General features: G+C 43.8%; 1 protein-coding gene across 1 annotated transcript; it reads left to right on the forward strand.

Moving 5' to 3' along the window:
• Positions 1–26,655: 26,655 nt before the first annotated feature.
• On the forward strand, positions 26,656–54,560 carry LOC139313521 (vomeronasal type-2 receptor 26-like). The gene is made up of 9 exons (XM_070939087.1): positions 26,656–26,687; positions 30,740–31,031; positions 32,933–33,001; positions 33,105–33,334; positions 47,796–48,087; positions 48,923–49,660; positions 52,085–52,303; positions 53,418–53,547; positions 53,656–54,560. Exons 1-9 carry the CDS (start codon positions 26,656–26,658, stop codon positions 54,558–54,560), a joined length of 2,907 nt encoding a protein of 968 aa, XP_070795188.1.
• The last annotated feature ends 6,388 nt before the right edge of the window (positions 54,561–60,948 follow it).

Genomic DNA, 60,948 nt, shown 5'->3' on the forward strand with positions numbered 1-60,948 from the left:
CGATAAAAAATGCTTTAAAAAAAATATGTTCTGAGTTCTCCAGGTGGTGGCAGGATATGTCACCTCACTTTGCCTTGCAAAGAGAGAACCTTTGGGTTTTGTGAGACTCAGCTGGCCTTAGTTTTCTCTCAACACAGGTAAGAAGAAATATGATTGATCCAAATTAGCTCCAGGGCATACAGATGGCACGGTCCGTTTCTGTGGTGCTAAGAAGCTGCTGAGATATGAAGTCCTGCTTCAGCTTCTGCACAAACTTTGATTTCTGTTTTAGGAGAGAAGATGACAAGAATGACTGGGCTGCCTCTCCTGCTGTTGCAATTCTGGCTCCTGCCTCCAACTTCTGCAAAGAGGATGGAAGCCATAGATCTGTTGAGGCATTATTTCCATTATCAGGAAGAATACTATAGCCCTGGCGATCTCATTATCGGTGGGAATTTCCTCTTGGCCACCATTACTGACTCCAACATCCCAGACTTTCAAAAGGGCCCATGTCGTAAATTCAAAGTTTAGTAAGTTTCACATGAAGGAGAAATTCAGTATATAGATTTTTATTTTTATTTTTATTTTCTGCTTTTTATGGGATTCAAAGACTCCTCTCAGGAATACTTGTTCTACTGATGTTTGCAATAGCGATAGCACTTAGACTTATATACCACTTCACAGTCGACAATCGACCATGGTATCATGCTGCACCGGTTGGAAGAGTTAGGGGTGGGGGGGCACTGTATTATGGTGGTTCTCCTCCTTTCTCTCTGACCGGTTGCAGTCTGTGTTGGCAGGGGGGCAGAGGTCGACCCTGAGGCACCTCATATGTGGGGTGCCACAAGGGTCGGTCCTCCCGCCCCTTTTGTTCAAGATTTATGTAAAGCCGCTGGGCGAGATCATTCGTGGTTTCGGGGTGAAGTACCATCAGTACGCTGATGACACCCAGCTGTACATCTCCACCCCGGACCACCCCAACGATACCCTTGAAGTGATGTCCCGGTGTCTGGAGGCCGTGCGGATCTGGATGGGGAGAAACAGGCTCAGGCTCAACCCATCCAAGACCGAGTGGCTGTGGTTTCCGACGTCCCGATATAGTCAGTTGACGCCATCGTGACTATTGGGGGCGAATCGCTGGCCCCCACGGAGAGGGTTCGCAACTTGGGTGTCCTCCTGGATTCACGGCTGTCTTTAGAAGAGCACTTGACGGCCGTGACCGGAAGGATTTTTTATCAGGTTCGCCTGATTCACCAGTTGCGTCCCTTTCTGGATCGGGACTCCCTACACACAGTCACTCATGCCCTCGTCACTTCCCGCCTGGACTACTGCAACGCTCTCTACATGGGGCTCCCCTTGAGGAGCACCCGGAGGCTCCAACTGGCGCAGAATGCGGCCGCGTGGGTGGTTATAGGAGCAACATGGCGCTCCCATGTGACACCTCTCCTGTGCGAGCTGCACTGGCTCCCGGTGGTCTTCCGGGTGCGCTTCAAGGTTTTGGTCACCACCTTTAGAGCACTCCATGGCTTAGGCCCTAGTTATTTACGGGACCGCCTACTACCACAAACAGCCTCCCACCGGCCGGTACGCTCTCATAGAGCAATGTCAACTGGCGGCCCCCAGGGGAAGGGCCTTCTCTGTGGGGGCACCCACTATCTGGAACGAGCTCCCCCCGGAGATACGGAGGATCCCGGATCTGCGCACTTTCTGCCGTGCTCTTAAGACCTTCCTATTCCAGCAAGCCGGCCTGGCCTAATTTTCTCCCCTGTTTTAAAATTCTTTTAAATCAAAATTTTAATCTGTTTTAAATTATTGGGATTTTTAATTGTCTTGGGCTAAATTATTTAATCTGGTTTTAATTATGTTTCTAACTTTTGTATCTATGTATTTTATTTTGTGCCTGTTCACCACCCTGAGTCCTTCGGGAGTAGGGCGGTATATAAATTTAATAAAAACAAAAACAAAAACAAACAAAACAGTGCTTTGCAGTCTTCTCTAAGTGGTTTACAGAGTCAGCTTTTTGCCCCCCCCCCCCAACAATCTGGGTCCTCATTTTATTGACTTTGGAAGGATGAGTCAACCTTGAGTCTTGTGGAATTCAATCTGTTAAATTGCTGGCAGCAGAAGTAGCCTGCAATACTGCATTCTAACAACTGTGCCACCATGGCTCATGTCCTAGTTTAGTTCAAATCTCTGGGCTTTTCATTGGGTTTGCATTTTTTTTAAGGATGTTCCTTGATCAGACTTGGATGTCTTTGTGAGAAAGGAGAAAAACCTGTCAGACCACTTCCATCATGCCTCCTTTCATCACTTGGTAGTTGGGAAGGATTACAGCCACTGTAGCCAAACTTGGAAATTGCTGTCCAAAGACAGTTCAAGGACAACTCCATCGGCATGCAAAAGCTTTCTTGTAATTTTCCTCAATATTTTTCTCACTATAGCATTATACCAAGGAACTATCAACAGTCCCTGGCCTTGGTATTTGCAGTCAGAGAGGTCAACAATGATCAGGTTCTGCTTCTGAATATCACACTTGGATTACACATCTATGACAATCACCGGATTGAGGAGAGGGTCTCTTTAACCAGCCTCTCCCTGCTCTCCACACGAGGCAAAGAGGCTCCAGGTTATAAATGTGACAGGCAGGACACTCTGATCTCTGTCGTTGGAGGTAACAACCCCAAATCTTCAAGGCAGATGGCCTCCATCTTCAGCACCTTCAAGGTCCCACAGGTAAGGGGCTGGATGCTGTCTATACTAAACAAATAACACAAGCACATACAGGCCCCAAAGGTGTTTTGGGGAACAAATCAGGCATATGTGAAATAGAGAATCCATGTAATAGTTTAATTCATTTTTATAATTTATGTGTCAGGAATATTTACAGAATATTTACTTTTTACAGAGGCATGATTGAAAGTGTTTTAACAAACTGCATCACTATTTGCTTTGATGGCAGCAGTGCCTCAGATAGAAAGTCCATACAGAGAGTGGTGAGGACAGTGGAGAAGATTATAGGAAGCTCGCTTTCTGTCATTCAGGATGCTGCTTATAAGCACTTCGTGCTTAGATCTATTTATCTTGTCATGTTTATGTAGTGTAAAATTGGAGGTGGTGACCCTTTAAGAGCTGTATGTAATGAAATGTCATTTTTAATGTATGCCAATTAGTGTACATTCAAAGTGACAATAAAGCAGAGTGAAATCCAGCAGGTTCTGACAGGTTCTGGAGAACCGGTAGTGGATATTTTGAGTAGTTCGGAGAACCGGTAACTGAAATTTTGAGCAGTTCAGAGAACGGCAAATACCACCCCTGGTTGGCCCCAGAACGGGGTGGGAATGGAGATTTTGCAGTATCTTTCCCCTGCCATGCCCACCAAGCCACGGCCAAAGAACTGGTAGTAAAAAAAATTGGATTTCACCACTGCAATAAAGTTATTATTCTATTCTATTCTATTCTATTCTATTCTATTCTATTCTATTCTATTCTATTCTATTCTATTCTATTCTATTCTATTCTATTCCATCCTATCCTATCCTATCCTATCCCAAAATATAGATAATGTCATATTTCTGAATGTGGTATTTGTCAAGAGGAATTCCTTTCTAATTTATTCTTCTTAAAAGAAGTAGTAGCTACCCATTTAGTGCAGCTTACTCTTTATATGAGGTAGATAGTTTCTCCCCTTGGCTTCTGACTGGTCACAACCACCCAAAATATGTTAATTGGTGGTTCTTCCCAAGAAGGAAAGAAGTTTAAGCTTGCCAGATAAAGTGAAATCCGCCTGATTGGTGGAGCAATCAATTACACAATCCTAAAATTACCCAAAAATTTTGAAAGAAAAATCTCCCTTTCTCCAGCTCGGTGTTGGCTTTGAGATCACACAGGGAGAGAGAAGAGTTTATCCTTCCTTCTTCCGGATTAATCCCAAGGAATCTCCTCAGTATGTGGGTTTGGTCCAGCTTCTCGTGTATTTCCAGTGGAATTGGGTTGGACTTGTGTCTCCTGAAAGTGACAGTGGAGAACATTTCATCTCATCTCTGATGCCAATGCTGAAGGAGAAGGACATCTGCCTGGCCTTCACTGAAAGGTTAAAATCTGAAGATTCTGTTAATGTAGTGATCCGATTGACTCTGTTTCTGCAAACCTGGTTTAAAGTTGAAGTGATTATTACGTTTGGAGACACCTACAGTTTTACAACTGTACTTCAGAGTCTGTGCGTTTATGAACACCTCAGAAAGACGTCGCTTCAGAAAGTCTGGATCCTTCCTTCCCATTGGGAACTTAGTGTGATGGGCTCTCAAGATGTAGCTCAATTTAGGAAACACTTCCATGGAGCTCTGCATTTTAGGGATCACGCGGGCGATGTCTCAGAATTCAGCCATTTCCTCTTTTCTTTAGACCCTTTAAACCCACAAGGGTATTTCTTTCTCCCTCCGTGGTGGGAAAGGCTCTTTGGCTGCAAGATCCATAAACCAGGAGAGATCCCTCCAAAGGGGCGGGAACCATGTACAGGACAGGAGAATTTACAGAACCTGCCATCTTACATGTTTGAAACAAGCATGGCCGGTGAAAGTTACAGTATCTACAATGCCATGTATGCTGTGGCACATGCTTTACATGCAATATATGGATCCAGAGTAAATCCAACCAGCATGAGACTTGGAAAGAGGATCTCCAAAATCCAGTCATGGCAGGTAATCTCTGTGTTATTTTATCTAGTCCACAAATACTTATAGAGGAAACATCCCGTATGTATTTTTTGAATGACTGATTAAATATCTTTGTCAAGCTTGCGCTTTTCCTGTTGCAACCATTATCGCTTCTCAACTTGCCAACAAACCCAGGGAGGAGGGAAGGGTGAGATGGAATGTAGGCTCCAAACTTCAAGAAATCCAGGTGTGAGAGCCAAGGACACTTTGGCGGGTGTTTGCCAAAACCAGGGACTTTTTCTCATAACAATACGATGACACTCAATTGGACAATGTGATCTGCACTAATAGGGGGAGAGAGAATCCTATACTTTAATTATGTGGGTTTGCGTGGGAAATAGCTAGATCTGGTTTTGCCCTCATCAGTGCTGAAATGATGTACTTAATAAAGTTTTGCATTAAGAGATTGGATCATATCGGCTGTGCCTGCTTTGGTTGGGCTCATCAGTCAGAATGTGACAATTTTATGCTACCGTATCAATGAATCTCAAAACAGATTGAAAGATCAATTAGAAATAGCAATTACTAAAAAAACTCATATGAATGAAGTGATATTGATGGGAAGAAGAAAAGTAAACCAAACCAATTTTCCATAAGATCCCTAGGAGAAACATTTTCCTATACGTTTTCTGAGCTTAGGGGTGGCCATTCCAGGGAGGAGGTGTTGGCCCAGAGCAAAATGACAATTTGAGTGCCTTTTTGCAAGATGCTTTTTAAAAAAAAAGCAGTTGAAGTCCCAGTGAGCATATTTTCAGAACCACCTCAGTTTCACTGAGTATTTAGCCTGAATCCAATCTCTAAAATGACATTCCATTTGGGTTATGTTTCTATGGTTTATGTTTCTATGGTTTAGCATCCTTAACAGAATAACAGACTTGGAAGGGACCTTGTAGGTCATCTAGTCCAACCCCCCCCCACCCACCCAAGCAGGAGACCCTAGACCATTTCTGACAGATGGCAGTCCAGTCCCTTCTTGAAAGCTTCCAGTGGTGAAGCTCCCACAACTTCTGAAGGCAACTTCTGTTCTATGGGTTGATTGTTCTACCTGTATGGCTGATTATCCCAGGAGCAAAACCATACAATGAAAAATGGAATGTGACATTAAAATCTTTGTAAGTAGGTACCATTCTTGTAACATAGAATTGAAGAAGCCATGATACAAGAGCCCAATGCTAGAGAAAGGTTTGTAGTGTGGGGAAGGAGTCAAACATTTGGTGTTACTCCTGAGGTTCATATCTCAAGAAACCTCTAGCTAAAGGTTTACACATATCTCCTAAAATGATGGCCATCACAGAATGATAAAAGCCAAGTTTTCTCATTTGTGGCTTTTGGGCAACAGCTCCAATCTCTGGAGGTCTCTTTTCTTCCAGCTTCTTCCCTATTTGAGGAAGGTCCAATTCAACAACAGTGCTGGAGATGAAATCTCCTTCTCAGAAAATGGACTGGGATCTACTCGTTATGATCTTCTCAACTGGGTTTTCCTCCCCAATCAATCTTTTATCCCTGTGAATGTTGGGCATATAGATCCTGGGGCTCCCCCAGGCCAAGATTTCACTATTAACTCTGATGGAATCATCTGGGCTACAAAGGTAAACTGGAAATAAATTGTAAATTTAGAGAAAGATTCATGGTCTACCAAGGATGAAGAACATCTTTCTAACTTGAAAACAGGCCTATTGAATTAAAAAAAAACCATGCCACCCATTTGGTAAAAAATTGTGTTTGTATGTAACACAATTGAAGTCTGATTTATGGCAGGTCCACAAAGAGTTGAGATTGGGGAAAACTTCTGCTTAAATCTCAGGATGCAGTTAGAGTATCAGCAGTGATTTCCATGGACTATTCCAGTTCAGTTGGATCCTCATTATTCTTTGTTTTAGAAAAACTAACTTACTGTCACAAGAACCATTGCAGAACCATTTTCTTTTAAGACATTCTGAGGGTGAAAATAGAAAAGTAGAAAGAATGCTTAGGCCATCTCAAGCATGTCTCTTTCATCTTTTAGAAAGTGCCTGTTGCCAGGTGTGGCATGAAGAGGTGCCAGGCAGGAGAGAGGAGAAGAGTTCCAGAGGGCAAGCAGGTTTGTTGCTACCAATGTGCCCCTTGTCCAGAAGGAACCATTTCTAATCAGACAGGTAAAGTAAATTTCAAATGTAGATCTTCCAGAATCAAGGGAGCCATTCAATACGTCAATTTTTTAGAGACAGAGATAGAGAGAGAGAAGGAGGGGGAGGGGGAGGAGAGAGGTAGAAGTAGAGATAGAGGTAGAGGTAGAGGTAGAGACAGACAGAGAGAGGGAGAGAGAGTTGGAGATGTGAGAGGGAGAGGATAATGGAGAGGAAGAGAGAAAAGAGAGCTAGAAATAGAGACGGGAGAGGGAGAGGGAGGAGAGAGACAGATAGAAATAGAGACACAGAGACATAGACAAACACAGAAGGAGACAGAGGAAGAGGAAGAGGGTGAGGAAGAGGGTGAGGAAGAAGAGAGAGAGACAGAGAGAGGCAGAGAGACAGAAACAGATGGGGGAGATAGAAATAGAGTCAGAGAGGGAGAAGACAGATAGAGACAGACAGAGAGACAGAGGGGGGGAGTGAGAGAGAGAGAGGGGGAAAGAGACAGAAATAAAAATAGAGAAAGAGACAGAGACAGAGACATTTTCATAGGATTAATGTGCTTCAAAGTATTCAGTTTTCAGCAAAAAATCACTTTATGGACCAAAAACTCTCCACGAAGGCCACCATTCCTTCCCCTCAGCAATTGAATGCAGGATAGGTTTCGTTCAGGAGTGAAATGCTCCCGGTTCAGACCGGCTCGGGCGAGTAGGTAGCGATGGCGGCAGACAGTTCGGAGAACCGGTAGCAAAACTCCCTGCCCCCTGCCCTCCATGCCCAGCTGAGCCTCACGATCATCAGAGGCTTTTTTTTTCTTTTAAATGCCTCTGACAATCCAAGCTCTGACGATCCCAGCTGAGTTGCCTGATCGGCAGAGGGTTTTTTTTAAAAACCCTCTGGCGATCAGGCAACTCAGCTGGGATCGTCAGAGCCTTTTGAAAGCATTTTTTTACATGGTTTTACGTGTAAAAAATGGTTTTAAAAGTAAAAAAAAATTGGCCACGCCCACCCAGTCACATTACCCCACCACCACCAAGCCACGCCCACAGAACTGGTAGTAACAAATTTTAATTTCACCACTGGTTTCGTTTCATTTCCACTCCAACTGTGACATCAGCATGTGGGAATCAACCAGCAGTAATTTCCTGAAGAAGTAGGGGCATGGTTCAGGCTTTATTTTTTTATTATTTAGTGTGTGCTTCTGTCAGAATTTTCAGTCTCTCAGGAAATTGATAGACATGCTGGAGAAAGAGGAGGTCCATCTATCCATGTTGCTCCACCCTCCCTGAAAAAAAGTCTAAATTAGTGAAACTGAAGTTCAAAGCAGAAGAGTTGAGCAGAGGTCTTAGTCCTATTGAGGCTCTGGAGGTTTCTCCCATTCTCACTTCTGTGTAATCAACTTCTGTGCCAATCATTTTTTATCAGAAAAGTGATTGTTCCCTCTCACAATGCTCAGTACACTCAGGATTGTGTGTCCTTTTATCTCTCTCTCAATTTGTGATCTTCCCACAACACATCAAAAGATAATATACAGAAACACAAAATAGCGGGATTCCTGGCTGACGTATCATGGAGTATTCTGGGGATCCCAGTAAAAATGAGGGGGGAAAAACAGTTGGAAATTTCACTCATGCTTAAAGCCAGAGTAGTCATGGGAGTCAGAGGTGGGATTCAGCCGGTTCGGACCGGTTCTGGCGAACTGGATGTTAATTTTACATCTGGTTCGGTGAACCAGTAGTACTGACGACTGGCTGGCCCTGCCCTGCCCCATCCTGCCCCGCCTCTCCCAGGAGTCCCCATGTGGCCCATTTTGGATCTCAGGTAAGTGCAGGGGCCACATGGAGCCTGGGGAGGTGGAAAATGAGTGTGAAAATGGGCCTATTTCCAGCCTCAGAGAGCCTCCAGAGCCCGGGGAGGTTGAACACGGCCCTCCACAGCCCGCTTTTGCTCCCAGGAGGCTACAGGGAGGCCTACTAGGCCCAAAACGGGGCACGGGGAGGGCAGCGCCTCCCGCGGCCTGTTTTTGCTCCCATGGGGTACAGGAGGCTGAGTGCTGCCTGTCGCACCCCCTGGCCACGCCCACCATGGCGATGCCCACCCATCTGATCATTAGGGCAGATAACCGGTTGTTAATTTATTTGAATCCCACCACTAATGGGAGTGTCCAGCAGTGGGAGAAAGTCTGTCTTTCCTCAGAAAACTGACCAGCTCATTTGGAACTGAACGGGTCCTTGTCTTTGGCAAACCAATCCTCAGACACCATGAATGAGGAAGATTTTACCTATCTGAATACCCTTTAAGTAGACAGAGGGTTACTCCATCACTTTTTAAGTAGAACTGGGACACTCATGCCACCACTGAGGCAGTCATCATACTTATGGCAGATCACCACGAAATCCTAAGACAAAGATTCTTGATTGCAGATGCAGCTCGCTGTGACCCCTGCCCAGAAGACCAATATCCCAACAAGGACAAGGACCACTGCATTGCCAAGAAGATCCACTTCCTTTCTTATCAAGATACGCTGGGATACACTTTAGCATTTCTCGTTCTTTCTCTCTCTGTGACCACATTGGCAGTTCTGGCAATTTTTGTTATGCGTCGTGACACACCGATTGTCAAGGCCAACAACCGAGATCTCAGCTACATCCTCCTGGTTTCCCTCCTGCTCTGCTTCCTCTGCTCCTTCCTCTTCATTGGAAAACCCAGGAAGCTCACCTGTCTCCTTCGACAATCTGCCTTTGCCATTCTCTTTTCCCTTGCAGTTTCCTCGGTCTTGGCAAAAACTGTCATGGTGGTTCTGGCCTTCATGGCCACCAAGCCAGGGAACAGGACAAGGAAACTCTTAGGAAAACCACTAACTAATTCCATTGTCTTAGCCTGTCCCCTGATCCAAGCAATCCTTTGTGTCACCTGGCTGGTAACTTCTCCCCCATTTCCCAACTTTGACTTCCACTCTTTAGTAGGAGAGGCCATCTTGGAATGTAATGAAGGTTCAGCTTTAATGTTTTATGTTGTTCTCATCTATCTGGGTTTCCTGGCCCTTGTCAGTTTCACGGTGGCCTTTCTGGCTAGGAAATTGCCTGATAGTTTTAATGAAGCCAAGTTCATTACTTTCAGCATGCTGGTCTTTTGCAGTGTTTGGATCACCTTCCTCCCCACCTACCTGAGCACCAAAGGGAAGTCCATGGTGGCCGTGGAGATCTTCTCCATCTTGGCCTCTGGGGCTGGTCTCTTGGCTTGTATCTTTTTCCCCAAGTGCTACATTATTCTACTGAGGCCCCATCTTAACTGTAGGGAAAATATGATAAGGAACAAAAATTTCTAAAGGATGCAAGCAATGGGAAACATTTATTTATTTATTCATTTATTTATTTATTTATTTATTTATTTATTTGAGGTATGTTTAGTATCTTATGACATTTCTAAAACATGCTGACTGAGAAAGAGGAACATGTACATTGAGTAATGTCTTATCGAGTGCTATAACTGGTTACAATAAGAGTCACTTGTTTGAGGTTGGCAGATACAGAAACTGAATGAATAAGTACATGAATAAATAAATAAATAAATAAATAAATAAATAAATAAATAAATAAATAAACCTGCTACCAGTAACAATCATGCAGCCCTTTTCATCTCATGTCTTTCCATTGCCCACATTGAGGCCGAGTGTTCTATGTAGAAATAAAATCTGGTGTTAAATTCATTATTCCAAGAGGGATATTTTCTAACTTTCTTTTTTAATGAGATATTTTAGCATTTTAAAAGTTTAGGTTCCATATCAATGTTTCTTTGTGTATATATTTGTTTACATAGTCTTCTGCCACTTTGTGGAATTTCCTGCTTCGTTCCTTTCTTTTAGGGTAGAGATTAAATTCTCAACTTCCTATCCAATTCTCATCAATGTGCTGGAGTCTCGTGGTTGGGATTAGAAAATAATAATATTACGCACATTGTTTTAACCATCTTTTATGCCATGACATATCTCAGAGCTTCTCAGCAATCGTGATGTTTTATGATAACTGGGTCCCCTAAGAGCAGCAGTCACCAACTGGTGGTCCGTGGACCACTGGTGGTCCACGAGAAAATTTTGGTGGTCTGCAGAAAAATAATTAGCATTTTTAATATTGCACTAAATCAGGGGTCCTCAAAATATGGCCCCTGGGAAGGATACGTGCAATGAATGTTTGTGTTGCTGCAGAGAGTCTCCCCATTCAGGGTCTTTTTGTGTGGGTCGGAGGGGGGCAGAAATTCTGACTTGGGGTCTGCTTCAGCCTCCTGGTGTGGGGCTTTGGGTGAAGGCTGGAGGCTGGAGGGAAGAGCTGCTGGTGGCAAAGAGCCGGAGGGCCTCGTTCCAGTGGGACTGCCTCATGGCCTGGAACTGGCTGACCATCTCAGCCCTCTGAGCCTTCAGGCCTTGAATTCCTGCAGGTCTTCCCTCTACTTGGAAGGCCTATGCTCGTAGTCCTCAGTGAGGTGCTTCTGCTAAGCCTCCTTCTCGGTCAGATCCAATTTGAACTGAGCTGTTTTGCCAATTCTTTCTGGTGGTGGCTGCTTAGCTCCAACAACTGCTTCCTGTTAGGGCCCTAAGGAGCCCGGGCGGGGAGGCGAGGAGTTGGCCATGCCCACCCAGTCACATGACTACCTAGCCACGCCCACCCATCCGGTCATTAGGCAGATCATATTAGTGTTCCATGGGATTTAAAATTGTGAACTTAATGGTCCCTGAGGTCCGAAAGGTTGGTGACCCCTGCCTTAGCGGACAAAGAGATGCACTGATATTTAGCCATTTCAGAAAGAAGAAAATGATGTAAGAAAGGAAGGGGAAATGATGCATGCATGCATATTCATAAGTAATACTGTAATGCAGGTTATTCCCTGCCCTTCTGTTATCTAGAGACCAATGACAAAGAATGCGGCCGCGCGGGTAGTGACGGGAGCGGCATGGCGCTCCCATACAACACCGCTCCTGCGTGAGCTGCACTGGCTCCCAGTGGTCTTCCGGGTGCGCTTCAAGGTGTTGGTTATCACCTTTAAAGCGCTCCATGGCATAGGACCTAGCTATCTCCGAGACCGCCTGCTGCTACCGACGGCCTCCCATCGACCTGTGCGCTCCCACAGAGAGGGCCTCCTCAGGGTGCCATCAGCCAAGCAATGTAGGCTGGTGACCCCCAGGGGGAGGGCCTTCTCTGTGGGGGCACCTACCCTCTGGAATCAGCTGCCCCCAGATATAAGGAGAATCCAAGACTTCAGTGCCTTCCGCCGTGCCCTTAAAACCCTCTTTTTCCAGCAAGCCGGGCTGGCCTAACACTTTTTAAAATGTTTTTAATTGTCTGTTATTGTTTTAATCATGGGGCCAAATTTATATATATCTTTTTAATTGTATTTTAATGTTTGTAGTTTATGTTTTTACTTGGCTGTTCACCGCCCTGAGTCCTCAGAGAGAAGGGCGGTATACAAATTTAAAAATAAATAAATAAATAAATAAATAAATGGCCTTAGAATAAACATTTCTATCATGGGATTCAGAGTCTCAAGGTTCTGACTGACGAACCCAACCAAAGTAAGCACAATTGAGACAGTCCGAGCTCTTCATGCAAAACTTTATTGAGTACATCGCTTCAGCATGTTTGAAGCCACAACCAGATCTAGATCTTTCCTGCACTGTCCCCATATAATTAAATTATACCACCCCAAAATTTGCGAGCGAGCGAATTGCTGTGTTTTTTGTGTATGTGATGCCCACGTCTGGGTACAGTTGATTGTCATGTGCCAACATTCAAACTGAGACTGTCCCTCTCCATTCAACACCCTTCAGGCACCAGGATAAAAAAATTGGCTTCAGTGTTTGGTCACCCAATGGTTGTGCAATTTAGTATCATCAGCATGATGATACTAGTTTGAGGTTTCATCCCCTGCCTTGGAGGCCTAAGGAAACAAACTAGTCCATCTAAACATTGGTTCGATTGCTCACACTTAGTAGGGTACAAGCCATTGTTGTGTACCAACATGCCCCATTCACTATTCATAGTATTTCAACAAACTATCTAGACTCTAGAAAGAGTGCAGAGAAGAGCAACAAAGATGATTAGGGGACTGGAGGCTAAAACATAGGAAGAACGGTTGCAGGAACTGGGTATGTCTAGTTTAATGAAAAGAAGGACCAGGAATGACATGATAGCAGTGTTCCAATATCTCAGGGGCTGCCACAAAGAAGAGGGAGTCAAGCTATTCTCCAAAGCTCCTGAGGGCAGGACAAGAAGCAACAGATAGAAACTAATCAAGGAGAGAAGCAACTTAGAACTAAGGAGAAATTTCCTGACAGTTAGAACAATTAATCAGTGGAACAACTTGCCTTCAGAAGTTATGGGTGCTCAATCACCGAAGGTTTTTAAGAAGATGTTGGATAACCATTTGTCTGAAGTGGTGTAGGGTTTCCTGCCTAAGCAGGTGGTTGGACTAGAAGACCTCCAAGGTCCCTTCCAACTCTATTATTCTAAATTCTAAACTATGGCTCATGCCAAAGTCCACCTTGTGTGCAGGTGCTTAATGTCAGAAAGTCAACTCTACTTTGACTCTCAACTCCATATGCTCTGTGGAATAGCAACAACAGACATAAACATGTTTTTCCTTTTCTGGTGCACAAACAAAATTTAGTGCCGAGTGGGTGGGACAACTTCTTTTCCTTGCAATTTTCAGAAGAACAGTAATTCTCAGTGCATCCCCTGTAGATTTCTACTCACCAAAATCTTCCAAGGTAAAACCTGCTCTGAATTCTCCCAGTGGGGTCAGGACATGTCACCTTCTCTTGTCTTGCAAAAAGGGAGTTCCTGGGTTTGGGAAGACTCAGCTGGCCTTAGTTTCCTCTTCGGTCATAGGACAAACACAGGTAAGAGGGAGCACGGCAGATATAACTTCGCCCTGAGGCCATCCATATGGCACAGGCTGCCTCTATTGTGCTCTGTGGAAATTTCAATCGCTACCTGCAATTCAGCTTCTGCACAAAGCTTTATATTTTATCATACTTGGAATACTGGATCCAGTTTTGGTCTCAACGATATAAGAAAAGATGTCGAGACTCCGGAAAGAGTGCAGAGAAGAGCAACAAAGATTATTAGGGAACTGGAGGCTAAAACATACGAAGAACAGTTGCAGGAATTGGGGATGTCTAGTTTAGTCAAAGAAGGACTAGGAGTTACCTGATAGCAGTCTTCCAATATCAAAAAAGGCTGCCAGAAAGAAGAAGGGTCAACCTATTCCCCAGAGTACCTGAGGGCAGAACAGGAAGCAATGGGTGGAAACTAATGAAGGAGAGAACCAACCTAAAAATCAGGAGAAATCAGAACAATTAATCAGCGAAACAATTTCCCTTCAGGAGTCGTGGGTGTTTGGACAACCTTTTGTTTGGAATGATGTAAGATCTCCTTCTTGAGCAGAAGGTTGGACTAGAAGGCCTCCCAAGGTCCCTTCCAACTCTGTTATTCTGTTATTCTGATCTAGGAGGGAAGGTGACAAGAATGACTGGGCTGCCTCTCCTGCTGCTCTTCTGGCTCCTGCCTCCAAATACTGCTAAGAACATTCCAACCATATCTTTTTTCAGAAACCTTTTACAAATCCAGGATGAATGGGGCTATTATAGCCCTGGTGATTTGATCATCGGTGGGAATTTACCCCTGGGAATTGTTCGCTTCTCTGATACCCCAGAATTTGAGAAGGACCCATTCCTCCTTTCTGATTCAGTTACGTAAGTTTCACCTAGAGGGAAACATGGAGTTAATTGCTTTGTCAGTAATATTTGTTCTAGGGATGTTTGCAATTGCTTCTGAACCATTTGACACATATCACAGAGAAGAGGGAGACAAGTTATTCTCCAAAGCACCTGAGGGTAGGACAAGAAGCAATGGGTGGAAACTAATCAAGGAGAGAAGCAACTTAGAACTAAGGAGAAATTTCCTGACAGTTAGAACAATTAACCAATGGAACGACTTGCCACTAGAAGTCGTGAATGCTCCAACACTGGAAGTTTTGAAGAAGATGTAGGATAACCTTATGTCTGAAGTGGTGTAGGGTTTCCTGCCTAAACAGGGGGCTGGACTAGAAGACCTCTTTTCCAACTCTGTGAATCTATATTCTGTTGCCTTGTGTTCATCAGTGGTTGCTTTACCTGAAGAAACTACTCTGAGAGAGAATCAAAGTGATAAAGGACGGGGGAAATCTTTACCTTTTACTAATGTTCCTCAATGTTGTTGTTGTTGTTGTTGTTGTTTTTGGTTACTAAAGACCCATATTGAAGAACTTCCAGCAGTTCCTGGCCTTGATGTTTGCGGTGAGGGAGGTGAACAAGGACCTGGCTCTCCTCCCCAACATCACCCTCGGCTTCATCATCAATGATAACAGCCAGATTCACAGAAGGATTTTGTTTTTCAGCCTCTCCATGCTCTCCACCCGAGGCCGAATGGTTCCAGGTTACAAATGTGACAGGCGGGACCCTCTGCTCTCTTTCATCGGAGGTCTCAACCCCAAATCCTCAAGGCAGATGGCCTCCATCTTCAGCACCTTTAAGGTCCCACAGGTAAGGGAGGTTTGACTGGATATAGCAGACAGAAGCACACAGACACCTATGTATAGTATATAACTTAGAGAATCTATTCTGTAGTTAAACACATTTTTATATTTTAACTGTCGATATGCATTTTTATATGACCCCAAAGTGATAATGAGATAATTCTGAAGTACTGTACTTGACAAGAGGAATTCCTTCCTGACTTTTATAAGAGTGGAACTTTCAGTGAAGATGGCCATCTGACGTTACACCAGTGGTGGGTTCCTCCCGGTTCGGTCCGGTTCGGCTGAGCTGGTAGAGGTGACGATATGACATCACCGAACCGGTTCTCCCCCCCCACATTATTCTTACCTTTTATTTGGCCCCACCCCCAATCTATTGCTGCCTCCTGAGTCCCAGCTGATGGCTAGAGGGGAAAAAACTGTTTAAACTCTTGCCGCGGGGCTTCAAAGGGCCGCCCTACAGCTGATCAGTGTTAAAAGCAAACAAATGAGTCGGGTCGTAAGTGCGAGGACTGGTCGTAAGTGCGAGGACCTTCCAAAAATGACTCTGACCAGCTAGCCACGCCCACCTAGTCACATGACCTCCAAGCCACACCCACAAAATAAGCCACGCCCACAGAACCGGTAGTAAAAAAATTTAGAACCCACCCCTGCGTTACACCCATCTTACTAACCAAAGGAACTGGCTTTCAATTGGTTTATATGACTCTCCCAGGTTAAGGAAAGTCCCAGATAACCCAACAAAATCCTTCATACAGCAGCAGTCTGGTGAGCCGTTCATCTGGGGAGGGGTTGTAATTACTTCCCCTATTTCCCCATTATTTTTATTTTCCTTTGTAGTTTATATTTTGATAAACTAACGAAATTTGTAAACCTGACTTTTATAAAAATGTAGCCACTATTGCAGTGTAGTTTATTCTCTGTAATAGGTTCATTGTTTGTTCCCTTGGCTTCTGAAATATCACGAACAGGCAAAATACATAAGTGGTAACTCTTCCCTAAGCAGGAAAGAATCTTAAGCGTGTTAATCAAAGTGAGTCAGCCTTGCCCCTAGGGAATAAACCACGCAATGGAGACCCCTTAAGTCACCATGAAACTTTATTTTGTGCTTTAATAAGATTCTTACTTTCTTCAGTTCAGTGATGGCTTTGAGTTCTCTCAGGAAGACAGAAGAGTTTATCCTTCCTTCTTCCAGATTAATCCCAAGGAATTTCCTCAGTATGTGGGTTTAGTCCAGCTGCTCCTGCATTTCCAGTGGAACTGGGTTGGTCTTTTGGCCCCTGAAAGTGAGAGTGGAGAACATTTTATCTCATCTCTGGTGCCAATGCTCAAGGAGAAGGAGATCTGCCTGGCTTTCACTGAAATAATGGACTATTATTATATTGAAATGTCAAATTCAAAATTCTGTCGTGTTTGGAAAATATTGTCAATGTGTGAAGTGATTATTCTGTTTGGAGACTCCAGAAGTGTTGAAAATATACGGTTTGTTGTGTATGTTCAAGAAAAATTCAGCGACGTGTCATTTTGGAAAGTTTGGATCTCAACTTCTCATTGGAAACCTAGCCTGATGGTATTTCATCATGTGTCCACTGGTGTAAAGATTTTCCATGGGGCTTTGCATTTCAGGGACCACACGAGGGATGTCTCAGAATTCAGAAATTTCCTCCTGTCTTTAGACTCTTTGAACCCACAAGGCGACTTCTTTCACCCTCTGTGGTGGAAAAAGATGTTTAGCTGCTATGTCCACAAACCAGGCATGAAACCTCTAAACAGGCTTGAACGATGTACAGGAAAGGAGAAGTTAGAGAATCTTCCAGCTTTAAAATTTGACATGATCATGGCAGGTGAAAGTTACAATATCTACAATGCCATTTATGTTGTGGCACACGCATTGCATGCACTGCATGGAGCAGTCATGCTGAGGCTTGGAAAGAGGATCTCAAATGTCCAATCCTGGCAGGTAATTTCTGTGATCTTTTTGTACAGTCCACAGATCCTTACAGAAGGAACCTTCCCGTGTGTATTTTTTGAATTACTAATGACATATCTGTGTGGCATCATATTGCTGCATCTCAAAGCAGATTAAAACCACAATCATTTTGAAAAAGAAAAGCAATAGTACAAGTTTTTGTTTTTTTTTATTTGATTTATATGCCGCCCTTCTCCGGAGACTCAGGGCGGCTTACAATGCGTTAAGCAATAGCCTTCATCCTTTTGTATAGTTATACAAAGTCAGCTTATTGCCCCCACAAACTGGGTCCTCATTTCACCTACCTTAGAAAGGATGGAAGGCTGAGTCAACCTTGAGCCTGGTGAGATTCGAACTTGAAGTAATTGCAGGCAGCTGAATGTTAATAACAGGCTATTAGCCAGCTGCACCACCAAGTTAAATATAATGTTTTGTTTAAAAGGGGTCAGAGGGGCGGAAGGAGAATTAAACCAAATCAGTTGTCCATTAGATTCATGTAGGAAAGACCTTCCTAAAAGATCTTCAAGGGTCTTCAAAGACTAACCAGGCATCATGGAGAGGTCATTCCAGGGAGGAGGTGTCAACCTAGAGAAAGATAACAATTCTGCAAGATGTTTTAACAATCCTGGTGGATGTCAACTTGCAAAGCATCCCTGTCCTGCGCTCGAGTTAGTTAGTTAGTTAGTTTATTAAATTTCTATACCGCCCCTCTCCCGAAGGACTCAGGGCAGTGTACAGCCATATTAAAACAAACATATACTCACAAAATTTAAAAAACAATTTAAAATAAATATATAAATTTGGCCCTTATATTAAAAGCTACAAACACCCAATTTAAAATTCATTTTCTAAGCCAGCCCGGCCTGTTGGAACAAAAGAGTCTTAAGGGCACGTTGCCATAGGCAGTGGACATGTTTGCAGAACCACCTCAGTTTTGCTCAGTATGTAGCCTGAATGGTTGCCCACTCTCTTTTTGAAAGCTTCCAGTGATGGAGCACCCACAACTTCAAAAGACAGGTTATTCCATTGCTTAAGTGTTCTCACTACTAGGAATTTTCTCCTTAGTTCTAGATTACTTCTCTCCTTGGTTAGTTTCCATCCATTGTTTCTTCTTTTGCCTTCAGGTGCGTTAGTAAATAAATTGGCCCTTTCTTCCTTGTGGCAGTCCTTCAAGTATTATAAGGCTGCTATCATGTCCTTCCTGGTCCTTTCCCCCCCCAAAAAATAAGTCAGATTCCAAAAATAAGACCTAGTTTGATTTTTCAGTTTGCGCCTAATATAAGCCCTACCCCCAAAATAAGCCTTATTTAAGACCCTGCCCACTGTCCCACTATCTGATCGTATGAGGTGGGGTGAGGCCCATGCATAAAAATCAAGCTAGGGTTGGAGTGGGGGGTAGAGCTGCCCCACGCATCCCACATCCGCTTACCTTAGGACTGCTTACCTTAGGACTTACCAGGCCTCCCACGCCCTGACACCTGTTGCACCGCCACATGACTTCTGAGGCAGGAGGCCACATGACATGTCATGCCAGTGATGTCACTTGTGGCAGGTCGCTGCATGGCACATTGTGCCAGTGCTGCCGCATACCGTATCATGCCAGTGCCGCCGTTTGCGGCAGGAAGGTCACATGGCGCATTGCACCAGTGCCGCCACTCAAGCATACAATGGCACAATGAGCCATGTGGCCTCCTGCCTCGAAGAGCAACACCAGCATTGTGTATCCAAAAGTATCTATTTTGTTTGCAATCCACTTTAACAGTCTTTACTTATTTAATTTTTCTTCTTCTTTTTCACTTTTATATGCACCAAATCAGTTTAAAAACTCAGTCCAAATTTACAAAGTCCAAATTTCAACTTTGCTTTCCAGTTCAATTTCAATTTAGAATCTTTAACCAGTCCTTTCTGTTGCAGGCTTTTCTTCCCTCTTTAATCTTCCTTTAAAATTCACTAATTAGAGAAAAATCTTTCGGGTTTTCAATTCTTCTAATTTGTTTTTAAAGTTCTCCAAATATTTAAATCCAACAAACAATTTTCTAATCGGGTTTTATCACTTTTTAGCTTCCGCTTTAATCTTCTTCTTCCGTCCTTTCTCCACGCCTATTAGCCGCTATTATACCGCTAGGACATTTATAGTTATTTTAAAAGTACTCCTTTTTTCTCTCTCTTATGCCTATGAGTTGGTTGTCATTCACCCAGCATCAATGTTCCACACAATTATCCGCTCCTGCACAGTGCTTGGTCCGGTTGCCCCAGTTTACTGGCGGTCGCAATGGCCACCGCCCCCCGCTGCAGAATCAGGGAGAGTTTCCTCTGACCTCCAAGGAACTTGCCTGTTCCTCTTGGTCTTCCGAGGTGCCTCTCTTTCTTCCCTGTCCCTACAGGGCAGATCCGGTCCAAAGACCCCTCTGCAGCGGTTCGTCAGCCCGGGATATCACAAGGCTTATCACAGCCTGCTAATCCCAGACTGTCTTGTCGCGACGCTTCCGGTCGAATCAGCATGGAAAGATTTCTATGCAGGTATCTTTCTGATAAAACTGGAGTTGAAGAAACCATGATACAAATACTCAATGTGAACAGAAGCAAGTAGTGATGGGGAAGTATTTAAACAGTTGGTGTTACTCCTGATTGGTTAGCACTCCTGTAGATTCTCAGAAATAAACCTATATCCTAAGATGATGGCCATCACAAAATGATAGAAACCATGGTTGTCTCATTTGTGGCTTTCAGCCAACTACCCCAATTTCTGAAAGTCTCTATTCTTTCAGCTTCTGCCCTATTTGAGGAATGTCCAGTTCAACAACAGTGCTGGAGGTGAAATCTACTTCTCAGCAAATGGACTGGGATCTGCCCATTATGACATTCTCAACTGGGTTCTCCTGCCCAATCAATCTTTTGTCCCTGTCAAAGTTGGACACATACATCCTGGAGCTCCTTTAGGACAAGATTTCACTGTTAACTCAGACACAATTGTCTGGGCAACACAGGTGAGTTGGAGGGTAACATAAATTCAGAGAAAAACTCATTCTCTTCCAAGGATGCAAAACATTTTTCCTAACTGGAAAACAGGTCTACTGAATAAAAAAAATATTTTCGAGACCGCCTTCTGCCGCATAGCTCCCAGCGACCGGTAAGATCCCACAGAGTTGGTCTCCTCCGGGTCCTGTCAGCTAAACAATTTTGGCTGGCGGGCCCATAGGGGAGGGCCTTTTCTGTGGCTGCCCCAGCTCTCTGGAACCAGTTACCTCCTGAGGTCCGGACCATCCCCACCCTATTGGCCTTCCGAAAAGCAGTGAAGACCTGGCTTTTCCGGCAGGCCTGGGGCCATTGATCTCGCTCTTGTGATCTGGCGAGATCCAGCCATGAATGGTGTGAATGAGTTTTTAATGTTTTTAATTTTTCAATGTCTTTTTATAATGATTTTTTAAATGTATTGTGAGCCGCCCTGAGTCTTCGGAGAGGGGCGGCATATAAATTTAATTAATTAAATTTAATTTTAAAAATTGGTAACCGTTTTAAGGAAAAAAGTTGTTTCTATGTAATATATTTGAGATCTGATTTGTGACAGATCAAAAAGGGTTGAGATCGGGAACACATAAACCCAGGATGCAATGAAAGCAGCCATCAGCCTTTTTTCCACGGACCATTCACATTCAGTGAGATCCCCATGATTGTTTGCTTCAGAAAAGCTATAGCTCAATTCACAAGCCTTCCTTTTTGCATGCCGAGTCCCAGTTCCAATCTCCAATCTCCATATCCTGATTTCTGATAGACTCTAATTCACTATATTTCTTCAAGACATTTGGAAGATGGATACAGAAATGTACAAATGAATGAATGAAACATATTCAGTGCTTGAGCTGTCTACAGTATTTTCTCTTTTAGAAAGTGCCCGTTGCCAGGTGTGCCATGAAGAGGTGCCAGGTGGGAGAGAGGAGAAGAGTTCCAGAGGGTGAGCAGGTTTGCTGCTACCAATGTCACCGTTGTCCAGAAGGGACCATTTCGAATCAGACAGGTAGAGCACATTTTTAAGTGTATTTTTTCCAGGATCAAGCAAGTCATTCGTAGAAACAAATATTGATTTTCTTGTCATTCTGGTAGATTTTTTAAAATATTCATGCTTTACAGCAGAACCTCTGAGTTTATAGATCTAAACCATTCTGCCCCCCGGGCCACATTTCCTGGTGCTCAGAAATTTAATGCAAAATACCCTGTTTCCCTGAAAATAAGACCCATCCCAAAAATAAGCCCTAGCATGTTTTTACACATGTGTCTAATATAAGCCCTACCCACCCAAACAAGCCCTACTTAAGCACCTGCGCAGCCCCCCGCCCGCCCATTCTGTCTGGTTGTTTGTGGTGCTGGCAACACAAGGCAAGAGTGGAGTGGAGCTGCCCCATGCACCCCACACCACAGAGCTCCTGCAACCTGGCCATCCATGCCCCAACAACTGCCTCGTGGCCATGGCATCGGTGCATCACTCGGCCTCCTACACCATTGTGGCCATGAACAAGCAGTAGAAATGGGCTAGCAGCAACGCAGGGTCCTGCTGGATGGGGCTGTTGGAGCTGCTGCCATGTGGTGAGGCAGGTATCGGGGCAAGGATGGCCTGGCTGCAGGATCCCTGTGGTAAACCAGTGCAGGGCACATGGGGCAGCTCAATCCCACCACCTCACAGTGGTGACACTGACACACCGCATAGTCTCCTGCCCCACTGCAAGCAAGCAGAAGACATGGGCTTCCCGTACATGGGAAAAAATATATCCCCTGAAAATAAGCCTTAGTGCTTATTTCGGAGAAATAAGAAAAAAGAAAATAAGACTGGGTCTTATTTTTGGGGAAAGACAGGTAGTTTCAGGGCACAATTCATGGGTTCCCTACTAGACTTTCTACTACTCCTCTTAACAACCCACTGGGATATCCAGCTACCAACCTTTTCATGAAGGAAAGGTATGTGAGCTTCAAGCTTTAACTTTCATTATTTCAGATATCTTCTGTCAACCCTATCAGTCTCCCAGCAAATTGATAGACCCATTGGAGAAAGAGAAAACCAATCTAGCTATAGCTGCTGTCCCTTCCCTGCAAAACAAGTCTGAATGAGCAGATGCAAAATACAAAGCAGAGAAGTTGAGCCAAAGAGCTGAAAGCATCCCTGCCTCTGGCTAATGTATCCTCAGGGTTATCGGTATTAAAGGATGATTAGCCCTTTTTGACAAATCATGAAATGAAAAGTGATTCTTGATTTCAGATGCAGCTTCCTGTGATCCCTGCCCAGAAGATCAATATCCCAACAAGGACAAGGACCACTGCATTGCCAAGAAGGTGCACTTCCTTTCCTATCAAGACACCCTGGGATACATTTTAGTTTCTCTCACTCTTTCTCTGTCTGTGATCACGTTGGCAGTTCTGACAATTTTTCTTAAACATCATGATACACCAATTGTCAAAGCCAACAACCGAGATCTCACCTACATTCTCCTGGTTTCCCTCCTGCTCTGCTTCCTCTGCTCTTTCCTCTTCATTGGTCGACCCAAGAAGCTCACCTGTTTCTTTCGACAAACTGTCTTTGCCATTCTCTTTTCCCTTGCAGTTTCCTCTGTGTTGGCAAAAACTGTCATGGTGGTTCTGGCCTTCATGGCCACCAAGCCAGGGAACAGGTCAAGGAAACTCTTAGGAAAACCACTGACCATCTCCATTGTCTTAGCCTGTCCCCTGGTCCAAGCAGTCCTTTGTGCCACCTGGCTGGCAACCTCTCCTCCATTTCCCAACTTTGACTTCCACTCTTTAGTAGGAGAGGCCATCTTGGAATGTAATGAAGGCTCTGCTTTAATGTTTTATACTGTCCTTGCCTATCTAGGGTTTCTGGCCCTCTTGAGTTTCATGGTGGCCTTTATGGCTAGAAAATTGCCTGATAGTTTTAATGAAGCCAAGTTCATTACTTTCAGCATGCTGGTCTTTTGCAGTGTTTGGATCAGCTTTCTCCCTACCTACCTGAGCACCAAAGGGAAGTCCATGGTGGCTGTGGAGATCTTCTCCATCTTGGCTTCTGGGGCTGGTCTCTTGGCTTGCATCTTTTTCCCCAAATGCTTCATTGTCCTACTGAGGCCCAATTTGAATTGTAGAGAAAATATAATGAGGCACAAGAATCCCTGATTTATATCCGAATTGGAAACTTTTGAGGCTTTTATGTGTTTAATTTTATTTCTTAAAAAATGATGGAATGAGGGAGGGGTTTTTCCATGAAATACCATATATTTTGGAGTATAAGACACACTTTTTTCCCTCCTAAAAGAGGCTGAAAATTTGGGTGTGTCTTATACTCAGGATGTAACCCTGCCCACCTGCCGACCCCCACCCTTCGGCCTCCACGCATCCTCTTCCTGGCTGCAGAGATTGCCAGAGACAATGGCTTATGTTTTTGGGCTCTGCACGTCGCATTTTCAGCCTCCAAATGCTCCGTTTGAGATCCCTTCAAGGCTGCGGGGATTGCCAAAGCACATTGCCGCTGATTACCGCCTGAAAACATGACACGTTTGGAGGCTGAAAACGTGACGTGCGGTGCCCAAAATGGCTACCCAGAAGAGCTGCTGCCTTCTCTTACCCCTTCTACACTTTGCTTCCTTTAGTCACTGGCACTCCCTCCGATGATCAGCTGTGCTTTAGAAGCTGTTTTTTAGCCCCAACCAGTCCCAACCTCAAAACCAGCGAGCGAACTAATGTAGTGAAGCTGACCAGGCTAAAGACGCTAGCCAGATGAATATCTGGTAGGCAGAATTTTTTTTCTCCTATTTTCCTCCCCAAAAACTAAGGTGCGTCTTATACTCCGCTGCAGCTTATTCTCTGAAAAATACGGTAATCTAGTGATGTGAACAATCACAAAGTATCTTTGTCAATCCAGAACAATCACCCACCCTTTTATTTTTCATTAATACCGGTTCTCTCCAGACTGGATCCGATGATCAGCTTGGAAATAAATGTGAATATTAAAAATATTTATATTACTTTCCAAAAGGACATTTTCCCACTTTATTTATTTTAATCAAAAGTAGCTAACAAAGTACATTGGGTTCATGAAGGACGTTCATTTCCTTAGATCCTTCTGAGGCTTTGCTGAATTTCTTACTAACTTTTTCATTCAACTCGTTATTATTAGTGTTTTTTTAAAAAAAAGTTCTAGAATTTAAATGTGCCACATTGTTTTTCCCTTTATTAATTGAAAAATATTTTATTAATAAATAAGATAATAAAGTAGATACTAATGATATTTTCCAGTGGTGAAATCTAAAATTTGTTACTACCGGTTCTGTGGGTGTGGCTTGGTGGGTGGGGGGGGGTAATGTGACTGAATGGGCATGGCCAATTTTTTTTAACTTTTAAAACCATTTTTTTACAACCTCTTTGGCCAAAGAGGTTGTAAAAAAAAATGCTTTTAAAAGCCTCTGACGATCCCAGCTGAGCTTTGTTGCTATGCGGTGACAAACTGTCATGAACTGTGGGGAGGGGGACTGAAGCGCAGGGGGAATGCTTGGGAAATCGAAAGTAGGCACTGTACCTCCTCAAGATGCTGCCTGAAGGTCACTCAGCTGGAAGAAGGAGGTCGTGGCCATGGTGGGTGTAGCCAGCTCAACATCACTCGTGTCGGGGGCGCCTTTAGCAGCCCAAGTGCTATGCCAGCGAAAACGGACTATTGAGCTCTGTTTGAGCTTATTTTTGTTCTGCCCCAGCTACGGACCACAAAGAATGCAGCACACACAAAATCCGTACAAACTTTAGTTTACTAATTAAGGACTATTAATGAGCTTTCTTAGTAGTTGTTCAAACACAAGTACAGTTTAAATCAGTCTTTTCTGAAGAAGGGCTGTTAATTTAACTTCATTAACAGCTGACAAGAGTCCAAGAAATAATAACTCAATTCTGAGGTACAGTCTTTCAGTTAACCGTAAGGTTACTGTGGTTGGCAGAATGCCCAGAAGCAATTTGCAGGAAAAATAATAAGAGAGAAACAAGAGCCGATCAGACGTTTCTGGAGTCAATACGCGAAGGAATATGAACGAAGTTGTTTCCTGCAAATTGCTTCAGTCGGTGTCATTCCTTAAATAGACTAGGGGAGTGGCCAATTCGCCACAAGCCTTACTCTCGAGGAGACCTCCTCCTGAGGAGCCATTCCTTTGTTCGTCACAAGGATCCTTTGACCACTACCCTCTATTATATAGTCTCTGGGGTGTGGTCCAGTGACTCAGTTCTAATCCCTAGCACGCCTCCCAAGCTGCTGCAAACGTTTATCACGCCTTCGGAGGCGTGCGTCCAGGAATGATGTTTCATTATCACTTTGACTCGAATCAGCTGTTTCCTCTCCCTCAGCCGGCACTTGAAACAATGCCAGAGGGGAGGGGCCTGGAGAGGGAGGCCTGGCTGACTCCTCTTCCTCATGCTCGGAGCTTTCTTCCTCCGATGGGACAGGCTCAGAGGGCGGGGCCACAACACCCCTCCTGCCCCAACCAGGTCTCCATAATGCAAGCCAGGTCCGCGCCCTCCTCATTGATAAAATCTTGTACGAGGGGGGCCTTATTCACTACGGATCTGGCATTCACATACACCAGCCAGAGTCCAGGGTTCCCCGCTCTCACACCCCCAGGGAGGCAGGGTGAGCAGTAAGAGTGTGAATGCGCCACCACCGGGATACAGCGGGTGCGGCGTCCCCGCCCCCTACTCCCATTTCCTCTGCCCCTCCCTACCATCACAGGAATAAAATGTCCCTCTCCTCTCCGCGCTTCATCTTCGCCCCCATCCTCACCCAACCCATCGTGACCATCCGACTGGCTAGGCTGCTGATCCTTAAGAGGCCCCCCAGCCTCGTTGTTTACATTGGAAGCCACCCTCCTCCTGGATCCCCTTAAAATTAATATTAAAAATCTATTTAAAAAACCCCAAAGACCCCAGTTCTTAGCATGCCACCTCTCGGGGTTCCAAAACCCATCATCAAGGGTGGCCCTCGATAACTGGGAGGGCCAGACCTGCGAGAGGGGGGAATCTTGCAGTGCAAGGAGTTCCGCTGTTGAATACACTGAGGACAGGAAAAGACTGGAGGTGATGAAAGACAGTTTTCTTCTTTAGGGTGTTGAAGATGGTTAAAACAGAAGGAGGGAGAGGATGTTATACAGAAAGACCAAATACACTGGAACATCGGAACACCACCGCCCTCTCACGGCGGTGGGAAGTCTTGTGACTATAATAAGTCAGTCCGGGGGGGGGATAAAAGTCTCAATGACCGCCCTCTCATGGCGACCAGTCCAGAGTCACAAAGACGAAAGAGAAGATGGTCCGTCCCCCCAACTATGCCATTAAGAGGTAATCCAAGACTCTCGGTATCCATGACTCTTTCCCTCCTAATACCAGTGGAAGCCGAGGGTTAGGTCAAAAAAGGCAAAATGGAATATCAAGATGGAGTGAGACAAGATTGAACAGCCAGAGTAACACAGGGAGGAAGAAGATGTTTGAGTGAAGGCAGCCAAAGCCGATCGAGAACTTCTAGTTTGCATTGAGTGGCCATACTAGGCCTAGGCCTAATGGGGGGAGAAACAATCGAAGGGGGAGACCAAACCATCATCCCCCTTCTGGCAGTCCTTAGCCCACTCACCACAATCCCCGATCTTCTACTATAGGCCGCTCAGCTTAACTAGTTTAATAAGCCCCCTCCCCGAGAACTTCAGAAAAATGGGGGGGGATCCAGATTGCCCCAGGGGAACTGAGGGATCCTGAGCCGCCTGCACCGCTACCCTCTCTGCCACCAATGTCAACGTCATCATTGTAGCCAAGCCTCCAGGTGCTGCTGCCACCATCGCCGTCGCCGTCGCGACGATCATTAAGTGTTGTACTTTATGATTCTTGATGAATGTATCTTTTCTTTTATGTACACTGAGAGCGTATGCACCAAGACAAGTTCCTTGTGTTTCCAATCATTTGGCCAATAAGAAATTCTATTCTATTCTATTGCTTACACAAGCAGACAACTAATTGCCATGGCCACCACACCCCATTAGAACTCATACTGCTGTAGTGGCACAGTGGTTAGAGTGCAGTACTGCAGGCCATTTCTGCTGACTGCCGGCTGCCTGCAATTTGGCAGTTCGAATCTCACCAGGCTCAAGGTGGACTCAGCCTTTCATCCTTCCAAGGTGGGTAAAATGTGGACCCAGATTGTTGGGGGGCAATAGGCTGACTCTGTAAAACCACTTATAGAGGGCTGGAAAGCACTGTGAAGCCATATATAAGTGCTATTGCTATTGCTATATTATCCGAACAAACTACGGCACAGGTCAAACTCCATTTTGTGTGCAGGTGCTCAATTTCACGTAAGTCAAATACACAAAATTACCTTGACTCTCAAGTCCAAACTTGTGGAAACAAGATACATAAACTTGTTTTTCCTCTTCTGGTGCACAAACAAAAAAAAAATCTAGGTTGGACTGCAATTGCTTTACCTTGCAATTATCGAAAGAACAGTAATTCTTCATGTATCTCCTGGGGATTTCTACCCACGAAAATCTTAAAAGATAGAACCTGTTTTTAAAAGATGTTCACACATATTCTGGCAGCGGGAGGACTTGTCGCCTTCCCTAATCTTTCAAAGAGTTAATTCCTAGGTTTGGCGAGACTCGGTTGATCTTTGGTTGCTCAGCCAGGTGCCTCTATTGTGCTAAAGCGATGGTGAAATTTCAAGCTTCTCCACAAACCTTGATTTTTGATCTTGCAGGGAAGGTGACAAGAATGCTGCCTCACCTGCTTCTGCTTGTCTTCAGCCTTCTGCCTCCAACTACTGCTAAGAGGATGCAAACCGTATGTGTGACGTCACAATATTTAACAATTGATTATTACTATTACAAACCTGGTGATCTGATTATTGGTGGGAATTTGTTCCTGAAAGCCATCTGTACCACCCTCGCTCCAGATTTTGCAAAATACCCATCGCAGCTTCGTTTTAGAGTTCTGTACGTTTCACCTGTATGGTAAAAGCGTAGAAAATTGTTTGCTTGTTCTACTCATGTTTGCAATGTCCTAAATTAATTCAAATCTTTGAGCATTTCTTAATAAAGGACTAAGCTCATAAAATGGGCTAGAATTCTCAATCTTCATCGGGAAGATAACAAAACCACATAAAATCTGAGGAGGGATAAAAATTTAAATCCGCGTTAGCCTGATGAAGAAATTGACATGCTATTAAAATGAATATTCAGTATGCAATGGAGTACCCCAAGGCTCTGCTTTAGGCCCAGTACTCTTCAACATCTTCATGAATGATTTGGATGAGGGGATAAATGGGGAACTCATCAAATTTGCAGATGACACCAAGCTGGCAGGAATAGCTAACACTCCAGAAGATAGCCCTGGTTAGCGCAGCAGACTAAAGCACTGTTATTAACATCAGCTGCCTGCAATTACTGCAAGTTCAAATCTCACCAGGCTCAAGGTTGACTCAGCCTTCCATCCTTTCTAAGGTAGGTGAAATGAGGACCCAGATTGTGGGGGGCAATAAGCTGACTTTGTATAAAATATACAAAAGTATGAAGGCTATTGCTTAACGCATTGTAAGCCGCCCTGAGTCTTCGGAGAAGGGCGGCATATAAATCAAATTTTTAAAAAATAGACTCAAGATACAGAAGGATCTTGACAGACTTGAACATTGGGTGCTATCTAACAAAATGAAATTCAACAGTGAAAAAAGTAAGGTTCTACATTTAGGGAAGAAAAACAAGATGCATAGGTACAGTATATGTGGTATCTTGCTCAATAGTAGTAACTGTGAGAGGGATCTTGGAGTCCTTGTGGACAACCATTGAAATATGAACCAGCAGTGTGCAGCAGCTGCCAAAAAAGCCAACACAGTTCTGGGCTGCGTAAACAGAGGGTTTAGACTCTAGAAAGAGTGCAGAGAAGAGCAACAAAGATGATTTGGGGACTGGAGACTAAAACATATAAAGAATGGTTGCTGGAACTGGATATGTCTAGTCTGACGAAAAGAAGGACTCAGGGTGACATGATAGCAGTGTTCCAATAGACAAACATCTTCTTAAAAACTTCCAGTACTGGGCCTAAGACGGAACCTTGTGGCACTGCTTACTTCTCTCCATGTAGACTTAGACACATTAAGGACTACTCATTGAGTACGGTTTGTCAGCAAGTTGCAAATCCATCTGGTGGTGAAGCTATCTACCCCACTTTTTTTCTAGCTTACGAAGAAGTAGGTTGTGGTCTACTTTATCGAATGCCTTGCTGAAGTCTAAGTATATTATGTTGACAGTATTTCGCTGGTCTACTAATTTAGTCACTATGTTGAAGAATGAAATAAGATTGATTTGGCATGATCTGTTTTTAACAGACCCATGCTGCCTACACAGCAGACATAGCCAATGTAACCCCCACCCCTAGTATAGTCTTGTGCTCAACAATGTTAGCCAGACTTGAAGGAGCTGCTCCAAGAGAGACACAGATTGATTAGGATGGAAGAGAAGCAATTGGGAAAGATTCCAATCATTGAAGCAAAGTGAAGAAGGGAGGGAGTACCCAGGGCTCTAAATTGGTCCATATCATGGACTTGTTGGTTTTCTCTTTTTCCACAAAGCCATCAAAGTTTAATCAAGGAACCTATTTTAAAGAAACCAAAACCCATTGAAAGTTGTGTGTTCCTTTTCTGGACTATCTTTCATAACTTCTGCTAATATTCCAGCAATTTGTTCTAGTAAATTCTCTCCTTTTTCTTCCTCTATATTTTGGAATCTTAAGTAAAAATCTGCCCTGTCCATCTCGAGCTGTATAATTGTCTTTTCCTGGCTTTTATCTGTAGTTGTGAGTCTATAGTCCATCTCCTCCACCTTTTTCTCTGTAGCTTCTGCTTTCTCTTCCACTGTTATCAATCTTTGTTCATTTCTTCCCATCATCTCTTTCATTTCCTTAAGATCGTCATGCATTGCCTGTATCATATTTTTTAATTCCATGTTGGTTTTGTCTTGCTGTATTGTTGTTTCTGCTGCTTTTTGTGCTGCGGAGCTCGGTGCTGCTGTGATTGATGGTGATGATAAATGTTGTGGTAGCTTCTTCATTTTAATTTTTACTTTCAAATCGCTCAATTTATAATCCAAATATCGTAAATCAATATTTATAATCCACGTTTATCGTCCTGGTCACCGCAGATCTTCAGGTTCTTGATACCCTAATCCATCCGTTTAAAAAATGCTATCAACAAAACCAAACATTAATGTTCCCCCTAAAGGGAAACTAAAGTGAGAAAAAAGAAGAAAAAAGAAAAGAAAAAGAAAATCCAGGCAGTGGAAGAAACAAAAAACAAGGCACGATGAACTCCATTAGCTTCCCTTAAAATTTCCCCAACGTTTTTTTCATTGTAGAGTCATACCCAAGAATTACCAGCAGTTCATGGCCTTGGTATTTGCAGTGAAAAAGGTCAACATGGAGGTGGGTCTTCTCCCCAACATCACACTTGGCTTCCAGATCTATGACAATCAGCAGGTGAAAAGTATGATTACCGTATTCAGCCTTTCCATGCTCTTCACACGAGGCAAATTGGTTCCAGGTTATCGATGTGACCGGCAGGACCCTCTGCTCTCTGTCATTGGAGGTCTCAACGTCCAAACCTCAAAGCAGATGGCCTCCATCTTCAGCATCTTCAAGGTCCCACAGGTAAGGAGGCTCCATTTGGAGACAGTATGGAGTAGACAGAAGGGCATACAGAAGCCAAAGATAAAACCAAAGGTACATACTAGCAATAGCACTTATATACCACTTCATAGTGTTTTTACAGCCCTCTCTAAGCAGTTTACAGAGTCAGCCTCTTGCCCCTTCGTTCCTTCATTCCTTCGTTCCTTCGTTCCTTCCTTCCTTCCTTCCTTCCTTCCTTCGTTCCTTCCTTCATTCATTCATTCACACTTGGCTCTTAAGACTTATATACCACTACACAGTGCTTTACAGCCCTCTCTAAGTGGTTTACAGAGTCAGCATATTGCCCCTTCCTTCCTTCCTTCCTTCCTTCCTTCCTTCCTTCCTTCCTTCCTTCTTAGCCCTTAGACTTATATACCACTTCACAGTACTTTACAGCCCTCTCTAAGCGGTTTACAGAGTGTTAGCATATTGCATATTGCAAATTGCCCCCAACAATCCGGGTCCTCATTTTACCCACCTCGGAAGGATGGAAGTCTGAGTCAACTTTGAGCCGGTGAGATTTGAACTGCCGAACTGCAGCTAGCAGTCAGCTGAAGTAGCCTGCAGTGCTACACTCTAATCTCTGTGCCACCTGGGCTGTTAGGTGCTAAGGGTACATACTAAGAATATGTGGCATAGACAATCCATGCTATGTTTTACATGTCGTAATATGTTTTCATTTATCCCAAAGAGACAATATGGAAATGTTGTATTGGACAAAATGAATATCTTCTTAATTTGTTTTTCATAAAAGAGTAGCCAGTTTTAAAGTGAAATATATTTTCTGTATGAGGTTGATGGTTTTTTACCTTTGTCTTCTGACTGTACTACAGACTGTCTATTGTATACTACTATATACCCAACAAGCAGAAGAAATAGATGGATTCTTTGCTAATTTGTTAACCAACATGTAGGAAACACACTGCAGTAGTAATGGGGGACTTGTTCACTGGGTCCTATCCAAAAAAATGAAATTTAATGTAGAGAAAAGCAAGGTCTTACTCTTAGACAAGATAAATCAAAAGTACAGGTACAGATTAGGCGAAACCTGGCTCAACATCAGTAACTGTGAGAGGGTCCTTACTTAAATATGAGCCAACAGTGTGCGGTGGCAGCCAAAAAAAGCTAATGAAATCCTAGTTTCCATAAACAGAGGGATAGAATCAAGATCACATGAAGTTCTAGTACCACTTCACAAAGCTTTAGTAAGACCCCACTTGGAATACTGCATCCAGTTCTAATCACCACCTACAAAAAAGATGTTGAGACTCTGGAAAGAGTGCAGAGAAGACCAACAAGAAGATTAGGGTGCTGGAGGCTTAACCATATTTAACAGATTAACAGAGTTGGAAGGGACCTTGTAGGTCATCTAGTCCAACCCCCCACCCAAGCAGGAGACTCTATTCCATTTCTGACAAACGGCAGTTCAATCTCTTCTTAAAAGCTTCCAGTGATGAAGCTCCCACAACTTCTGAAGGCAGCTTCTGTTCCATTGATTGATTGTTCTCATGGTCAGAAAGTTTCTCCTTATTTCCAAGTCAAATCTCTCCTTGTTCAGTTTCCATCCATTATTCCTTGTCTGGCCTTTGGGTGCTTTGGAAAATAGCTTGCCCTCCTTCCTCCTCTCTGTGGCAGCCCCTCAAATATTGAAAGACTGCTATCCTGTCTCCCCTTGTACTTATCTTCAGTAGACTCACCATGCCCGGTTCCTGCAACCGTTCATCGTATGTTTTAGTCTCCAGTCCCTTATATAAAGCACATTTGCAGAAATGGGGTATATCTAGAGACTGGACAAAATTTGTCTGAAATGGTATAGGGTCTCCTGTTTGAGCATGGGATTGGACCTCCAAAGTCCCTTCCAACTCTGTGGTTCTATGTTCTAGGTACGCCATAGCCAGGGAAAACTGATGGCTTTTTATGAGAATGGAGAGAAATCAAGTTTGCCACTCAAAGTAAGTCAGCCTGATTGATGGGGCAATCAACACATAATGGGGATCCGTAAAGTTACCATAAAACTTGACTTTGCCTCTTAAAGATGATTCTCACTTTCTCCAGCTTGGTGTTGGCTCTGAATCCTCTCAAGGGGACAGAGAAGTTCACCCTTCTTTCTTCCGGATTAATCCCAAGGAATTTTCTCAGTGTGTGAGTTTAGTTCAGCTGCTCCTGTACTTCCAGTGGAACTGGGTTGGGCTCCTGGCCTCTGAAGATGACAGGAGAGAACATTTTGTCTCAACTCTGATGCCAATGCTCAAGGAGAAGGAGATCTGCTTGGCCTTCACAGAAAGGTTGAAAGCTCATAATATTGATAATACAATGAAAAAAGTATTTCTTATTTTCAAATTTTGGTTTGAAGTTGAAGTGATTGTTCTGTTTGGAAACTCCAATAATGGTGGTGGTATACAGATGGCTATGTTTGTTTATGAAAAACTAATAAAGACTTCATCTCGCAGAGTTTGGATCTTAACTTCCCATTGGAATCTCAACATTATGGGTGGTATAGACCTATTGCCAATTGTAAGGAACTTCCATGGGGCTCTGCATTTTAGGGACCACACTGTGGACATCCCAGAATTCACCAGTTTCATCCTGTCTTTAAACCCTTTCAACCCACAAGGGGACGTCTTTCTCCTGAAATGGTGGGAATTGCTCTTCGGCTGCACGATCCACAAACCAAAAGTGATCTCTCAAAGATGGCATAAACCATGTACAGAAAAGAAGAATTTACAGAATCTGCCATCTTACCTTTTCGAAATACCCATGACTGGGGAAAGCTACAACATCTACAATGCCATTTATGCAGTGGCACATGCATTGCATGCAATATATGGATCAAGAGCCCGACCAACCGTGATGAGACTTGGAAAGAAGGTCTCAAATGCCCAGCCATGGCAGGTAATCTATATGCCTATGGAGATTCTCAGTCCTCTAGATCATGGTTGTCCCAAAGGTGCTTTTTTGTCAAGAGGCAACTGGACTTTACCAATTTTCAGGAGTTGACCATACCAGGAAGGGGGTGTCAGCCCAGAGCAATTTGACAATGAGAGTTCAAGAAATATCAATAGGTTAGTTGAACTCCTAGTGGGCATATTTGCAGAACTGCCTCAGCTTCCCTTGGTATGTAGCCTGAATCCAACCTCTAAAAAGACACTCAAATCATTTTAACCTTGGTTTATGTTTCTATAGCTTAGCTTCCTTTGCAGCCCTACCCTGTTTGTTCACTTTTCCATGTCAGGGGTCCAAGTAACACTCCCAACTAAAGAAGACTCTGAGGCTTGAGTTTCCTCAAAGTTCCTTTTTATTGAAGATGTCATATTGGCACATCTGGGAAAACCCGAATCTGAAAGTTTCTAGGTTTTCCCCACCCAATTGAAAGTTCATGTCCCTGCCCACCACCCACATGTCCATCACATGGTCCAATCATCCACTGCTCAAACTAGAGACACCTCCTAGTCATCCAACTCCAAGTGCCAGGGCAAGGCGTCCTTGACTCTCTGAGAAAGGAATGTTATTTTGACTACATATCACCCATACTCTATGCAATCCTCCCTCCCATTTTCCCACAGAAGAAAATGTGGCAGGCCTGAAGGCCCAACTGTAAAAGATGGCTTCCAGCTCTGACATTCCATTTGTTGCAGTGTTCAAGTTGTGGTGGGAACACAACACACACAACACTCAAAGTGTTTCTACTGGGTTTTTGGTCTGAAATTTATCAGGCTTTCCTGCATCAGCAGCTCAATTTTGGACATCTCTGGATGGTGAAGTGAAAAGCCTTCCTTTCACCTGGCCCCACTTAGTCAAATCTGGTTCCAGCATTCTAGAGAAAAATCAGTGGAATTGTACACTTCAGCAATAGCTATTATTTAATCATTGTTATTATTGAAGATTTAATCTCCAGTTTGATTCGCAGTCTGGGACTGGAAAAAACAGTTCAAGTCCTAACCCAGGACCTAAGAGTTGTTAAGGTAATGTCTGGGCATATACTCAGTTCTGAGTAAGGTGGTTTTTTGCAAAGTCAGGATGTTCAGGTCTGATAAGTTCAGAATTTCCATGTATCTAGGCAGATATTGCTTCAAGAGCTCCTATTACTATTGGAACAACCATTGATTTCTTCCTCCACAATTGCCCAACTTCCATTTCAATGATCACATGAAGTGTTAATACCACTTTATGATGCCTTGGTAAGGCCACACTTGGAATCCTGCATCCAGTTTTGGTCGCCACGATGTAAAAAAGATGTGGAGACTCTAGAAAAAGTGCAGAGAAGAGCAAACAAGATGATGAGGGGACTGGAGGCTAAAACATATGAAGAACCGTTGCAGGAACTGGGCATGTCTAGTCTGATGAAAAGAAGGACTAGGGGAGAGATGATAGCAGTCTTCCAATATCTGAGGGGCTGCCCCAAAGAAGAAGAAGTCAAGCTATTCTCCAAAGCACCTGAGGGCAGGACAAGAAGCAATGGGTGGAAACCAATCAAGGAGAGAAGCAACTTAGAACAAAGGAGAAATTTCCTGACAGTTAGATCAATTAACCAGTGGGACAATTTGCCTCCAGAAGTTGTGAATGCTCCAACACTGGAAGTTTTTAAGAGGAGATTAGATAACCATTTGTCTGAAATGATATAGGGCAGTGATGGCTAACCTTTTTGCCATCATGTGCCAGGAGCAGGGGGGGTCACGTGCACATGTGTCCACACCCATAATTCTATGCACCATGCCCTAGTGCATGTACACGTGACACCCCCCCTCCTATGTTCCCCTGCTCCTAGCACACGATGGCATGGTAGGCCCGTCTTTTGCTCTCCCCAGTCTCCAGAGCCTTTCTAGGAGTCTGGGGAGGGTGAAAACGGCCTTCCCCACCTCCACCCCCAGAGGCACTCCAGAGGCCGGAAACAGCTCGTTTACCAACTTCCTGTCCCACTGGAAGTTGGCAAATGGGCCATTTCCGGCCTCCAGAGGGCCGCCGAGGGTTGTGGGGAAGGCCGTTTTCACCCTCCCCAGACTCCTAGAAAGGCTCTGGAGGCTGGGGAGAGAGAAAAACGGGCCATCTCCACCACCACCCAAAGCCCTCCGGAGGCAGGAAACAGCCTGTTTCCCTACTTCTGGTGGGCCCATAAGGCCCAAAAATCAGCTGGCCGGCATGCGCATGTGCGCCGGAGCTGAGCTCGCATGTCCACCGATATGGCTACACGTGCCACCTGTGGCACACACGCCATAGGTTTGCCACCACAGCCCTATATCAGTGGTGAAATGTAAAATTTGTTACTACCGGTTCTGTGGGCATGCCTTAGTGGGGGGGGGGGAATATGACTGAGTGGGCGTGGCCAACTTTTTTTTTTTTTTACTTTTAAACCATTTTTTCTAAAATGGTTTTTTAAAAATGCTTTTAAAACCTCTGACGATCCCAGCTGAGTTGCCTGATCGGCAGAGGCTTTCTTTCTTTTCTTTTTTTAAAGCCTCTGACGATCCCAGCTGACTTGCCTGATCGGCAGAGGCTTTTTTTCCTTTTAAAAACATTTTTTCTATAACATCTTCGGCCGAAGAGGTTGTAGAAAAAAATGCTTCTAAAAACCTCTGATGATCCCAGCTGAGCCGCGCAATTATCAGAGGCTTTTTTTTTTTAACTTTTAAAGGCATTTTTTTCAGCCAAAGAGGTTGTAGAAAAAATGCTTTTAAAAATTAAAAAAAAGCCTCTGATGATTGCACGGCTCAGATGGGGGTGGGGGTGGCAGGGATTTTTGCTACCGATTCTCCGAACCACCCGCCTCCATCGCTACCGGATCGAGCGAACCGGTCTGAACCGGGAGCATTTCACCCCTGCCCTGTATCCTAAGATGATCACCATCACATAATGATACAAGCCATGATGTCTCGTTTGTGGCTTTCAGACAATTATTCCGACTTCAGAAGGTCTCTTTTGTTTCAGATTCTTGCCTATTTGAACAACATCCATTTCAACAACAGCGTTGGAGAGGAAGTCTCCTTCTCAGAAAATGGACTGAGATTTGGTCATTATGATCTTTTCAATTGGGTTCTCCTGCCCAACCTCTCTTTTGTCCCCAGGATAGTTGGACAGAGAGCGCCTGGGACTCCCTCAGGCCAGGATTTCAACATTAACTCCAATGCAATCATCTGGGCCACAAAGGTGAGCTGAAAGGAAATCTTATAAATTGCCAAAAACAATTTTATTCTCTCCTAGAGATGCAAGACATCCTTCTAACTGGAAAATAAGAATATTGGACCAGTAAATGTGGCAGCCATTTGGTGAAACATCTGCTTTTCTTGCAACGAATTTGAGATTTGACATCTGTCAATCCACAAGGTTTGGGATTGGGAAAATCTTTTGCTTTCAACCCAGGAGGCAATAAGAGCAAACAATGAAACCAGGATGCCATTAAAGCAGGCAAGAATGATTTCCATGGACCAGTGATGGGTTTCAATTTTTTTTACTACCGGTTCTGTGGGTGTGGCTTGGTGGGCGTGGCATGGCTTGGTGGGTGTGGCAGGGGAAGGATACTGTAAAATCTCCATTCCCACCGCACTCCGGGGGAAGGATACTGCAAAAACCCCATTTCCTCCTGATCAGCTGGGACTTGGGAGGCAGAGAATAGATGGGGGTGGGGCCAGTCAGAATTTTTACTATTGGTTCTCTAAACTACTCAAAATTTCCATTACCAGTTCTCCAGAACTGGTCAGAACCTGCTGAAACCCACCTCTGCCACGGAGCATTCCTATTTAGTGTGGTAAGGCCACACTTGGAATAATCGAGGAGAGAAGCAACTTTTCTGACCATTAGAAATTTCCTGACCGTTAGAACAATTAATCAGTGGAACAACTTGCCTCCAGAAGTTGTGAATGCTCCAACACTGGAAGTTTCTAAGAAGATGTTGGATAACCCTTTGTCTGAAGTGGTGTAGGGTTTCCTGCCTAAGCAGAGGGTTGCCATCACTGACTATTGGGGGTGAGTCGTTGGCCCCCACGGAGAGGGCTCGCAACTTGGGTGTCCTCCTGGATGCATGGCTGTCTTTAGAAGAGCGTGTGACAGCCGTGGCCAGGGGGACTTTTTATCAGGTTCACCTGATTCGCCAGTTGCATCCCTTCCTGGATTGGGACTCCTTACGCACGGTCACTCATGCCCTCATCACTTCCCGCCTGGACTACTGCAATGCTCTCTACATGGGGCTCCCCTTGAAGAGCACCCGGAGGTTCCAACTATTCCAGAATGCGGCCATGCGGGTGATTATGGGAGCGTCATAGCGCTCCCATGTAACACCTCTCCTGCGTGAGCTGCACTGGCTGCCGGTAGTCCTTCGGGTGCTATTCAAGGTGTTGGTGACCACCTTTAGAGTGCTCCATGGCTTAAGGCCGGGATATTTAAGGGACCGCCTTCTGCCACCGAGAGCCTCCCACTGGCCAGTACGCTCCCACAGAGAGGGGCTCCTCCAGGTGCCGTCGGCCAAACAATGTCGACTCCCCAAGGGGAGAGCTTTCTCTGTGGGAGCACCTGCCCCCTGGAACGAGCTCCCCCCCAGAGATAGGGATGATTCCAGACTTACGTACTTTCCGTCGGGCCCTCAAAACCTTTTTATTCCATCAAGTTGGGCTGGCCTAATCTCTCCAATTGTGTATTTTAATTTGGTTTTTTAATGGGGGATTTTAACTGTCAGGCCAAATTGTTTAATTCATTTTTAAATTGTTTTTATATTTTGTATTTGATGTTTTTTACTTCTGGCTGTTCACCGCCCTGAGTCCTTCGGGAGAAGGGCGGTATATAAATTTAAATATTAAATTAAATTATTAAATTAAATTATTTCTAGTTGGATCTTCCTGGTTACTTTAGAGGAGCTGTAGCTCGATGTCACAAGCTTTCCTTTGCCTATTGAGTTCCCAGTTCCAATTCCCAACATCTCTTTATGGGTTGTGAGTGCCACTGTCCTGAACCCTTCCACAGCTGCTGCTGTGGTGAACCACTTCTTCTGAAGATATTTTGGAGATGGAAACTGGAATGTGGAAATGAATAAATGAAACATGTTCATTGCTTAGACCAGGGCTCGGGAACCTTAAACACTCAAAGAACCATTTGGACCCGTTACCCACAGAAAAGAAAACACCGGGAGCCACAAAACCCTTTTGACATGAATGAACGTCAAATGAAGATAACACTGCATATATCATTTTTCACCTTTATGCTATGTATAAAAAAAAAAACGATAGTGTGTTGCATTTATGAAATCAATGAACTGCTACAGAGAAAACTAATTTTTATTTCTGCGTGCAACAAAAATATTTTGAACTCCGAAAAAAAAAAAAGATGGGTCGAAAAGCTCAATAAATCAGGTGCCGGCTGGTGTCACACATTGGTGGTGGTGACTCATATTTTGAGCGACAGGGAGCTGCAGCAGAAAGTGAAGGAGCCACATGTGGCTCCAGAGCTGTGTGTTGCAGACCCCTGGCTTAGACTACCTCAAGTATTTCTCTTTTTCTCTTCTAGAAGGTGCCCTTTGCCAGGTGTGGCCTGAAGAGGTGCCAGGCAGGAGAGAGGAGAAGAGTTCCAGAGGGCAATCCAGTTTGCTGCTACCAGTGTGACCCTTGTCCAGAAGGGACCATTTCTAATCAGACAGGTAGAAATCTAAGGCTTCCATGATTATGGAAGTCATTCAGTAGATCAAAATATTAAGATTTTGTCATTCTTGATAGGATTGACATGCTTCAGAGTCTTCATAGTTTACAATAGAACTGTCCAGGAGTGGGTTCTACTTACCTTTAGTACTGGTTTGCATCGTGCCCGCATGTGCGCTCTTTTGCGCACGCGCAGATCACTTATGATGATGTCCAGGTCAGTGGGCGGAGCCTCCCGCCAGTTTTACTACCAGTGCTTGCGAACCAGTACGAACCGGGGGCAAACCACCAGTGGTGGGTTCTGCCCGGTTCTGCCCGGTTCCACCGAGCCAGTAATGATGATGAGATGACATCACCAAACCGGTTCCAGTGCCTGCAAAAATAAATGGGTAGATCGGTACAGCTCTGCAAGCAGTTAAAAGCCTGGTAGACCAGTACCTCTGCTAAATCCTAAAGAATTGTCACTTGACCATCAAGCCACGCCCACAAAATAAACCACGCCCACAGAACCACTAGTAAAAAAATTTAGAATCCACCCCTGCATCCCACCACTGGAACTGATCTGCCCTAACGCACCACCTTTCCAGCTCCTCAGCAATGTCAGGGTTTCAAAAAACACCGCCAATGAAATAAAACTCCAAGGCAATAGATTCCTCAAAGTTCCACTTTATTAGAGATGTCATGTGGGCACATCTGGAAAAACCCGAATCTGAAAGCTTCCAGGTTTCCCCCACCCAGTTGAAAGTTCACAACCCTGCTCAGGAGCCCTAACTCAAATGAAGAATGGTTGCTTTTTTTGATGCAGCCTAAAGTGCACAATGGGTCGTGGGATTCAGAAATTTTAGCAACCAGTTCTCTGCCCGGTTGCTGGGTTGGTGGGGCCATGGTGGGCATGGCCTACTTGGGCTCCTGCATCACAAGGAGGCGTTTCCGCCCTCTCCTGACTCCGGAGGTTTTTCTCGAGCCTCCGGGAGGGCAAAAATAGCCTCCCCAGACTCTGGAGGCCCTCCGGAGGCCGGAAACAGACCCATTTTCGGACTTCTGGTACTTCCGGTGCACCCGTTTTTCACCCTCCCCAGGCTCTGGAGGCTTTTCTTGAGCCTCTGGGAGGGCAAAAATGGCCTCCCCAAGCCCTGGAGGCCCTCCAGAGGCTGGAAACAGACCCATTTTTGGACTTCTGGAAATCCCGGTAGGCCCTTTTTCACCCTCCTCAGGCTGCAAAGGCTTTCCTTGAGCTTCTGGGAGGGCAAAAATGACCTCCCCTGGGCTCTGGAGGCCCTCCGGAGGCCGGAAACGGGCCCATTTCTGGACTTCTGGAACTTCCAGTAGGCCCATTTTTCACCCTCCCAGACCCTCCATGCAGCCCCTGCACTTACCTGGCATCCAAAATGGGCTGCGTGGAGAGTCGGGGAGGGGAGGGGAGGGGTGGGTGGGGTCAGCCAGTCCTTACAACAACCAGTTCAGTGAACCAAATTAAAATTAACATCTGGTTTGCCTGAATTGGTCCGAACCAGCTGAATCCAAACCCTGGTCATTCCATGACAACCTGTGTGGACTGACCATTGTAAAAAGGCTACAATCCTTTGTCTTCTGAGTGAGGGATAATTTTCATGGTAGATGTTCTTGAACTGCTTAGACAACAACTTTTGGTTTCAGATGCGGCCCACTGTGACCCTTGCCCAGAAGACCAATATCCAAACCAGGAGAAGGATCACTGCATTGAGAAGAAGGTCCACTTCCTTGCCTATCAAGACACCCTGGGATACACTTTAGTTTCCCTCACTCTTTTCCTCTCTGGGACCACATCTGCAATCCTTGTAATTTTCCTTAAAAATCATGACACACCGATTGTCAAGGCTAACAATCGAGATCTCACCTACATCCTCCTGGTCTCCCTCCTGCTCTGCTTCCTCTGCTCCTTCCTCTTCATTGGTCAACCCAGGAAGCTCACCTGTCTCTTCCGACAAACTGCCTTTGCCATTCTCTTTTCCCTTGCAGTTTCCTCTGTGTTGGCAAAAACTGTCATGGTGGTTCTTGCCTTCATGGCCACCAAGCCAGGAAATAAGACAAGGAAACTTTTAGGAAAACCATTGACCAACTCCATTGTCTTAGGCTGTCCCCTGGTCCAAGCACTTCTTTGTGCCATCTGGTTGGTAACCTCTCCCCCATTTCCCAACATGGACTTCCACTCCTTGGTAGGAGAGGCCATCTTGGAATGTAATGAAGGCTCAGCTTTAATGTTTTATGCTGTCCTCGCCTATCTGGGTTTCCTGGCCCTTGTCAGTTTCACAGTGGCCTTTTTGGCTAGGAAATTGCCTGACAGCTTTAACGAAGCCAAGTTCATTACTTTCAGCATGCTGGTCTTTTGCAGTGTTTGGATCTCATTCCTCCCCACCTACCTGAGCACTAAAGGGAAGTCCATGGTGGCCGTGGAGATCTTCTCCATCTTGGCTTCTGGGGCTGGTCTCTTGGCTTGTATCTTTTTCCCCAAATGCTACATTATCCTACTGAGACCTGAGCTGAATTGTAGAGGAAATATAATGAGGCACAAGAATCTCTAATTTATACTTAGATTGAGTACTTTTATTTTGATGTTTTGTCTGATTTCTAAAGTAAGCGAAAATAGGGCTAGTTCATTAACGAATTGAAAATCAAGTGAAGTGACTAATCACATAGCATCTATTAATCAGCAATAATCCCCCCATTTTTATTTTTCATTCATGCCAGTTCTCCCCATAGATGTCTCATGAACAATTTGGAAATAAGCATGAACAATTTGGAAATAAGTTGTTTCCAGCACTACAATTTACCACTATTTTAATCAAAAGCACCTTTAAAAATATGTTGGGTTGGCTTTGCTATTGTTGTTTTTAAGCACACTTGGTTACTTTGATCCCTGAGGCTTTGCTGAGTCCCCTCCTAACTTTTTCATTCAAATCATTAGTAGAGTTCTTTTTAATTCTGCAGATTAAATGAGCTACAGTTTTAGTCTCTATTAATGGAATAGAGCAATGATAGCTAACCTTGTTGCCCTTGCATGCCAAAAGCGGAGGTCGCGTGGGGGGGTCACGTGCATGCCCACACCCATAATTCAATGTGCCCCACCTCCCCACGCATGCGTGCACACACCCCTGCTCTCCCCCCACTTTTGGCACGCGATGGCACACTGGGCTAGGTAGGCCCATTTTTCACCCTCCCCAGACTCGAGAGACAAAAATGGCCTTTCCCCACCCTGAGAGGCCATCCGGAGGCCAGAGACAGCCCGTTTGCCGACTTCCAGTGGGGTTTTTCACTCTCCCCAGGCTCCAGAGGCTTTCTACGGGCTGTTTCTGGCCTCCAGAGGGCCTCCAGTGGAGTGGAGAAAGCTGTTTTCACCCTCCCCAGGCTCCAGAGGCTTTCTATGGGCTGTTTCCGGCCTCCAGAGGGCCTCCAGTGGGGTGGAGAAGGCTGTTTTCACCCTCCCCAGGCTCCAGAGGCTTTCTAACATCTCAATGGGATGTTCAGAAATGACCGAGATCTATTTACATTAGAAGAACAAATCTGAATGTCATTGAAAGTCCAGATTTAACCTTGAAAGCCTCACATGGTTTGGCACAAAGGCACCTGCCCTCTCTCCAAACCCAACCCCCCCCCCCATTTTTAATCTTTGTCTTCACTGTATTTTATGTTATAATAAATTTCAATAAAACTCTATGTCAAGTTTCCGAAAGATGCCCTAATTAATTCATGAGCCATGATCCAAACTTCAAAGGAAATATAGTCATTTAGTAGGAGCAACATTCCGGCAATACTCGGATGCAGTTAGGACTGATCCCACGTAGATTTACATTCCCCTATGACCCTGTCTCTCCCCTCCTCTCTGGCCATGTCATAAATCACATTCTCCAATTAACCACTTTGGCTAACCTAACCTAACACCTAACACCCTCCTTCTGATTGCGGTCAGAAAAAATGTATGGAATTCACTTCAGTTCTCCCTCCCTCCTGCTCATGGCAACTTGAAAGCTTTGCAAGTTGACACTCGAAACAAGAAAAAAAATTAACCGGGGGTTTTGACTCCATTTCTCCCCTCTAACCCACACTGACCAGAAACAGCTTCAGAAAAAGCAGAGAGCTACACAAAACCACACACCCTTTCCTTTTAAGGCCAGCTGGTCCAAAGTTGTCCTGCATCCATAGAGAAATTGACGCCCCCCCCCCCCCGAAGTTGGAACTTTTCAATTCGTGCATCACCTCCCTGATATAAACTTCCCTTCAGCAATGAAGAAGGTTGAAAAACATTGACAGCTGTTGGGTTAATCAGCTCCTTCTTCCTGCACAGCTGGAACAGAGTGAGGATTGCTAACTTTTGACCACTCAGGAAAACATTACTCAAGAATAAAGAGGTCATCTACTGCCCAAAGGAAAGCTTTTTCCTGCTTCTGTGAAAGGGAAGATTGGCTACCAGGGAAGGTGAGTGGTCAGGAGAAGGACTGGATGCTTCTTTTCCTCCCCAGGCTTAGCTCTCCATGGCCACTGCTGATGTGCTCCTTGCCTCCTGCAGTGACATCACTCTGACCTCACAATGTCCAGGACAGGAATAAAGACTTTGAAATGATCCAAGATTTCCTGACCACTCTTCCCTAGATACTCAAGGAGTTAGCAACCTCCAATCGTTCCCATCAGATCTTTTTTCGTGTACCATGGCCGTGAGGCAGGGGTGAAATCCAGCAGGTTCTGGAGAACTGGTAGCGGAAATTTTGAGCAGTTCGGAGAACTCATAGCAGAAATTTTGAGTAGTTCAGCGAACTGGCAAATACCACCTCTGGCTGGCCCCAGAGTGGGGTGGGAATGGAGTTTTTGCAATATCCTTCCCCTGTCACGCCCACCAAGCCATGCCCACCAAGTCAAGCCACACCCACCAAGCCACAGCTACAGAACCGGTAGTAAAAAAATAAAAGGATTTCACCACTGCCTGGAGGAATTAAGCCACCTCTCTCTTTGAAGGAATCCCTTGTTTCTCCAGAAACCTCATTCAGAGGCAAAGAGCTTCATTTAGCGGCATAGCTGGGGAAAGGAGGAGGTCTGGGCTATTCAAGAGGAGGAAATGGAAACCATGATAGAAAGTAAGTCAGAAGAATGCTAATCAAGTGAGACAGCTCTAAACCCAATTTGGGCAAATCCCTGACTTCTTTTTTATTGGATGTGCTCATATCTTTGGTACTTTATTCAGTGGAGTTTTATATCTACTTCCAATATATATTTCTCTTAAGTATTTTTTTTTAAAGAAATAGCTTTTTAATTCTGTTTCTTCCTCACATCTAAAGTTTAGCTGGGGGAGTGAAGGAACAGAGGGAGGAAAAGAAACGTAAGTTGCAAAATCAGGAAAACAAATATCCTGCTAAAATGCCTTGGTTTATTTCTCTGCGGATGAGGAAGAGACTTCAGGGTCCTTTTAAAATTTTAGCAGGAATTTCGACTCCTTGGGGGGTCCCTACTTCAAATGCCCAAGTCTTTTTATTTGGAAGAAGCCTCCAGTGGATAGGGGAAGCCAAGTTCATTACTATTAGCATGCTGGTCTTGTGAAGCATTTGGGTCACCTTCCTCCACATCTACCTGAGCACCAAAGGGAAGTCCATTGTGGCCATGGAGAATGGAATGGAATGGAATGGAATGGAATGGAATGGAATGGAATGGAATGGATTGGAATGGAATGGAATGGAATATGGAATGGAGAGTGGAGTGGAGTGGAGTGGAGTGGAGTGGAGTGGAGTGGAGTGGAGTGGAGTGGAGTGGAGTAGAGTAGAATAGAATAGAATAGAATAGAATAGAATAGAATAGAATAGAATAGAATAGAATAGAAAATATGGAATGGAATGGAATGGAATGGAATGGAATGGAATAGAATAGAATAGAATAGAATAGAATAGAATAGAATAGAATAGAATAGAATAGAATAGAATAGAATAGAATAGAATAGAATAGAATAGAAAATATGGAATGGAATGGAATGGAATGGAATGGAATGGAATGGAATGGAATAGAATAGAATAGAATAGAATAGAATAGAATAGAATAGAATAGAATAGAATAGAATAGAATAGAATAGAATAGAATAGAATAGAATAGAATAGAAAATATGGAATGGAATGGAATAGAATAGAATAGAATAGAATAGAATAGAATAGAATAGAATAGAATAGAATAGAATAGAAAATATGGAATGGAATGGAATGGAATGGAATAGAATAGAATAGAATAGAATAGAATAGAATAGAATAGAATAGAATAGAATAGAATAGAATAGAATAGAATAGAATAGAATAGAATAGAATAGAATAGAATTTTTTTTATTGGCCACGTGTGATTGGACACAACCGGAATTTGTCTTGGTGCATATGCTCTAGTGTCAAGAAGAGAAGAGAAGAGGAGAGGAGAGGAGAGGAGAGGAGAGGAGAGGAGAGGAGAGGAGAGGAGAGGAGAGGAGAGAAAAGAAAAGAAAAAAGAAAAGAAAAGAAAAGAAAAGAAAAGAAAAGAAAAGAAAAGAAAAGAAAAGAAAAGAAAAGAAAAGAAACACAACACAACACAACACAACACAACACAACACAACACAGCAAACAAACTTTTCTGGCTCCAACTAGTTCTTAGACAGCCCTCCTGTAGAGTTTAAAGGAGCCCAGCATCTCAGGGATCCTCCTAGCTATTTTTAAGGTCTGTGGGAGAGGTTAGCTTCTAATTTATCCCCTGCCATGCGGCCATAAATAAACCAGTGATTCAAGGCAAGCATTGGGATGATAGCTCGGACATACGAAGGTACAACTGACTGTCAGTGCCACCACGCCCTCTTAGTCCTCAGAGATTCTGAACAAATTGTGTCACAGCCCAAACTACATTTTTGTGCGCAGGTGCTCGGTTTCATCACCACTTCACTTTTGACTCTCAAGTGCCTCTTTGCTGTGGATGAGAAACAAACATCTTTTTTCCCCCCTGCATATAAGACCTTGTGCTAAGTGGGTAATCCTTGAGATTATCAAAAGAGCAGTCATCCATCATGTATCCTCTGTGGATTTCCTCCCACAAAAATCTTCCAAGATAAACACTTTTTTAATAATAATAATAATAATAATAATAATAATAATAATAATAATAATAATAATAAAAATATAATAATAATAATAATAATAATAATAATAATAAAAATATAATAATAATAATAATAATAATAATAATAATAATAATAATAATAATATATGCTCAGAGGTCTCCTGACTGGGGGTGAGGGGTAGGACGTGGCACCTTGTCTTGCAAAGAGCTGGGCTTGGTGAAACTCAGCTGGGCTTCATCTCCTCTTTGGTCACAGCCCAAACACGGCTAAAGAGGCAGCATGGTTGAAATACGTTTGCCCTCCATGGGGCACAGCCACTCTCTGTTGTGCTGCAGCTGCGCTGAGATTTGAAGGGCCGCCTGCAATTCACCTTCTGTATAAACCTCGGTTTTTGATCTAGGAGGGAAGGTGAGAAGAATGACTGGGCTGTCTCTCTTGCTGCTGCTGTTGCTTTTCTGGCTCCTGCCTCCAACTTCTGCTAAGAGGAGGCAAACTGCATGTGTGCTGGAAACAACCTTCAAAACGAAAAATAACTTTTACAGGCCTGGTGATCTCATTATTGGTGGGAATTTACTCCTGCAAACAGGCTTTGCCTCTGAAGTCCTAGACTTTGCAAAGCACCCACTGTTCGTTCCAACTCCCATTTTGTAAGTTTCGCCTGCATGATAAAGGTGTAGATGATTATTTGTTTGCTCAGAAATACCTCTTTTGGTGACTTTTTCAAGGTCCTAAAGTAGTTCAAATCTTTGTGCTTTTTTTTTTTTTTTTACTAAAGAGCCAAGTTCCTAAACAGAATTCTCAATGTTTCCAGAACTCTTCGTTAAGAAGGTTCTAAACCACATAAAGAGTCAGGAGAGACAATATATTTGAAACTGTTCTAAGAGGTTGACATATTGTTCCTTTTCAAAGAACGACATGGTGGAAACCTCAAGGAAAAGCTCAATCCTTTTCCAGTGTACAGGAGTTGTAAAAAGCTTTCTGTTTGGGGATCAGCAGGGCAAACTCTACCAGCACTCAAGAAATACGTTAATGTTTCTCTCACTATAGAATCGTACCCAAGAACCTCCAGCAATTTTTGGCCTTGATGTTTGGAGTCAGAGAGCTCAACAAGGATCTGGTTCTCCTCCCCAATATCACCCTTGGCTTCCACATTTATGACAGTCACCAGATGGAAGGGAGGATTTCCTTATTCACTTTCTCCTTGCTCTGTGGACGTTACAAATTAGTTCCAGGTTATGAATGTGACAGGCAGGACACTCTGCTGTCTATCATTGGAGGTCACGATCCTAAATCCTCAAGGCAGATGGCCTCCATCTTCAGCATATTCAAAGTCCCTCAGGTAAGAGGCGTCCACTGGAAGCAGTATGAAATAGAAAAGCAATAGTAACATACATAGAAACCAAAGCCTTTTTGGCATGCATGCCAAGATTATGTCACTTAGGTAATCTATTAGAAATTCTGTTTATATATACCACCAGAGAGGAAACAAAGAGCACAGTCACCATGTGCTTTACTGCTCAACTATTTTTTTGTTAGTATTTTTTTTATTCATAAACATTTGGAATACAGTGTATTGCCAGGGTATATCATTTACCAAAAAGCAAAGAAAAAACAAAAAAGATTAACACATATACTAATAATGATACTAATAATGTAACAGAATAGTTTTAACTAGATTTCTCTTTATATTAATTTATTTGTAATTCTGTTAATTATATTAGCATATTTATAATTATAAATCATCTTTACATTTAATTCATGCACAGCAATAATCTTTCTTCATCTCACTTAGGTAATCTGTAAGAAATTTTGTTTATATATAGCACAGCACAGCAAACAAAGAGCACAGTCACCATGTGCTTTACTGCTCAACTGTTTTAACTGTTAACAGGAAACTCTACTTAGAACAAAAGAACATAGAAGATATACCATAGATCCATAGATCTATACCATATACCATATACCATAGATCCAGTAAATGCTGCCATCTACTAGCTGAATACCTCTGTAGTTGTTGCATAAAACTGCATCATAAAACTTTGCCTTTGACACAAGAATCTCACTTTCTCCAGCTTGGTGTTGGCTTTCAATTTTCTAGAGGAGACAAACGAGTTTATCCTTCCTTCTTCCGGATTAATCCCAAGGAATTTCCTCAATATGTGGGTTTGGTCCAGCTCCTCCTGCATTTCCAGTGGAACTGGGTTGGGCTGATTGCCTCTGAAGATGACAGTGGAGAACACTTCATCTCATCTCTGAGGCCAATGCTGAAGGAGATGGAGATATGTCTGGTCTTCACTGCAATGGTGACAACTGACCGTATTACTACACAATTAATTTCAAAATTGCAATTTATTTTCAAAACTTGGTTTACAGCTGAAGTTATTATTGTGTTTGGAGACATCAATGGTGTTACCAGTGTGCTGGCAGCTGTGTATCAATATGTACAAATGACAAAGACATCATTTCAAAGAGTTTGGATTTTAACTTCCCGTTGGAATCTTAGCGTGGTGAGAATGAAGTCAATATTGCAGCTTATAAAGCCCTTCCATGGGGCTTTGCATTTTAGGGACCACACTGGGAATGTCCCAGAATTCAGACATTTCCTTCTGTCTTTAGACCCTTTGAATCCACAGGGGGACGTCTTCCTCCCTCTATGGTGGGAGAAGGCCTTTGGCTGCAAGATCCACAAACCAGGCGAGATCCCTCTAAAGGGGAAAAAACCATGTACAGGAAAGGAGAATATACAGAATCTTCCAACTTACGTATTTGAAACAAGCATGTCAGGTGAGAGTTACAACATCTACAATGCCATTTATGCTGTGGCGCACGCATTGCATGCCATGCATGGATCTGCAGTGAGACCAACCATGATGAGACTTGGAAAGAAGATTTCAAATATCCAGTCATGGAAGGTAATCCTGGACACCTTTTCTCCAATGCATAGATCTTGAGACAGGAATCTTCCCATTCGTATTTCCTGAATTAATGATTAAGCGCCTTTATGCTACCATGTCAAAACAGTTCAGAACAGAATGAAATAGAAATTAGTTAAAAAACAATAATACAAATAAAATATAATGCTGGTGGTCAGTGTGTGTGTGTGTGTGTGTTTTGTTTTGTTTTTTGTTTTTTTGAAAAGTGGTAGAGTGGAAAAAAGAGAAGTCAACCAAAGTAGCTCCCCATCCGATCCATAGAGGAAAGACCTTAAAATTCATCAATTGTTAGCTGAATATTTGGGGAGGGTCACCATTCCAGAGAGGAGGTGTCAGCCCAGAGCAAGCCGACAATCTGGGTACATTGTGGCTCATATGTGGTGGACATGTGTAGAAGCCAAAAGATATTGGACTAAAATCCACACATGGTTGGAAAAAATGACAAAAAAACACATAGACTTTAAACCGGAGATATTTTTATTAGGGATTTTACCAGAAACATATCATAGAGAATTACAATATTTGATTGTGAATGTTTTAACAGCGGCTAGAATTGAATTTGCTAAAAATTGGAAAAAGGAGGAAATACCTACGGAAGCGGAAGTTATTAAGAAAATTATGGAATGTGCTGAAATGAGTAAACTGACATTTGAAATTAGAGAACAGGAAGATAGTGGGCTTCCTCAGGGTGCCGTCACTAAAGCAATGTCGACTGGTGGTTCCCAGAGGAAGACACTTTTCTGTGGGGGCACCTACCCTTTGGAACAGGTTACCCCCAGGGATAAGAATGATCCCAGATCTCCGTACTTTCCGTCGTGCACTTAAGACCTTTCTGTTTCACCAAGCCGGGCTGGCATAAATTTCTTCTAATTGTTCTAAATTTTTATGCTGAAGATTCTTATCCGATGAGCCAAATTGGTTTAATCATTTTAAATTGCTTTATTTCACATTTTATATGTATGTTATTTTGACTGTTTACCACCCTAAGTCCTTCGGGAGAAGGGCAGTATAAAAATTAAATAAATAAATAAATAAATAAATAAATAAATAAATAAATAAATAAATAAATAAATAAATATTATATGATATGGGATTTATTTTATCAATGGTTAGATAATAAAGCATGCAAATGAAATATGAAACATGAAATAAATAAATAATATATATGAAATATATTAAGACGGGATGGAAATGCTATTGTTAAATAAATGATAAATGAGAATAATAATAATATAAAGAGATACAACAGATTGACAAATCTGAGACATTAGATAATTAATGAACTATGAATATGGAATTAAGCACAAAAGATTTTTAACCGATCGACACACTTTCTGTAATTGGATGATTTGTTTTATGTTCTGTTTAAAAAATAAAAAAAATAAAAAAAAATCTGGGCACATTGTGCAAGAAACGTCAATGGGCTAATTGAGCTCTGAGTGAGCTTGTATACATAGTCACTTTCTCTCAGCATGTAAGATGAGGGAAGACGAGGCAGGGGAAGGCAGGGGAAGGGAAGGGAAGGGAAGGGAAGGGAAGGGAAGGGAAGGGAAGGGAAGGGAAGGGAAGGGAAGGGAAGGGAAGGGAAGGGAAGGGAAGGACTAGCAGTTTAAAAGCATGTAGAAAAATAGGGACCACCTTTGGTGGGAAGGTAACAGCGTTCCATGCACCTTTGGCGTTTAGTGGTGCCGGCCACATGACCACGGAGACGTCTTCGGACAGCACTGGCTCTTCAGCATTGAAACAGAGATGAGCACCTCTCCCTAGAGTTGGGAATGACTAGCACATATGTGCAAGGGTAACCTTACCTTTACCTTTAAAATTCATTTGTCATTTACAAGACCTCGGGCCAAAGAAAACATTTCAGAATTCATGTAGCCCTGTATCACAAGAGCAAGACATGCAAAGTATTTTTGGAATGTGGCCTTAAAATCTTTGTATGTAGATATCATGATGGTAAACCTGAAGAGGAAGAAGCCATGATACAAATGCTCAATGATAAACAGAAACTTTGTAGTGTTGGGGAAGGAGTCAAATATTGTTACTTCTGATTGCTGATATCTTCACCAAAAACCTACTCTACCATCCCAGACAGAGGTGCTATTCAGCAGGTTCTAACAGATTCTAGAGAACCGGTAGCGGAAATTTTGAGTAGTTCGCAGAACCAGCAAATACCACCTCTGCCTGGCCCCAGAGTGGGGTGGGATTGGAGATTTTGCAGTATCCTTCCCCTGCCACACCCACCAAGACACGCCCACAGAACCGATAGTAAAAAAATTGAATTCCAACACTGATTCCAGACATACACCCATCTCCTAAGACGATGGCCAGGACAGAATGAGAGAAGCCATGATGACTCATTTGTGGCTTTCACTCAATTTCAAAAGGTCACTTTTGTTTCAGATTCTTCCCTATTTGAGGGACGTCCAGTTCAACAACAGTGCTGGAGAGGAAGTCTCCTTCTCAGAAGATGGATGGGAGTCTTCTCATTATGATCTTCTCAATTGGGCTTTCCTCCCCAATCAATCTTTTGTCCCCAGGAAAGTTGGTGGAATCGATCCCAGGGCTCCCTCAGGCCAGGATTTCACCATTAACTCCGATTCAATCATCTGGATCACAAAGGTAAACTGGAAGGAAAAGTTGTAAATTCAGGAAATTATTTTTCTTTCTCTCCTGGAGATGCAGAAGATCCTTCTAACTGTAAAAGCACCCGGAGGCTCCAGCTGGTCCAGAATGTGGCCGCGTGGGTGGTTATGGGCGCAACTCGTTGTGCCCACATGACACCCCTCCTGCGCGAGCTGCACTGGCTCCCAGTGGTCTTCCGGATGCAATTCAAGGTGTTTGTCACCACCTTTAAAGCGCTCCATGGCATTGGACCTGGGTACCTTCGAGACCGACTTCTGCCACCAGTAGCCTCCCACCGGCCAGTCCGCTCCCCCGAGAGGATCTCCTCAGGGTGCCATCGGCCAAATTATGTCGGCTGGCGACACCCAGGGGGAGGGCCTTCTCTGTGGGAGCCCCTGCCCTTTGGAATGAACTGCCCCCAGAAATGCGTAAGATCTCCGATCTCCGTGTATTTCGCTGTGCCCTCAAAACCTTGTTGTTCCGCCAGGCCGGGCTATCAATGTAAAGATTTTAATTGGTTTTAAATGTGGGATTTTAAATTTGGGGGTTTTATAATTGAGCCAATTATTTAATAATTTTAATTATTTTTAAATTTTGTCTGTCTTTGTGCTTTTAATCAGGCTGTACACCGCCCTGAGTCCTTCGGGAGAAGGGCGGTATAGAAATAAAATTAATAAATAAATAAATAATAAATAAAATAAATAAAACATATATATATATATATATTGAATCAGAAAATATGGCAGCCATGTTGTGAAACATCTGGTTATTGTGTAAGAAATTTGAGGTTTGGTTGGCTTCAGTCTGCAAGATTTGGGATTAGGAAGAACCCAAATCCAGGAGGCAATAAAAGCAGACAACTGTGATTTGTGTGAAATATTCCCATTTACTTGGATCCTTCCGATTCTTTCTTTTTTAAAAAAAATGTAGCTCAATATCACAAACCTTTCTTTTCTTGCTGATTTCCAGCCTCCCTTGGTGGGTTCTGAGTGTCATTGGAGCTGTTCCTAGTTTTGGGTAGACCATGATGAACCATTTCTTTTGAAGACATGAATAAATGAGGCATGTTGATTGCTTAAGTCTTCTTACACTTTTTCTTTTTGTGTTTTAGAAGGTGCCCTTTGCCAGGTGTGGCATGAAGAGGTGCCAGGCAGGAGAGAGGAGAAGAGTTCCAGAGGGCAACCAAGTTTGCTGCTACGAATGTGACCCTTGTCCAGGAGGGACCATTTCTAATCAGACGGGTAGGCCACTCCTTAAATGTAGAACTTCCAGGATGATGGACTTTGGTAGATCAGAATATTACTATTTTGTCATTTGGGTAGGATTGACATACATACTTTTGATTTCAGATGCAGCCCACTGTGACCCTTGCCCAGAAGACCAATATCCAAATCAAGAGAAGAATCACTGCATTGAGAAGAAGGTGCACTTCCTTGCCTATCAAGATAACTTGGGACGCGCTTTAGTTTCTCTCACTCTTTTCCTCTCTGTGACCACATCTTCAGTCCTGGCGATTTTCCTTAAACATCGTGAGACACCAATCGTCAAGGCCAACAATCGAGATCTCACCTACATCCTGCTGGTCTCCCTCCTGCTATGCTTCCTCTCCTCCTTCCTCTTCATTGGTCAACCAGGGAAGCTCACCTGTCTCTTCCGACAAACTGCCTTTGCCGTTCTCTTTTCCCTTGCGGTTTCTTCTGTCTTGGCAAAAACTGTCATGGTGGTTCTGGCCTTCATGGCCACCAAGCCAGGGAACAAGACAAGGAAATTCTTAGGAAAACCACTGACCAATTCCGTTGTCATAGCTTGTCCCCTGGTCCAAGCAGTCCTTTGTGCCACCTGGCTGGTAACCTCTCCCCCATTTCCCAACATGGACTTCCATTCCTTGGTAGGAGAGGCCATCTTGGAATGCAATGAAGGCTCAGCTTTAATGTTTTATGCTGCCCTGGCCTATCTGGGTTTCCTGGCCTTCATCAGTTTAACAGTGGCCTTTCTGGCTAGGAAATTGCCCGACAGCTTTAATGAAGCCAAGTTCATAACTTTTAGCATGTTGGTCTTTTGCAGTGTTTGGATCTCCTTCCTCCCCACCTACCTGAGCACCAAAGGGAAGTCCATGGTGGCCATGGAGATCTTCTCCATCTCGGCCTCTGGGGCTGGTCTCTTGGCTTGTATCTTTTTCCCCAAATGCTACATTATTCTTCTGAGGCCCCATCTGAATTGTAGAGAAAATTTAATGAGGCACAAGAATCTCTGATTTATGCAGAGATTGGGTATCTTTATTTTTATTTTGGGACATTATTTTATTTGATCTGACTTCTAAAAACATTAAATGAGTGAAGGGCTAGTTGTTAGATAATTGGAAATCAACTGATGTCACAGACATCACAGATCATCTATTAATCAGGAACAATCATCCATATTTTTATTTTTTATTAATCCCAGTGATGCCCCGTGAACAACTTGGAAATGAGCATTGACATAAACAAAGTGGATATTAGTTTCCAGCACTGCAGTTTACCACTATTTTAATCAAATGTATGTTTGCAAATATGTTGGGTTGGCTTTGCTATTGTTATTTTTAAGCATATTTGATTGCTTTGATGCCTGAGGCTTTGTTGAGTCCCCGCCTAAATTTTTTCATTCAAATGTCTATTAGAATTCTTTTAATTCTACAGTTTAAATGAGCCACATTGTTTTACTCTCTGTTCATGGAATAGGAAAACATTATTGGTAAATAAAATCTATGCTGAACATTCACAGTTCTAAGACTTTGCCCCAAGCAAGAAAAAATAATTTCACCAGAAGTCACAAAACCAATGCATACCAAGGATTCTATCCCACTGTTTGCATTCAGATTTAACAGATTAACAGAGTTGGAAGGGACCTTGTAGGTCATCTAGTCCAACCCCCCGCCCAAGCAGGAGACCCTACACCATTTCTGACAGATGGCAGTCCAGTCTTTTCTTGAGAGCTTCCAGGGATGAAGTTCCCACAACTTCTGAAGATGACATGTGTTCCATGGGTTGATTGTTCTCACAGTCAGAAAAATTTCTCTCCTTCATCAGTTTCCATCCTTTATTCCTTGCCGGCTTTCAGGGGTCTTGGAAAATAGCTTGACCCCCTCCTCTCTGTGGTAGCCCCTCCAACATTGGAAGACTGCTCTCATGTCTCCCCTGGTCCTTCTCTTCACTAGACTAGCCTGGCCCAGTTCCTGCAACCGTTCATCGTATGTTTCAGCCTCCAGTCCCCTCATCATCTTGGTTGCTCTTCTCTGCACTCTTTCTAGAGTCTCAACATCTTTTTTATAGTGTGGGGACCATTCTGCCACGGTTGGGCAGAATTCTAGTTCTGATTTTCATATGAAATTAAAAAAAGAAAAAAATGGCCATGGGTTTCTCAATGGCTGGTCTCTCGGTTTGGCTTTCCTGCCCAAACATTGGCACTTTCTGCTGAGGCCCACCCTCCACTGCAGAGAAAAGGGTCACCTGAATGCAACACCCCTCGGCAACCTTCTGGGGGGACTGGGCACAACTGGAATGCTGGGGACACAGGGCAGTAATGCTTTCCACCACACACCACACATTCACACATTCACCACACATTCACAAAGTGTGCACTGATCAGAATGTCCAATCACTCATTTACTGGTACTTCTCTCAAAACCATCACAATCACCCACATTCTCTCCAATTCCCCCCATTTGAACATCTTTTATTTTCACAGTAGTTTATGTTATAGTAAACCTCAATAAAACTGTAAAAAAAAAGTGGGGGGAAACCAAGCAGAAGGCTTGACTCAAGTCAAATCTGCTCCCACAGAGAGGGTCTCCTCAGGGTGCCATCGGCCAAATTATGTCGGTTGGCGACACCCAGTGGGAGGGCCTTCTCTGTGGGAGCCCCTGCCCTTTGGAATGAGCTGCCCCCAGAAATTCGTAAAATCTCTGATCTCCTTGTATTTCGCTGTGCCCTCAAAACCTTGTTGTTCCGCCAGGCTGGGCTATCAAGGTAACGATTTTAATTGGGTTTTAAAAATTGGATTTTAAATTTGGGGTTTTAAATTGAGCCTATCCCTTAATAATTTTAATAATTTTAAATTTTTGTCTGTCTTTGTGCTTTTAATCAGGCTGTACACCGCCCTGAGTCCTCCGGGAGAAGGGCGGTATAGAAATAAAATTAATAAATAAATAAATAATAAATAAGTCTCTTTCCTACAACCCACACTGATTTGAAACAGCTTCAGAGAAAGAACTACACAATACCACACACCCTTTTCTAATTGCCCAGCTGGTCCAAAGTTCTCCTGCATCCGTAGAGAAACTGACCACCTGAAGTTTGAACTTTTCAATTCAGGCATCTCCTCCCTGATATAAAACTTTGACTTTCTAGCACTTCAACAATGAAGAAGGTTGAAAAACATTGACAGCTTATGGGGTTAATCAGCTCCTTCTTCCTGCGCCTTGGTAGTACAGTGGTCTAAGGCACCCTGTTATTAAGCTGGTTATTAAGACCAGCTGCCTGCAATTACTGCAGGTTCGAATCTCGCCAAAGCTCAAGGTTGACTCAGCCTTCCATCCTTTCTAAGGTGGGTAAATTGAGGACACAGTTGTGGGGGCAATAAGCTGACTTTGTATAAATATACAAAAGGATGAAGGTTATTGCTGAGCACATTGTAAGCCACCCTGAGTCTCCGGAGAAGGGTGGCATATAAATCAAATTAAAAAAAAAAAAAACTTTGGCCACTCAGGAAAATGTTACTCAAGAATAAAGAAGTCATCTATTGCCCAAAGGAAAGTTTCTTCCTGCTTCTGTGAAAGGGAAGATTGGCTACCAGGGAAGGTGAGTGGTCAGGAGAAGGACCAGATGCTTCCTTTCCTCCCTAGCTTAGCTCTCCATGGCCACTGCTGATGTAGTCTTTGCCTCCTGCAGTGAAATCACTCTGACCTCACAATGTCCAGGGTGAATGTAAGGACAGCAATAAACACTTTGAAATGATCCAGATCTTCCTTTACTGGATGCTCAAGGAGTTGGCAACCAGCTTCAGTTCCTCCAATCGTTCCCATCGGATCTTTTTTTGTGTGCCATGGCAGTGAGGAATTGGGCCCTCTCTCTCTTTGATGGAATCCCTGGGTTTTTTTTTTAATTTGATTTATATGCCACCCTTCTCCGGAGACTCAGGGCGACTTACAATGTGCTCAGCAATAGCCTTCATCCTTTTGTATATTTATACAAAGTCAGCTTATTGCCCCCACAAACTGGGTCCTCAATTTACCTACCTTAGAAAGGATGGAAGGCTGAGTCAACCTTGAGCCTTGGCGAGATTCGAACCTGCAGTAATTGCAGGCAGCTGGTCTTAATAACCAGCTTAATAACAGGGTGCCTTAGACCACTGTACTACCAAGGCTCTGGTTTCTCCAGAAGGCTCATTCAGAGGCAAATCATTGCATTTAGAGGCATAGCTGGGGAAAGGAGGAGGTTTGGGCTATTCAAGAGGAGGAAGTGGAAACCATGATAAAAAAATAAGTCAGAAGATAACCTATCAGGTGAGACAGGTCCAAACCCAATTTGGGGAAATCCCTGACTTCTTTTTTATTGGATCCGCTCATATCTTTGGTGCTTTATTCAATGGAGTTTTATATCTACTTCCAATATATATTTCTCTAAGTATTTTTTTTTTACAGAAATAGCTTTTTAATTCTGTTTCTTCCTCACATCTAAAGTTCAGCAAAGGGAGTGACAGAACAGAGGGAGGAAAAGAAATATAAGTTGCAAATCAGGAAAACAAATATCCTGCTAAGCTGTCTTGGTTTATTTCTCTGTGGATGAGAAAGAGACTTTGAGGTCCTTTCACATTTTTAGGAGGAATTTCAATCCAGGAGCCTGGATAGCTCAACAGACAGAGCACTATAATTTAACACCAGCTGTCTGCAATTAAAGTAAGATCGAATCTCGCCAGGCTCAAGGCTGACTCAGCCTTCCATCCTTTCTAAGATAGGTAAATTGAGGACCCGGTTTGTGGGGGCAATAAGCTGACTTTGTATAAATATACAAAAGGATGAAGGCCATTGCTTAACGCATTGTAAACCGCCCTGAGTCTCTGGAGAAGGGCGGTGTTGTGGCCCCGCCCTCTGAGCCTATCTCATCGGAGGAAGAAAGCTCCGAACATGAGGAAGAGGAGTCAGCCAGGCCTCCCTCTCCAGGCCCCTCCCCTCTGGCACTGTCTCAGGTGCCGGCCGAGGGAGAGGAGATTAGCCAGGAGCCAGGTGTCTCGGATGAGAGCGAAGGAGAGCCGTCATTCCTGGATGCATGCCAACGAAGGCGTGATAAACGGTTGCAGCAGCTAAGGAGGCGTGCTAGGGATTAGAACTGAGTCACTGGACCACACCCCAGAGACTATATAAGAGAGGGTGGTGGCTGGTAAAACTCCGTGATGAACAAAAACGAACTTTGGCTAGTCACTTGAACAACGTCTGAAGCTGCCGAAAGGGATATTGTTTTGCTGGACTATTTGCAATGCGTATGTAATTTTGTGTTATCTGTTGCAGTAAAAGCTCTTGGCAAACGGTGATTATATTGCTGCCAAGTATGAGATAACGACCTGTGTGCGTGCCAAGTACTTTCTTAACCCTCGGCTGGCTGTATTTGTGTGTGTGTGTGGACGGGGACAGATCAGGCGGCATATAAATCAAATTAAAAAAAAAACTCCTTGGGGGTCCCTTCTTTGAGCGCCCAAGTATTTATATTTGGAAGAAGCCTCCATTGTGCAGGGAGTAGGTAAGTGTGTATATCTCAACCTTCTAATGGAGTGACTGAGGCTAAACTACATGATACCCTCAACCCCTTTTATCTCCTTCCAAGGACATTGTAAAAAGAAGGAAAATGCTCCTTTCTTCCCAACCATTTTTTCCCTTCCCTTTCATTCTGGGGAGAAGGGCTTTGTGCCTGAGGGACTAATGGGTGTTTAGCAACTGACTCGTATTTATGACGGTTGCAGTGTGACCTCCTGACGAGCAAAATCCATGGGGAAGCCAGTGCCACCATGTCCCATTAACACTCATACTTTCTGAACAAACTATGGCAAAAGGCCAAACTCCATCTGGTGTGCAGGTGCTCGGTTTTGTGTGGGTCAAATACACAACTTCACTTTGACTCCCCAAGTTCATCTGCAAGAGAAAGAACCATGTTTTCTGTCAGGCGTGCCTCCTTTCAAAACTCAAAAAAGAAAAACCCCGACTCCATTTTCATAGAGAAAGGTACTTTTAGTGAGTGAGAACTGAATGCAACCAAAGAAAAGCAAGATCTGAAGCAAAGGCGTGAAAATCACATATAGAAAGCATCCCCCCCACCCCAACTGTCCAGCGTCAATCATCCAAGCCACAATTTCCCCAGGAGTCATGTGGGCGCAAACGTCTGGGAGGGACATCCTCCTGTTATGCCATGACCGTTGACCTTGAGTCGTTATCAGCTTCTGTTCTGTCCCCGTCCCACACATTTATTTATTTATTTATTTTATTTATTTAGTTTATTGAATTTCTATACCGCCCTACTCCCGAAGGACTCAGGGCGGTGCACAGCCATGAAATAAAACACATAGATATACAAAATTTAAAATCGAATAAAATGAATTAAATAAATTTGGCTGAATTAATACCCATAATTTAAAATACCCATAATTTTAAAATACATTAAAAATTTAAAATTTACACTTAAAAGGGAGAAGATTTAGGCGAGGCCAGCTTGATGAAATAAAAGCGTCTTCAACTCGCGGCGGAAGGTGCGCAGATCCGGAATCCTCCGTATCTCTGGGGGGAGCTCATTCCAGATCGTCGGTGCCCCCACAGAGAAGGCTCTCCCCCTAGGGGCCGACAGCCGACATTGTTTGGCCGACGGCACCTGGAGGAGCCCCTCTCTGTGGGAGCGTACTGGTCGGTGGGAGGCTGTTGATGGTAGTAGGCGGTCCCGTAAGTAACCAGGTCCTAAGCCATGGAGCGCTTTAAAGGTGGTAACCAGAACCTTGAAGCGCACCCGGAAGACCACCGGGAGCCAGTGCAGCTCGCACAGGAGAGGTGTTACATGGGAGCTCCATGTTGCTCCCATAACGACCCACGCGGCCGCACTCTGCGCCAGTTGGAGCCTCCGGGTGCACCTCAAGGGGAGCCCCATGTAGAGAGCATTACAATAGTACACATGCATCACATGCACCCAACACATGCACCCAACCAGCCAGCCGAAGGTTAAATAAACTCTTCAAACACTCAACGTCAGTGATAAGGAACTTGGCAGCAACTCCGTAGCTGCCTGCCAAGAACTTTTACTCCGATAACACAGACAAAAATACACACAGTTTGAATAGTCCAGTTTGTAATTAAATCCACAGCAAATAGGCGTTGTGTCCAAAGGTGCAAAGTGACTCGCCAGAGATTTAGCTTTGTCCGTCACAGAGTCCGAATGGCCACCGCACTCCCTTTTATAGCCTGTGGGGTGTGGTCCAGTGACTCAGCTTAATCTCTGGCACGCCTCCTTTTCTGCTGCACACGCTTGTCTCTCTGACACTGGCGTGGGTCCAACCACAATGTTTCTTCATCACTATCTGATGGCTCGGAAACACCTGGCTCCTGGCCAATCTCTTCTCCTTTGGGAGACACC

The sequence above is a fragment of the Pituophis catenifer genome, unplaced genomic scaffold (assembly GCF_029215685.1).
Source record: "Pituophis catenifer annectens isolate HBS135680 unplaced genomic scaffold, rPitCat1.0.hap2 SCAF_1, whole genome shotgun sequence".
Lineage (NCBI taxonomy): Eukaryota > Metazoa > Chordata > Lepidosauria > Squamata > Colubridae > Pituophis > Pituophis catenifer.

Bases quoted from the DNA above. Each gene is read 5' to 3' on its own strand.
- LOC139313521 (XM_070939087.1), top strand. From the start codon at position 26,656: ATGGTCCGTCCCCCCAACTATGCCATTAAGAG. The intron at 48,088-48,922 runs GTAAGAGGCGTC...GGTTTGGTCCAG, and splicing joins GCATATTCAAAGTCCCTCAG to CTCCTCCTGCATTTCCAGTG. The intron at 49,661-52,084 runs GTAATCCTGGAC...CTTTTGTTTCAG, and splicing joins CAAATATCCAGTCATGGAAG to ATTCTTCCCTATTTGAGGGA.